General features: G+C 36.2%; 3 protein-coding genes across 3 annotated transcripts; all 3 read right to left on the reverse strand.

The window, feature by feature from the left end:
* Positions 1-19528: 19528 nt before the first annotated feature.
* Positions 19529-20872, reverse strand: LOC109047467 (Duffy receptor beta form-like). Its single transcript, XM_042756081.1, has 4 exons — positions 20790-20872; positions 20626-20654; positions 20001-20310; positions 19529-19879 (listed from the first exon to the last, which is right to left on the reverse strand). Exons 3-4 carry the CDS (start codon positions 20260-20262, stop codon positions 19725-19727), a joined length of 417 nt encoding a protein of 138 aa, XP_042612015.1. The 5' UTR covers positions 20263-20310; positions 20626-20654; positions 20790-20872; the 3' UTR covers positions 19529-19724.
* Positions 20873-21377: 505 nt separating this feature from the next.
* On the reverse strand, positions 21378-25461 carry LOC122144863. Its single transcript, XM_042756085.1, has 4 exons — positions 25281-25461; positions 23645-23974; positions 22679-23017; positions 21378-21616 (listed from the first exon to the last, which is right to left on the reverse strand). Exons 1-4 carry the CDS (start codon positions 25330-25332, stop codon positions 21378-21380), a joined length of 960 nt encoding a protein of 319 aa, XP_042612019.1. The 5' UTR covers positions 25333-25461.
* A 26045-nt stretch (positions 25462-51506) lies between these two features.
* Positions 51507-57787, reverse strand: LOC109047817. Its single transcript, XM_042756083.1, has 5 exons — positions 57466-57787; positions 56842-57192; positions 53838-54161; positions 52542-52901; positions 51507-52174 (listed from the first exon to the last, which is right to left on the reverse strand). Exons 1-5 carry the CDS (start codon positions 57554-57556, stop codon positions 52047-52049), a joined length of 1254 nt encoding a protein of 417 aa, XP_042612017.1. The 5' UTR covers positions 57557-57787; the 3' UTR covers positions 51507-52046.
* Between the last annotated feature and the right edge of the window lie 8260 nt (positions 57788-66047).

Consider the following 66047-nt stretch of genomic DNA (forward strand, 5'->3'; position numbering starts at 1 on the left):
GCTACTTAAGAAAAATTAGATTGTGTCGGTGAACGTACAAACCAATTGGCAAAAAAAAAAAAAAAAAAAAAAAAAAAAAAAAAAAAAAAAAACACATAGTTGACTATCTGTAATCCCAGCACTCACACTCATAAAAACTCTTCAAGATTTTTACAATGTAAAGTCTTTGTACAACAGTAAAGGGGAAGGGAAATTAAAGGTTTAACAATATGGATAATTCAGAAAGAAAAGATAAGACGCTTCTAGCTTCAGGAGGGGTTAAGGCCAAAATAACAAACAAAAAGAGGATGATACCTGGGAGTAAGGGAGTCTAACTTACCTAGCAAACATCAAAATAAACAACATGTCTCTTCCCTGAATTCCTCATTGTTCCAACAAAACCAGGAGAAAAGCATGTGTTGATAAAAAAAAAAAAGTGGCACCCACCTCCTTATTGCGTCTGCCTTACTCACTACAGCCGGTAAAACAGGCTTTCTTGAAGAAACACTTAGGCCCTGAGCACACAATAGTGAACAAATACAACCAGCTTTCTTAAAGCACTACTACTACCACTATTGCTGCTGCTGCTTCAGGAAAACAGACAGGCCAAACTCTCTCTCTAAAGAACAGTCTGTTCCCTCTGTTTAAATACAAGCTCCTCTTCACAGCTCTGACGAGGAACAGGTGACATCAATTAAGCTTCTGTAAGAGGACAGGGAGGAACAGAGAAAAACAGGCAAAAACTACACTTCCCAACAGGATGTTAGGCATCAGAGAAGCACAATATTACACTCAGAGTTTCACAGTATTAACAACAATGACATACATCTTGGGACATAACAGTTAACATGGTTTAAATCCTATGAACCTATCAGTGTTGGCATTGATACTATAAAAAGGGAAGGGTTTGATTACTCTGGATGCATCATTCTTGGTACTAGACCTTTGTGGATGTACATCATTATGAATGAAGGATAGGGCTTGGTGCATCTTCCTGTTGCGTTTTAGTAGTTAGGCATTTTTCAGTTTAGTTTCCCAATTCTGAAAATGGTTTTGTTTTTTATAAAGAGCCTTTATTTGTTATCTTCTTCTGGTTATTCTGTAACTGGTAGATTTGTGTATCTGGTTTGATTTGGATTGTATCCAAACACAGATGTGTTGAATTGTTTCATTTTTGTGTATAAATAAATTGCTTAATTTTTATACTTTGTCTGTGTCTCCATGCTCACCCTGCCTTTGGCCACGAATCTGTGTGCCCTTGTATATATCTTTTTATTTTCTCTCACAAATCCCACAACTTAGGGTGTACTCACACTAGGCGTTTTGAACCGCGCCCGAGCGTGTTTGACCCCCAAAGCCCGGTTCGTTGACTAATGTGACTGAGCGCTCCGTGCCACACTCGGGCCCGGTTCATTTTGCTGGCCCTGGCCCGGTTGGAAGAGGTGGGCCAGGGCACGGTTTGGTTGGGCTCGGCCACGGTACGCATGCAGTGTGAGCACTAACCGTGCCAGAGCGCAGACCAAATACTATTTTGTGTGTGCTACTGTCATCATCACGACCGCAAACATACTCTATTACTACTAGCCTACTACACTACACTTTTCAATAAATTTATTCCAATCAAGTATTTAGGTTTATATTGGCTCTGGTTACCTTATTGATGAACAGAAAATGTAGTTTGCGAGTAAAGCTATCGTACAGCTATCATAAAGCTGCAAATTATTTCATTAACCTCAGCTGTCTCCGTACTCCGTACACTTTTCTGATACATACAAGTGAAAATCAGGGCACGGCATAAATTATAGATTAATTATTATTGAATACTCGGCAGAATATTAGTGGAGAAAAGTAGGTTTCTCCATTATCTCATACATGACATAAGCGACTTACGTGCTTAGAGGATGACAGTCATGTTCATATCGTTAATTGTATTTGATAAATTACACTAACAGTATGTAATTTGGGGTGAATGAAATTGTTGAACATTTCTGCTAATGAATAGAGAGAATGTTCCCCTCTTGTGGTGCATGGTTGTTGTTGCAGGTTTGTTGTTGTTTGTTGTGGTGATTTTTTATTATTAATTAACTTGTTAAAAGAGTGTTCCCCTTTTTTGTTTGACTTGTTATTTGGTCTGACCTTCCCTGTTATTGTTACAGGAATAAATGGTTACTGAGTAAACCTGCCAAGTCTTTTATTTTTTTTTAAACAAGGGGAGTTTTCTCCGGAGCTGTATTCAAGAGAGTGTGGATTTAGTGTGTGTTAAGGGAACTGCGCTTTGGCGTTTTTAAGATCTGGACAGTCTTGCGCACCTGCTCTCAAGTGGCCAAGATCACAAGTGTGGGTATTTGGCAATAAAGTTTCCATTTCCTACTCTCAGATAAATGAGGCCTGTGATTAATCAGATGCACACAGAAACACAAAAGCAGTCCTAAATGAAAGAAAACAAGTTGACAAAAAGATTGAATCCAATATTTGGTGATAATGCTATATAATGAGAGATTTATGAGCAATTGTTTGGAGGCAGTCATTTTTGACCGGGAACACCACGAGTGTTACAGGAATCCGAACACAACCAGAGGGTTAGTTCAATTCAGCATTATCAGGTTATCAAGAAACAGCTCCTGTTTCATCACCACTAATGCATTGGATTTATAATTTTCTTTATTATAGACCACACATGGTAAAGGTGGACAATTCAGTTCTCAATACTGGCACTCCCAAAAGATGCGTATCAAGTCCATTTCTTTATATTCTCTACAAATTATCGCCAGAGTCCATTTGACACTACTCATTATTTTAAATATGCAAATAATACAGCCATCCTTGCATTGCTTAATAATAAAGACAATGATTGTTTTTTTGGATTATCAACGTTCCATAGCATAGTTTAGTACATGGTCTTCAAAGACTAAATATTCAGCCATACTGCTCGTTGCAGTTTACATTCCTCCCAGCTCCAACAACAACAACAGGAACAATGCACTATATGAACTGCACCAGCACATCAATGAGCAGCAGACAACCCACCCTGATGCTTTTCTCATCATAGCTGGGGATTTCAACCATGCAGACTTAAAGAGTGTGTTCGCAAAAATACACCAACACATTAAATTTCCAACACGAGGTAAAAACATTTTGGATTTTGTTTACACCACCCAGAAAGGAGCTTACAAAGCCCTCCCCCTCCCCCACCTCAGTGCCTCAGACCACATCACTGTCATGAGTGTTACATACAGACCCTAACATACAGACCAGCTTGTTAGAAGGGTCGTCAGTCGCTCCAGACTGTGTGGCCCAGAAGGGGCCACATACAGTAACACCACAGACCTCCAGCACTCAGAGCTCTTCAAGACTGTGTATTGATTGTAACAATACAAAGACTTCGGGCCAACCAGAAGCCGTGGGTGACAGGGGAGGTCTACAGACTCCTGACAATGCGGAACGCTGCCTTCAGAGCTGGAGATGAGGTGGGCCTGAGGACAGCTATGGCCAACCTATCCCGCGACATTAGAGAGGCTAAGAGACAGTACTCCAGGAGGATAGCCCACCAATTCAGTGACAGCAGAGACACTCTGAGCCTGTGGCAGGGGATACAGTCCATTACGGACTACAAGCCCCCACCGGGGACCTGTGACAGCACTATCTCCCTGCTGAACGAGCTGAACACATTCTTCGCTCGCTTTGAAGCACAAAACAGCACCACTGCACAGAAGACTCCACCTCCTCCCGGTGACCAGGTGATGAAGCTGTCCCCGGATAGCATGAGGAGATTCCTCAGCAGGATCAATGCACGCAAAGCTCCGGGTCCTGACAACATTCCTGGACGTGTACTGAGAGACTGTGCAGCAGAACTCACTGATGTCTTCACTGACATTTTCAACATCTCACTAAGTCAGGCTGTTGTCCCCACATGCTTCAAAGCTACCACCATCATTCCAGTCCCGAAGAAGCCATCTCCATCCTGCTTCAATGACTACCATCCAGTTGCACTTACTCCTATTCTCATGAAGTGCTTTGAATGGCTAGTCATGCACTACATCAAGTCTTCCCTCCCCCCTCCCTGGACCCCTTCCAGTTTGCATACCGGTCCAACCGCTCAACTGATGATGCCATCACCACTACCCTCCACTCAGCACTCACACATCTATAGAAAAAAAGACTTTTATGTCAGAATTCTGTTCATAGATTTCAGTTCAGCATTCAACACAATCATCCCTCAACAGCTTACCCAAAAACTGGTTCAGCTGGGGCTCAACACTTCGCTGTGCAACTGGCTGTTAGACTTTCTGACTGGAAGACCTCAGGCAGTACGGGTCGGCAGCAACACATCCAGCACCATCACACTGTGCTGAGTCCCCTCCTCTTCACTCTGCAGACCCACGACTGCACATTGTCACACAACTTCAACCTCTTTATTAAGTTTGCGGATGACATGACTGTGCTGGGTCTCATAAGCAACAGAGATGAGACAAACTATAGGAGTGAGATGAGCCGCCTGGTCGGATGGTGCAGTGACAACAATCTCTCTCTGAATGTGGAGAAGATGAAGGAGATTGTTGTTGACTTCAGTAGAGTGCACACTCAGCATGCTCTTCTGACCATCAATGGTGCAACTGTGGAGAGAGTGAGCAGCACCAAGTTCCTGGGTGTGCACATCACAGAGGACCTCTCCTGGACTGACAACATGGCAGCACTGGCCAAGAAAGCACAGCAGCATCTCTACTTCCTCTGCAAACTGAGAAGAGTCAGAGCCCCAGCCCCCAACATGTGCACCTTCTACAGAGGCACCATAGAGAGCATCCTGACTAGCAGCATCACTGTGTGGTATGGCCCCTGCAATCAGGCTGTCAGGAAGCCTAACTCCCTCCCGACCCCCTCCCCTCTTTTTCCCCATACACCACTGAACTCTGAACCTCACCCCATTCCCCCACAACCCCCCCACACTCCCCACCCACCACCAGCTCCCACAAACACTCTGGGACCTGCACCAGACACTTTGTACAGCATTGGTCTGCTCACTACCTCATTCAGCATTGACACTTTAACCGGACTAATTAAGCTCTTTTGCACTACAATCATTATATCTGCACTGTTTACTGCACTGGTTTGCACTCTATCTGCCATGTGCCTTGTGCTGCTTTAATTATTTTTTTTTATATTTGTATATTTGTATATTTGTATAGTTGTACTTTATATTTTATTATCTGTATTTTTATTCTCAACTGTTAGTGTTATCTGTATGCACCAAGGGTCTAAGAGTAACACAAATTCAATTCTCTGTATGTGTGTGCTGTACATGTGGAAGAATTGACAATTAAGCACTTGACTTGACTTGACTTGACCAAAGATCTAATTTTTTAATATCAATCCACCCTTTCAGCATTATCATTAAACATGATTGAAAGTGTGCAGCATTTCAGATACCTTGGCATTACATTGGATAATCATCTCAACTTTAGTCAGCATACTCATATTCATAACACCAGGACCGGAAGAAGCCCTTCAGCTACGAACTAAACACACATTAAACCAATGGCCACATGCTGTTTGTCCGCCTTACAGATCAAACCACGTTTCTAAAGAAATCAGACCACAGCAGGTTTCAGTTTGACTCAGAAGTTGCTCATTTCACACCTTAGTAAGACTATAATGAGAGATGACAGATAGTTTTAACTTTTTTTTATATATACACAATAATTACAATTATATATGGGTAATTCAATTAAATTACAAAACAAGAAAAAAATTAAGCTCTTTTTTCACCAACTATTTATTAGAGATTCACACAATCTTCTTCTACTTGTACATATTTAATACATAAGACATCTAGATTATCATTGTTAAATTACAATAAAAAAGATTGTATCCACTATTAAAGCTGTTAAAATCAGAATGATTTTATGTAACCAATTAACATCCGTTCAGATTGTGTGAATGAGGAGGGTCAAACTCTGTTGGGGGAGGACTCACACCAGCGCTTGTTATCAGCAGATTTTAGGTCAGAGTTTTCACTGAACAACTGTAGAAAATGTTTTCTATGTTTCTTTTGTTCTGTTTGTGCTGGTGGAGTCTTCCTGGTAAGTTATAAAAACATGACTTATTTTATTTATATATTTTTCCAGAAAAAATAAATCAAACTGTTTGTTTTCACATGCTCTTATCTCAGATAGATCAAATAAAACTGAGATAATATTGTGTGGTCTGCTTTACAGTTAGAGTTTTAAAATTGTGAATTACAGGGATGGAAATGTTAAAAGTCAATGAAAAAGTATATGTAACATTTCTAATGTGAATACATTTCACCAGTGGAGGCTCAGGAAGTGAGACGTTTTTCAAATGTCAGGCACTTATTTAATGTTTTAAATGCTAATTTTAACAATACAAATATTAATCTGTAAAAAAAATATTACAAATAAATTAACACAAAAGTGTAAAAAAAATTGTCAAAAAAAATTGTCTAAAAGCAAACAGCCACTGACTTCAGGGTTTAAACCAACAGAAGTCTTAATCTGTTTCTGTATTTTTTATTTTTTTTTCAGGTGTGTTCAGCAGTAAAACAAATAAAATACAGTCAGTGTCTGTGATGGAGGAAGAATCTGTCACTTTACAAACTTTTGTTACTAAAATACATGATGATGACGACATACTGTGGATATTTGGAGCTGAAATGTCTCTCATAGCTAAAATCAGCATTGAGAACCAAATCTTCTCCACATTTGATGATGTTCTTGATGGGAGATTCAAAGACAGACTGGAGCTGGATCCTCAGACTGGATCTCTGACCATCACAAACATCACAACTCAACATGCTGGAGTTTATAAACTAGAGATAAATGGAGTGAAACGGTCATCAAAAACATTCAATGTTTTCGTCTATGGTGAGCAGAGAACATTTGTGACCCTGGACCACAAAACCAGTCTTAAGTGTCAATTTAGATTTCTAAATTTAGATTTATGAGCGGAAAATATTTGGCCGAGATACAACTATTTGAAAATCTGGAATCTGAGGGTGCAAAAAATGAAAATACTGAGAAAATCGCCTTTGAAGTTGTCCAAATGAATTCTTAGCAATGCATATTACTAATCAAAAATTACGTTTTGATATATTTACGGCAGGAAAATTACCAAATATATGCATGGAACATGATCTTTACTTAATATCCTAATGATTTTTGGCATAAAAGAAAAATGTATAATTTTGACCCATTCAAGGTTTTTTTTTTTTTTTTGGCTATTGCTAAAAATATATCCCAGCGACTACAGACTGGTCTTGTGCTCCAGGGTCACATTTGTTTCATCCTTCTTGTATTTAGAAGTTAAACTCAATCTACATTTGCTGCATTATGATGATTACCACAAATAATTTCTGACTCATCCCTCATTTTGAGGTCATGCTGAGGCTTTATAATGGATGTCAATGTGACCAATTTGAGGATTTAAAAGAAAACTTTCTAAAAACACATTTTCAGCATTAATAATGTTTACAGTAATTTTATACTGTTGAAACTGTGAGTATTTTAACATTTACAGATTTACTGTAACCCATATTTTTATTTGAATGTGAAAGTGACAACCCATACTCGGAATTCGTGCTCTGCATTTAACCCATCCAAACTGCACACACAAACACACACGCAGCAGTGAACACACACACACTGTGAACACACTCACACACACCGTGAACACACTCCTGGAGCATTCGGCAGCCATTTATGCTGCGGCACCCATGGAGCAGTTGGGGGTTCGGTGCCTTGTTCAAGGGCACCTCAGTCATGTATTGAGGGTGGAGAGAGCAATGTACAATCACTCCCCAATGTATAAATCCTGCCGGCCCGAGACATGAACTTGCAACATTTGGATTACGAGTCCGAATCTCTAACCATTAGGCCACAACTTCCCCACTAGATTTGGATTTTTATTATTGCCAATCAACATTATGTCAAAGATGCATTAGAATGAGCTTAACTTATATCAAATTTTCAGTTAAATGTGCATACTAGATTGTTTAATTATTTTATATTTAAAGTTGAAGAAAACACTGATTGTCAACACAAACACCAAAAATAAGACTGATGTTGAGGTTTATTCAGATTTCTGTTCATTCATATTTTCCAGGTCCTCTACCCACTTCTGACATTACCAGAGATTGTTCATCTTCATCTTCATCATCATCATCATCATCACATTGTTCACTGGTGTGTTCAGTGGTGAATGTGAGTGATGCGATGCTCTCTTGGTACAAAGGAAACAGTTTATTGTCCAGCATCAGTGTGTCTGATCTCAGCATCAGTCTCTCTCTACCTCTGGAGGTGGAATATCAGGATAAAAACAGCTACAGCTGTGTGATCAACAATCCCATCAGCAACCAGACCACACATCTCAACATCACTCAACTCTGTCAGCCATGTCCAGGTATGTTGGTGTTGGTATTAACATAAATTAACTAAGTTATATAGTGCTGCTGTTTGATACTCTTTTTTGTAAATCAAGCAAACAGATTTACTGATACATGGTTCAATTTGTCGATTCCAGATCAGGGCCTACCTTTATTTTACATAGTGCTGATTCCTTCTGCTGCTGGATCTCTGTTGATTGTTTCAGTTGTGATCTGCTGCATCTGCAGGAAATGTAGAAAAACAGGTCAGGAGAACAAGCTGCGTGAATATTTATCTTTAAAACACATTTTGATACTAGTGTCATTTTAACATGTCTGTATTATTGTTATTGCAGCTCTGACCCAAGAGGAAGACAGAACTGATTCAGCATTGTGTAAACCAGCAACACGAAAAATGGTAAGATCATTTATGATTGTGTTGCAAAAAGACGTGTTGCAGTCAGTCTGATTGAAGTTTGCAGCATCAGACGGTCAGTGAACAGACGTGGGTGGACTATCGGCCGACCGTTACCTGCAGTAAACAGAGACCACATCAAAAGAATAGTTTAAAAAAATATTTTTTTTTGCTGTGTACACTAAGCCTGTGTACTTTGTTCCTTAGTGTAAGTTTTTCCATTATAATCAGTGAAGTTGTGTAGTTGCCTCATTATGCATCTTTAGTTTAGGAACAGCCAGTTTATATTTTTTGACCTGCTGCTGTCTAATGGAAAGGATATTTAATTACACATATCATGAATTAGGTAACCTTTAACCTACATGTAAAACTGTTACAAAGCCAGCTCCTGATGTTTTTGTGGCCAACTAATTTAAATCATGGCTTGTTTAAAAACAGATCTAACAGGCCCTATAAATAAATTAGTTTGTCATACTGAAATATCCTTTACAAAGTTAGTTTTCTACCATTAGTTTTGCACAGCAAGGAAAGAAGAGCACAAAGCTGTTAATCTGTGCTTTGACCACGAGCTGCAGCTGCTCTGCGGTTCATGATCATTTGAGGTCAAGAGCAGCTTTAGCAGGCATTGGTTGATTTGTAGACGAGCTGCAGCAAGTATCTTTGGTGTTGCGTTTGTGTGAAAAACAATAATTCAAAGCCATTTCGCTGTTGTGAGAAACCTTAAGAATTTGTGATGAAGATTTTTGACGTCATATCCTCTTGCTGGTCTATAGTATGTTAGCTTATGTTGTTGCAAGTTGTTGATAGTTATTAATGTTCTTGATGTACGAGATCAACTTAACCCTTGGCATTCTGTTTAATTTGTTTTGTTTTTGGTTATGTTATGGACTAAATTAAACTGCTGAAAAAATATATCAGTTATATATATATATTTTTTTTTTTTGCATAAATCTTTTAATCAACCTCAGTCCTGATCAAAACTACCAAATGTTTAAAAACTCTTTAATTGCCAAGTTCATAAATGATGTCACTGATTTGAGGGAAAAAACAATATAAAAATATATTTTCAATATAAAAAGTGATTGGCTGGATATGTTTTTTTTTTATTTAAATTTTACCTTTTATAATCAGACTAGACCTGGGGATGTGGAAAATCAAAAAAAGATTAGCAAAGTTAGTAACAACATTGGCTTTGAATCATTGTTAGTTTTTGTGCAATATTAGATTTTAATCTTTTCTTTCATTTTTTTTTCGTGGCTGTTTTTGCCCCCATTGACTTCCATTATAACGACACTTTTTTGGGGGGGAAAACCCATGACACCATAATATCAAAGCTGCATTCTTGATGGTTGGTGGTTTTCCCTGTTGCAAGAGGTAAAAATTGTAATTTTTAAGGTTGCTCATTAGGTGGGACCATGAAACCCTCCCCAACACCTGTGCATAAAAAAAAAAAAAAATGGTTAAATTGTGTTCTACTAGGGGTTTCTGGCCACCCTAGTGGACGAAAACGTCCCCAACACCGCATACGGTTTAAATTGATGGATAAACTGTGTTCTACTAGGGGTTTTATAAGTAGTCCTACTTAAGTCAATTATAAAGTAGTTGAGAGAAAAAGCGATGAGAGAGTTGTATGATGATGTTGTGTATGAGAGTTTATAGTGTATGAGATTATATCAAAGACTGAACATTCCAATCAACCAATCAGAACTGAGATTTAACTTTTCAGGAAATACCTGTTTTAGGCAGGTGCTTCTAAACATTTGTTAATCAGTTATCATCTCCACTGATTTTAGGAATAAAGGTCAGGTTTAGGGGTAGGGATTGGGTTAAGTCTGTATTTTTGGACAGTAAGATTGATCCAGGATCAACAATAAAAACTTGATCAAGGAACATGTCTGAGAAATGCAAAATGCACGGCGACCATCAAATACTGTAGCTGCCGTTTTTTTGAAGTTTTGTTTTTTTTGTTTCATAATTTATTTTTTTTTTCTGATGCAAAGAGATTTTTTTTTTACAATAACTTACAAAACTTTCATTCACATTTATTATCTTCCACAATGTCACTGTTTTGTCTGTATCATATCTTTTGCTTTTACTGTAATGTCTAAAATGTTATTTGAATTAAATGAGTGATTAACCAATAGCAGCATATCATCCATAATCTCAAGTAAAATGTTCTTTCTTTAGCTTATCACATGGTAATTTACCTAACGCTCATTATTAAATATTAATCACACCCTTCTGTCATGTACCTGTCATTTACTGTTCCTGTTTTATCTTTTTTACAAAATATAAAGGAATATTGAGTGCACTGTATAGTATCACACACAATTTATTCTGTTGTTAGCAAAAGTATCATTGAAAATAAATGATGTTTATAGTGAATTCCCATATTGTTAGCAAAAGTATCTTTAAAACTAACAGTGCATCAATCCAAATGTTGTGTACTAAGTCTTTGAACATCAAAGATCACACATAAGAAGTGTGCACGCTCTCTCTCTCTCTCAGTCCAGAAATCACTTTTTCTATTCTCTCTAAGTCATGCGGGGATGTTTCCCCCCCAAACAAGTGACAGCATGCCCACATGGGGTGGGGAAAAAGTGACGTGAGGCTGAGATGGAAGATGATGATACACTTTCTGAGATTTGACATGGGATCACGATGTGGTTTCTTAATAGATTATGCAAAAACTGTCACTTTACAAGAAAAAAATCTGATACATGCGGGAGATGTGTATACTTTACAAGAGATAAATTACTTCTTGGATATAACTTTTGGTAAGACAGTTGATGTTAGGAATTTTTTTCCTGATGATGGTATGTTTTGATTTTTTGTTTTTGTAGAAAGATTTCGATTGAAGAAGATGGTAACAAAAATACGAAAAGATAAACTTGTTCTTCAAAGACATCAAAATGATTAAATATCACATAGTGAAAATATTGTTGAAGGTAGATTGTTACTAACACAAATTGAGTATGAGGGGACTATATTTGTGTTTGTTAATGTCTATGCCTCCAATAGTGGTCCAGAGAGGCAGGATCTTTTTAGGAAATTAAGAAATGCCATCCAAAAGTATGATGATAGTGTGTGTCTTGTAATTGGAGGGGACTGGAACTGCAAAAAAGATTTTACAGTGGGCAGAAATGGGGAAGAGCCTCATAATCAATCAAGTGTCTTTTCTGGGGAATGATCAATTTCAAAAGAAAAATTGGGAGGGTCTGCTAGAGAAGGTGTCTGCTAAACCGTGAGAATGTGTATGGTTATTAGCTAAAATTGTAATTGGGTGTTAGTGATATTGTTGTAGATAATCTTACGGCTTCAATGTTGTGGCATAGGACTATTGTTATGGATCCACCCGAGGAACTTGTTTCTAACATACAAAGGACTTTTGTTAATTTTAATTGTATTTTTTTTTATTTTTTTGGAGTGGACAGCACTGGATCCGTGCAGCTGCACTTTATTTACCAGTTCTAGATTCTAGAGGGTGGTCAGTGGATGTGGTGGGTGTGAGGTTTGGGATTTTTGGCTTTTTGTGATTGAAGTTAAGTGAAGTATGTCTGTACTTCCACCTTTTTATAAGTCTATGCTACAGATATGAAGAACTGTTTTTAGAGTGGAGCGAGATATGGATGATTATGGACATTGGACTCTAGATGAACCATTGTTTTTCAACCCAATGATTGAGACAAGAGTGCTGTACTCTGTGGGTGTGAGGAGATGTTTACTAAGGAATGGTGTTACAAAACTTGGACATCTCTTGAATGAGAGGGGCTGGAAGTCCATTGAGGCACTTCAAGGCATGACGGGTTTAAAGTCCTTACGTCTCGTTTCAAAGTTGAAAGAATAAATTTTTAATGTATTACCAAATGGTTGCAGAACTTGGATAGGATTAAGAGAAACACAGAACATGAGCGATGGCCAAGTCCTTCCAGAAATAAAAAATTCACCTGTCATGGATGAGGAAGATGGCGGTGCAGTTGTGGACTCGATTTTATCTTTTAAGACCCCTCAGTTAGGCAATTTCAAGGACGTTTCTAAGAAAGCAATATATTGCACTTCAGTTAAAATCACACACAAGATACTTTGAAGAGACAAAAAGTTTCTTGATGGCCCGAACTGTTACAGCCAGACTTTCTCGTGCAGGACAGGTGGCGGACCCTGTATAAACCCCCTGTAGAGAAGCGTACTGCTGATCTACAGTGGAGGATCATTCACGGGGCCATAGCTACAGACCAACATGTAGCACACCTGAATCCAGCAGTAGTTGGGGAAGCAGGAAGATCTAGAACATTTGTTTTTAAGGTGTAGCAGCTTGCAATACCTTTTTTTAATTTGCTTAAGGCTTGGTTTAGAAGATTTAATGAGGAATTGTCTGATAAAGTATTTATTGGGGGATTGAAATATATTTTCTCAAAGAGGAGGAAAATCTGTTTATTGAATTATCTTATTGAACAAAGCTCTACAACTTGCTACAATAGATTCTGAAATGATGTTTAGACAATTGATAGAGGGAAGACTGAAAACTGAATTTGCTTATTATAGACTTACAAATAATGTGGTGTTTTTTGTGATGTGTGGAGTATTAATGAGGTACTATGTACAGTTCAATATGATCAGCTTGCAAATTTTTAAAGCAATTTTTTAATTAATATTAAATCCTGTTATTTTGAGGATTTTTTGTCAGTAATATAATGTGATTTTTTATAGAGTAATACAGTGCTTGTTTGTTAGGTTTGGGATTTTTTAAGGAATTTTTTTACTCTCTGAGGGGACTCTTTGCTCTCCCTCACATCCATTAAGTAACTTGTGCATTGTTTTACTTACTTGTTTTTGACATGTCCAATCGAGCTACAAACTTTCCAGTGATGAACTGTATATTCACTCGACAAGCTCGCGCATCTCTGCATTATATTCATTGCATAGATATCCTACCTTAATCTCTAATAACTCCATTCTGCTGTCTGCTGTTCTGTTGTCAGTGTTTATTTGTCTGAATATGGCACTTATCACATCCTGTGAGGTATCGGCGTTTGCTATTGGGGCATTTTAATGAGTACGAGTACGAGTACAGGAGCTCATTATCCTCAGGGGGAGAGATCGTAGTAGTAGATTTACTCATCGGCTTCAATGTTTGTGGCATAAGACTATTGTTATGGATCCACCCGGGAAGCCTTGCGCATCTAACATACAAAGGTTGTTGTTTTTGTAATTTTTATTGTAGATGCTGAGTATTTTTTGTCCTGGTTATGTTTTTTGCGGAGTGGATTGAAACTGGAGGAGTAAAAGCTTCGCACTTTATTTCCCAGTGACTGCTCCGAAGTGAATCAAGGCTTGGTGAAAACTGCCAGGAGTAGGACTCCCCTCGGATTGGGAGTACGAGGGTTTTTTGGTGCATGAAATTACAGGAAGTAAGCCTGTCAGAACTTCCACCTTTTTATAAGTCTATGCTACAGATATTTTAACTGTTTTTAGAGTGGAGCGAGATATGGTTGATTACCAGTAACATTGGGCTCTATTTGCAACCATTGTTTTTCATCCCAGTGACACCTCAAGAGTGCTGTACGCTTTGTGGTGTCCTGAATAATTGGTGCTGGTGTTAGTTTAACCCAAAATGTGGACAAAATAGTATGATGTGTTTCATGAGTCCATTGAGCACTTCAAGGTTTGAGGGAATAAAGTCAGACGTTTTGATTTCAAACAAAAAATCTAGAATAAATTTTTAATGTATTACCAATCATTGCAGACTACTTAATAGGGAAACATAGAGACAACACAGAACATGAGCGATGGCCATTTGTAACCGATTTTGTGAAATAAAAAAAAAAACCTGTCTTTGTGGTGTGTAGGAAGATGGCGGTGCAGTTGTGGACTCGATTTTATCGTGGTGTCTGACCCTGAGGGTCATTAGGCAATTTCAAGGAAATGTCTGAAGTCTGATATAGCAGAGCACTTCTGTTTAACATCACTCTTGAGATACTGTGGGGAGAAACAAAAAGCAACTTGATGGCCCGAACTGTTACAGCCAGGGTGCGTTTTGCAGGACAGGGGGGGGATTTCCCTGTATAAACCCTATGCATCCCTGCCTACTGCTGATCTACAGTGGAGGATCATTCCCGGGGGGATACAAACAACACCAAACATGTAGCGCCACGTCCCGATCTGAATCAAATAATTCGCGGGACGCTTTGAAGATCTAGATCTGAATCAAATGTTTTTAAGATGTAGCAGCTGACGTCAATACCTTTTTTTAATTCGCTTACACGCTCTGGTTTAGAAGATCTGAATCAAATGATTCGCGATACGCGTCCGATTGGGCGCTTCGAAAATATTGAATCATTTTGGACGAAAATCTGTTATTAAATGATTCTTAGTTTCAAAGCTCTACAACGTTGTGTACTTTGATTCTGAAATGATGTCTATGTAATTTGTTGAGGGAAGAATAAAATTGAATTTGCTTATTATAACTTACAAATAATGTGGTGTTTTTTGTACAATGTGGAGTATTAAACTGAGGTCACTACTGTACAGTTCAAGATGATCAGCTAAAAACATTTCAAAGCAATTTTTTCATTTATATTAATCCGGTTATTTTTTTTTTTTGTCCAGTAATATAATGTGATGTAGGTTGTATAAGATTGTAGGCCAGCTGTTAAAATTTCTATGCAAATCCCTCCCATCCATTAAGGAACTTGTGCATAAAGCCCAAACGACTTGTTTTTGAGCAGATGTCCAACCGAGCAGACAAACTTTCCTAATGATGAACTGTATATTCTTATGAAGGATGCACATCTATGCATTATATACTGAATGCATAGATATCCTACCAAGTCTCTAATGATCCATTCTGCTGTCCTGTGCCTGTTCTGTTAACAGTGATTCTTTGTGTGGCAGAGGCACTTATGCAAGGCCGGTAAGTGGTAATGCGCGCAATTGGTATCGGGGCATTTTAATGGTACGAGTACGGAGTATAAAATATTAGAAGTAGTAGAGTATGTGCCTGATACCATATCGGTAGCTTCAATCTTTCATCCAAAGTTGACTGCTCCGAATGAATCAACAAATTTTTAATGGAAACTCTTGTGACGAAGATCGGAGTCTATTGTATGGGGAGTATTAAGATTCCAAGGTGATATTCCAGGGAACTGTCATAAAGAGAAGCTTCATAAACTGATAAGTAGCTACTTATTTCCAGCATTAGCAGAGTTAGCTGAAGACCTACTCTTGTCGACATCACATCCTATTTTTATAAAGATTCATTGGGGTTTTTCTTTGACAATGCCTTAGAATCATTTAACAATAAATTCAATGTATGATTAACTGTTGAAAAATGAATGGTAATATGCAAATGTGTGGTTAATAATAATTGTAACACCCTCTACCACATGCTGTGACAATATGACATCATACTCTGTGTTCATTTCCTTGTCACTGTCTCTTTAAGAGGACATTCTCATTTAATTTTGTTCTGTAGAAAGATTTCTGACAGACTGCCATCTCTTGGTAGTTGCTGAAAGCAAACTAAAATGTCAGTAACAAACAAGGACCAGTCCGTGTCACTTATACAAAAAAAAAAAAAAAAAAATGGAAACATCATTGCTATGATGTTATGATGACATATTCACCTCTCAAAAAGTTCCTTTTTTTATAAAATTAGTTTTGGTAAATCACTCAAATGTAGGAGATGCCAAGCAAATTATATTAGTACAATTGTTTAGCTAGCTAGCAAGGTCAGCTGCCATCTGTTTAGCTGTAACAATAATTACATTATTACTAGTGAAATAATGTTGATTAGTCGTATGTTAATGGCCAGGGATACTGCTGGTCAAATGGGGAAATAAAAAATAAAATAAAAAAATACATGGTATTATTTAATCAAATAGGTGGCCAAAAATGAAAGATTAAGTGGATATTTGAATTAAATGTTGGGTCAATAGCCTATTAAACAAGGATTTGACAGTCCTGTAAGTGTAGCAGCAGCAATTACACGGCCTTTGGCTCCCTTTGCAGGCACTTGTAATAACATGTAACGTACATGAATTGTTTATTTTGTATTACATTATGCATTTTAACAGTGTTATTCAATTAAACCATGCAATTATTAATTAACAAATCATTATGGCCTATATAATGCATTTTAAGTCATTTGAAAATCTGTTTTTGAACCTCAAATCATGTTTATAGTCTTCCTCTCATAAGATTGCATAATGCAGAATTTTCATGAACTGAAACGTTTTTGGTTTTATGTCAATGTTTTATGATGCATGATATACAGTATTATATTTGTTTTAACTGTATACATTTGCAGTTTAAATAATATTCATGACAAATGTAATGAAATAAAAAAAATATATAAATCATTATTCCGCAAAAAAGAATGGAATAAATAAAAGCACAAGTTGTTGGAAAGTATCTAAAAGGTGTCAATTAGAAGTACTTTGTTCAAGCTTATAATAGCAACAATTGAATCAACACAAATACATTTCTGAGAAAAAATATTAACTGTAAGTAAGCTTACACTTATTCACTTACACTTATACACTTCATCTGGTGTTAAAAAAATAAAAAATAAATAAATTGTCTGCAACAATCATTGGATGCAAAATTCACTTTTACATGTTGTTTGAACATAAATGTTGGCAGTGTTTTTACACATCCACCCTATAATGATAAAAATCCACCCAGTGTTTTTTTTTTATTATTATTATTATTTTAAGAGTATCATTTCATTAATTTCTTATTCCATAGTAATAATATAGATTATTAAAGGCACAGTTCACACACATAAATGAAAATGATGTCATCGTTTTATGTTGAATCAAACAAATATTTCTTGCTGAACCTACTTTTTAATGTCTGTTTGATGGTTTACACAACAACGAATTTAAATGATCTTTTGGGAGTAATTTCTAGATTATTGAACATTAATGCATGCATGAATGCTTTAACTTTGATTTCTAGATTATTGAACATTAATGCATGCATGAATGCTTTAACTTTGAACGCCTTAATAATAGCATGATGCAAAGACATATATATATATATAAGATATATATATATATATATATATATATACACACACACACACACATATTACTGTTAAATGAATTTAAATGAATGGTTACAAAATACATTAGGCCTGCATTAATACATACAATGTGTGTGCACTATGATAGATACAAATGATTCAGTTAGTAAAGCTCAGTTATTTCGATAACAAACTCTAAAATCATGACAAAAATCACAGATTTCAGCAGTTATCGGTTAATCAGATGTTTTTATTGCCATCCACCATGAACTCTTTCAAGTTAATTTCCACTAAGTACAGGGTACCCTTTCCTTGCAGATGCAAGGTTAAGGACAAAGTGTTGAGATACTCTGCTCGAAAAGGCACAAAATAATCGCCTCCCGAGGTTGTTACAGGCTTTTGAGTTTGGCTTATTTTAGTAGGTTGGTTCTGGGTTAAATATTTATTGTTGAGTTTTTATTATAGAAATAGGCACCATGATTTTTTTTGCTCTTTTAATAACCTCACACACAATGTTCAGTAAACAGTTGAGGAGCTCTTTGAACTGGTAACAGCTCTGATTAACCTGAGAAAAAAAGAAAGAAAGATTAGCACAATTAACACTATCTTCAACTGTTCAGAAAAGCAGATTTAAACTGGAGTCAAACATACTTTTCTTGTTTAAGTGCAGGCGATTATTTCCATCACTCAGTGATGACATTCTGCAATACAAACACAACAGGAAAACACAATTAAATGATATGAAATGACACTAATATGCAGCACAGCTCAACATGTATTTAAAAATAAAAAAAAAAGGCAAGAAATGTAAGGAAACAGATAATGTGAAGTAGTGACCATTCACCTTACACGCCCCACAGGTCTCCATCTCCCTCCTCAGCTGAAATGCAAGAACTTGGCAGTAAAATGTTACATGTTAAACTTTACACTGTTTTTTATAACATAAATAAAAAGAACAACATTCACTTTTGCACATTTCAACAATTAAGACATCCAGCGGTAGCAACAAACATTCGAATGCAACAATAAATACCAAATATAGTTGTTCAATCACTGAACACACATTTGTGAACTGTGATTAAAATACAATTCAGATGCTGAACACCTGTACACAGCTTGAGGAGCTGTCAGTAACAGTCCCAAAATATAGTATAAAACCTACAGTACATTATAAAAAAACACATATTTGGCATTTTGTAGCTGCATCTGTCCACTGTGTCTTTCAGTGCACTTCTTACATGTTTAGTTCCTGAGAGTTTGATCAAGGATACAAGGATAACATTTACATCCACTTAAACATCCTGTTAGCAATTGGATTGATGTCCCAAATGGACGGCAAAACCTTCCTGTAAACACGTTAAACAATCCAAAAGAGCTTGTTCTGACTGAAAGTCCGATCAAATTGAAAGGGGTAGTGTAGAACTGAAATCTGATCTACAGGATCACCTTAAACATGTAAATGCTTTAAGATGGACTATCTTCTCAGTCGGATTCAAAAACATGAGTGTTGAATGCATGGTGTCTTTTGAACATCAGTGTGCTCATTTAGATCTTATGAAGGGATGGTCAGTAGATGAGACTGAATATTCAATAATATTCAATAATAAAAAATAAAAAAAGCGTTTTCAACATGTCAGCTTTCTTTTTAGGTATGTTATCAAGGCAAAAACGATACTTGTGGCAGCTCGAGTGACCTATCACAGAGAATTTTTAGAATTCATGTGAACCTTTTTTATCTCCTGTGTTCTCAGAAGTCATCACAGTTTGTTAAACTTCTACTGTAGTGAATGGGACAAAATTAAAAAATGTTCCCATTTGCTCCACAATGTAATTTCTATGACTTCACTTCAAAATAAGAAAAGGACATTTTGCTTAAAAATGGTTTGGACTAGAATCTTCATGTCGCTGGTGTTGATGCGGACTACTGATATCTATGATGTCCCATTAGCCACAGCCTGGTCAGTAGTTGTCCCATTAGCCACAGCCTGATCAGTAGTTGTCCCATTAGCCACAGCCTGATCAGGAGTTGTCCCATTAGCCACATCCTGGTCATTAGTTGTCCCATTAGCCACATCCTGATCAGTAGTTTGTCCCATTAGCCACATCCTGGTCATTAGTTGTCCCATTAGCCACATCCTGATCAGTAGTGTCCCATTAGCCATAGCCTGGTCAGTAGTTGTCCCATAGCCACAGTAGTTGGTCAGTAGTTGTCCCATTAGCCACATCCTGGTCAGTAGTTGTCCCATTAGCCACATCCTGATCAGTAGTTGTCCCATTAGCCACAGCCTGATCAGTAGTTGTCCCATTAGCCACAGCCTGGTCAGTAGTTGTCCCATTAGCCACAGCCTGGTCAGTAGTTGTCCCATTAGCCACAGCCTGGTCAGTAGTTGTCCCATTAGCCACAGCCTGATCAGTAGTTGTCCCATTAGCCACAGCCTGATCAGTAGTTGTCCCATTAACATCATTCATTTGAAAGCCATTTTGCTCAGGTAGAAAATGTTCTGCTTCACCACTCTCCTGAAAGAAAGAAAACAGAACCACAGAAGGTGAAACAAATGATCAGGATTGATGATCCAGTTCCACAAACACAAAAATGTCTTCATACATCTGATGCTTGCTCGATTTAAAGATCCATGTTCTTCATTCTGAAGTAAAACCCCACAAGTGTGGTGCTCTCTTAAATAAGTCAATTATTATAAATGTATATCAATTATTCTGAATGCAAGTACATATTTTCACATAGAACACTTAAATTATTCTGAATGCAAGTACATATTTTCTTGTAGAACACTTATCTCAATTTTTTTTTTTTTTTTGCTCTTAGCACCTTACCTCATCATGATTGTCCTGTCCTGGGGTGTCTGTTTAAACAATAAAACAAAATCTTACTTCAGTCATTTAAAATAAAAAGACACACTTTACATTTTTTATTGATTCTTTTTGTACAATAAATCTCATATTTACATTCTGTAAGATAAACTGTATGTAATACTTGCCTTTTTGTTTTGTTTTTGTACTTCTCTTTTGGCAACAGTAAACCCCAACTGCTACTGCAACTATGAGTAGAACACCACTAACAGCACCATGTTTTTGTGTTTCTCTTACTGCACCATTAATAACAGAATGATTTTTTAATTATGAGTTGGTTGAAGGTGGATCTGGATTTCAAACAGCCAAAGACAGACGGTCACTATTATTAGAGATCATCTGAAAATTGTGCTTTCAGTAATAAGTTGTTTGAAATAGAATCCATTGGATTTTAAAGCAGCATCAGCTAAAACTGTTAGAGATCATCTGAAAATTGTGCTTTCAGTAATAAGTTGTTTGTATTTGTTTTTATTTTTAATTATAGATTTAGAATTTGTTGTATTATTGATGTGGTGAATAATAATCATATGTATTTTTTTTTTTCTTTTAATTAAATTTAGAGTTGAAAGTTTTAAAATTGTTTAAAGATGACAGTCTAAAATTGCTAAAGGGAAAAGGCACTTGGTTAATAAATGATACTCACTAGCAACAGGAAAAGTGACATTGAAGGTCCTAACGATGCTGAATCTGCTGCTGTTGTTATGTATTTTTTATTCTCAATAGTATGTGTTTGTGATGTTCCTGATGGTCAGCGATCCAGTCTGATTGTCCAGCTTCAGTCTGTCTCTGAATCTCTCTTTACACTGTTCATCTGTACAGATCTCACTCTGATCTCCAGCGATGAGAATGTTATCAAAATGCCACGTCATCACATCTTTTGGGTTTTTTATTACATCAGTATATAAAGTGACATTTCCTCCCTCCTTCATTTCATCTAGTTTAGCAGCAGAAACATCTGAAACAAACCAAAAGCTGCTTTAAGGAATTTTATATATATATATATATATATATTATTAAATAGGTGCTTTAATTAAGGAATTTTATATATATATATATATATATATTTTTTTTTTTTACAGGGGTTAAGGAACATAACATGAGAACTGTGGATATGAAAGTGATAAAACATGCATGCTGGACTTTCTTTCTGAAAAGTAACATTTATCCACATTTTGTGCTATTAAACACATTTTACATCAAATCTTCTATGGTCTGGATTCATGGCCTGTATTCTTAAAGATTCTAAGAATCCTCTCAGAGAGCTCCTGATTTAAACATTTCTAACTAGGAGTCTTAGCTTAAAAGTGATTCAAAAAGTGATCTGAGAGCAACTCTGAGCGAGGAAAAGACAAAGACTTTGCTTATAGAAGGTTGGTGACAGACCCAAATCATCACTGCTGGATAGTTGTATTTTTCCAATGGCCAAATATTTTTATGTAGTTAATGTTGTGATTTACTTCCATTTCTGGCGCTATGGCATTTCTGCACAGTGTCGGAGATGTTGAGGTGTTTCTAATAAGTTCACAAACATGATCCCTGCACGATCTAATGTGTAACATGTTTTCTTTAATTCTAAGAGGATCCACCCACATTTCTGAGAATTTTCTTAGAATTTTGTTACTAGGAGCAACTCTTAGCACTAAGATTTTTCATGAATATGTGCCCTGATGAACTAAAAAAAAACATCTTTAGTAGATGAAAAGGTAGATTTAATGAATGATAATAAAAGGTTATCAGAGATAATATATAAAAAAAGAGACTAAAAAAATTAAACTGAATATAAGCAAAATGACATAACTGAGAGCTAACCAAAATAAAATCATTCTGAAGTAAATTCATATTTTAATCTACAAAATACAATTTAACAGTAAATGTGTTCTTTAAGAAATTATCTGTGAATTAATATAGAGGTAAAGAGAATAAACACTTCTGAACGTTACTACAAAAATATCACTAAGAATATGAAAATATGAATGACTAAACATATGAAGACTTGTTTTTAAACATAATGACTTACCATGGACGGCAAAATAGAAGGTTGTGTCACCCTCGTTTTTCTTTTTACTGCTGATGATTAGTTCATAAACTCCAGAGTCAGTGGTGTTGATGTTCATGATGGTCAGAGATGCAGTCTGATGATCCAGCTTCAGTCTGTCTCTGAATCTCTCATCACCATCTTTACACTGATCATCTGTACAGATCTTACTCTGATCTCCAGTGATTTGAGCGATGCGAGTGCCACTGAAATACCATTTAATTTTGCCTTGTTGGTTTGTTTCAACACCAGTGTGTAGAGTGACAGAATCTCTCTCCATCAAAAACACTGACACTCCATCTGTACCATTACTGAAAAAACCTGAAAAAGACACAAACAGTTCATTAGGTTTTATAATAAACAGTTTTGCCAATAATAAACAATATTGCCCATAACATTTTTAATTTGATCTTATTAAAATTGTTCTATTTTCCACCAGATTAAGGTACAATGTCATGTTTTTTCTACAAAATACAGTTTTTTTCACTCCTACCCTTTGAGTCTCCTCTATAAATAACATGTTTTCATTTACATTTTAGAATTGTTTTTTTTTGCACCAACTTTATTAACTTTGACATTTTTATTATTTTGTTATAATATTATAATGGTATTAATTTAAATGGAAATTGAAAAGTCATCCATGGTTTTCAAAAAAATTATTATTGGCATACACAATTACTAAAGGTGATTTAGAAATGACAGAATTAGAGAATTTCTATGGAAATGTTGGTGATGTCAGGTATGCGGTGTGCAGAGAGTTTTAATATTTCGTTTGCACTGTAACTTTAACACAATACACCACACTGTCGATCTAAAGCGGATGGGGGGGAGTGGGGGGGTGCAGAGGGGAGGTTTTTTGTTAATTTAATCAATAATTTTTTTTTAACATTCCCCCTCAAATTATGTGATTTTAATGTAGAAGACTTGATTTACTACATAATGACTCACCATGAACAGTAACACTGAAGGTCTTTCCACTTTTACTGTTTTTTCCATTGCTGACATGAAGATAAAGTCCAGAGTCCGTGGTTCTAGTGTCCATGATGGTCAGAGATCCAGTCTGATAACAGTAACTTTGATCGTCTCTGAATCTCTCATCACCATCTTTACACTGAACATCTGTACAGATCTTACTGAGATCTCCAGTGATTTGAGCGATGCGAGTGTTATAGAAATACCATTTAATGCTGACTTGTTGGTTTGTTTTTACATCAGTTTGTAGAGAGACTGATTCTCCCTCCTTCACTGACACTACATCTGCAGCAACACCACACACACCTGAAGAAGAAACAAACAGACAACCATAAGCCAATAAAAATAAAACAAGGAAGTGTTGAAAAAGGATTTTATAAAGATGATAATGATTACAGGTAAAGAAATATGTACAAGTTCATAATGTAACACATAACAAACAGCAGAAGTACATCGCTGACTTACACATTCACTCATCAGAAAAACATAAAAGTCTTTTAGATGATCTACAACAACTGATCAACAATGAACATATGCAGTTTTTTTTCATCATGAAAAAAGTGCATTTTTTGTACTCTCCTTAACATTTATCAGATAACAGATATTTGCAAATAGTTCTCAAGACAAAATAACATAACACAAAGGAATCAGTTCAAAAGATTATAGGCCTGATACTTAATTATGTTGTTGTCTGGATAATCAATGGAGATTGATTTGAGATAGTTGCTCATAAAGCCATAAAGCTCATAAATGCTCATAATTTTGCATTTTTTTTCAAAGGGTTAGGTAAACTTGTGATCTCTATCCCTATCGGTACATTCACGCAGTCAACTATTTTCGAATTCAACTTCATAATGAATATTAGCCATTCTGAATATTAAAGTTGAACAGTGTGTTTTGTACTTTGTGCTACAATGCCCCACATTAAAATGAGGTGCTTTTCTACCGAATGTTATTTTATATCCTGCTATTTTAATTTCCCACGAAAATAATGTTTAAATTTAAATTTTTATTAATTTGAAATAAGCTTTTATATAAAATCAAAGTAACTTACATTTGATCAGTTAGGCAACATTTACTCGTGCTATATGCCATAGTACTTTTAACCTTTCAAGTTTTTAAACCAAATCGCATGACCTAAGCAATTGCAGGGACCTTTTCAGTTCTATAGACTGTTTCAACCTATTATTTATTTTCGATCACGCCTCCGAAAACCGGGCCTATCTCAGGTTGAAATGCGTCACATTCGTCGTTCGACTTAATCATCTTCAAAGTTTATCAAATAAATGACACGCATAGTCAAGCAAAAGCACACACTCCAAAATACAAATGGTAAATGTATCCTATTTCTGTCAAATATAAAGCGAATAGAGCCGGTAGCCTACTAAAAAAAAACTGCGTCATCACCGGCATATTGACAAGAGGTCCAACGTTATACATTTTGACACATCACGCCGTCCTAATAGCCTATAACGTTACATCTGACAGCTTCTGTTTTGTCCCACAAAGCATGCTGCCTATGTGTGAGACTGTTTTGGCTGAAACTTGATTATTTTAAGCTTTAAAGCTTTGCCAGATACCGAAAGAGAAACTATCCACACAAATGTCTTACCGTGGTAGAGCAAACAGCACCACAACACGGGCAAAATGAAGCGACTATTCATTTTTACACAGATTCTTATATGAAAAAGCGATCTGTTATTCCGCTTCTTTAATGCCGAAGCCATAATTTCTTTAGCGAAGTTTTATTCTGGACCGAGGCTTCGGTGCGCTGCATATATCCCGCTGTTCCTGTGTAGAGCGCCGGTGTCTTCCCCTCGGAATGTCTGTTTCCCTTTACGCAAACATACTACAATTCTTGCGTAGTTGCCGAGTTACCATACGTACGATCAGAACTAGCGTGCGCAAGAAGCGCGACTGGGTGTACGGCAAGACAAACGGTTCATATTTGTTTGAGTAATGTGTGTGATTGTGTGTTTGGCAAGACAAATGGTTCAAAAATTTTGAAAAAAAGAAAAATTTTCAAGTTTAGGATTATAGACAGTATTTTTTCAATGTGATGCTTGAGGCTCTGGCTATTCTGTTTTATACTGTCGTACTTATTCATACTTGCTCATTTATTTATTTATTTTATTATATGCCTTGCTGTTGTTGTATTTAGTGTGCACTGAAAGCTTAAAAAAAATCTTTGTGTGGGGTATGTGTAGGAAAGTCTTTTCCTTTAGTTTCAATTTCATATTTTACCACTAGAGGGTGCGTATGTTTCATTTTACTGATACCTATCGAGAGCACTATCTCAGTTTATGTTCAAAATTCAAGTCACTGACAACTACCCAGATCGCAGAGTGGCTTAAAGGCAAAAGCTGCTACCGCTGTGGACGTAATCACAAACCTGAGGCTTGTACCCTCAAGATAACCCTGTAAAATATGTCAAAAGCAGCATCTTACAGTGCTACATGATGTAAACATACAGGAGCCCAACAAGATTCTTATGGTTAGTACCTCTCCAGACACCATTTATCTTGATTGTCCCCAACCGTCCTCAACAGGTCATGTTAAAGGGGGTCAAAGTACTTTTGCATAATGCCGAACACTCACTTGAGGCATATGCTTTGCTGGACGATGGTTCTGAGCGGACTATCCTCCTTTCTACCGCTGCACATTATCTCAAGCTACAGAAAGAACCAGAAACACTCTCTCTAAGAACTATACGACATGAGGTTGTTCACCTGAAAGGGGCATCTGTGTCTTTCGAAATTTCCCCAGCTGACAACCCAAAACATAGATACAAGATCAATCATGCATTCACTGCTGATGACCTGGGCCTTTCTGAGCATAGTTACCCAGTGAAAGTACTGATGAAGAAGTACAGGCACCTACAGGGACTGCCAATCCCAGCAATTGACAAAGTGCGGCCTGTACTACTAGTTGGTTCCGACTTTCCACATTTGCTTATCCCTACTCAGCCTGTTCGTGTTGGCCCTTCGGGGGGACCTGTGGCAATATGTACTTCCCTTGGTTGGACACTCCAAGGTCCTGCCAGTGTGATTCATCTTCCTTTTGATGAGCAGCAGTGTTTTTTTACTGCAGTTGGATCTTCAGGGGCATGTGGAGAAAACTGTGGCAAATTGACACTTTGCCCTATATCAGTGAGAGAAAGCAGCTACACGATCCAAGCTTGATCAGCAAGCCACTTGAGTTGCTTGAGCAGCGCACTGTGAGGTTGAATATAAATGGCATAAAGAGATATGCCACACCACTCCTCAGACGGAAGGACAGTCCTTGTCTAAAAGCACCCAAATCCGCTTGTCTTTCACTGCTTCGAAGTACAGAGCGAAAAAATCGTAAATGACACCGAACAAGCCATGACATATTGTCAAGAGATCCAGAAGCTGGAAACTGCAGGCTATGTAAAGAGATTGACACCTGAGATTGTAGATTCCTCATCTGAGACATGGTACCCTCCCTCATCACTTAGTCCACCACAATAACAAAGCAAGGCTTGTCTTCAATTGCTCATATCAGTACAATGGACAAGCGTTGAATGATCAACTTATTCCTGGTCCTATCCTGGGTTCTTCCCTTCTTGGTGTTCTACTCCGGTTTCGTGAGCACATGGTGGCTATCAGTGGAGACATTAAAGCAATGTTCCACCAGATCAGACCTATGCCAGAAGATCGCTCACTGTTACGCTTCCTCTGGAGGGACATGGAAGAGGGACGAAGAGCCAAGTGTCTTTGAATGGCAGGTTCTCCCGTTTGGGACTACCTGCAGTCCTTGTTGTGCCACATATGCACTACAAAGACATGTGAAAGACAACAGTGAAGGCTACGAAGAGATGTTCAAAGGTCTGTAGAACAGGCATTCTACGTTGATAACTGTTTGCAGAGTCTTGACTCCCCAGAGAAGGCCCGTAACCTTATCGACAGGATGCGCGAGCATTTGTCTTCTGGTGGGTTTGAAATCCGCCAGTGGGCCAGTAATGTACCTGCTGTAGTACAACACCTTCCAGTGGAAGCCAGAGCAGCCAGTACTGAATTGTGGCTTCCTGAGCATAGTTCGGACCCACAAGAGCCAGCTTTAGGTCTCCGTTGGAATTGTCTCACTGACCACCTTGGATATCAACATCGTCATGTTGACTACTCTGAACCCACACTACGAAACGTGCATAAAGTACTGGCCACACAGTATGACCCACTGGGTTATCTTATACCCTTTACAACCAAAGCGAAAATACTGATTCAAGATCTCTGGAAACTCAAGATCGGTTGGGATGACATCATCCACCCGGAAAATCTGTTATTACAGTGGCAAGCCTGGGAAGCCGAACTGGCCAACTTGCACACTGTTGAGATACCAAGAGCATACATACCACCATGCGCTGATACAGTGGGCACACAGAGAACCATCCATATTTTCTGCGATGCCTCTGAACGGGCATACGGATCGGGTCGCTTACCTTCACACTCAAGATAAGCAAAACCAGATCCATGTAGCCTTTGTGATGGCAAGGTCCAGAGTGGCTCCCCGCAAACAGATATCAATGCCCCGTTTGGAGCTTTGTGCAGCTCTCACAGGAGCGCAGCTGGCAAAGTTGCTAAGTAAAGAGTTGTTTATTCCTTCAAGTGATATTATCCTATGGACCGATTCAACGACAGTCCTGAGCTGGCTGAGATCAGAATCCTGTCGCTACAAAGTCTTCATAGGGACGCGCATCGCTGAAATCCAGGACATGACTTTGGGGTCAAATTGGGATCGATACGTCAACACCACCGATAACCCAGCGGATGACCTGACTAGGGGGGAAGACTTTGTTAGAGTTGAACAAATCTCAGCGCTGGAGTCAAGGTCCACAGTTCCTCCATCAACATCCTAAGACCTGGCCATCACTGCCTGAATTCGCAGCTCCTGACGACCGTGATGAGCTGAAAAAACTATTATTCTGTGGAAATGCATGTTTTGTGAAGTCTCAATCTGACATCTCCAATATTAAGAGTTGGAAAGGACTGTTGAAGGCTACTCACCAGTCCCTTCACAGGGCGGCTGCTATCATGACTGCAGCAGATGCCATAGCAGCTGAACTACATCTATTAAGACAAGCTCAGAGGGACAGCTTCCCAGAAGAGGTTGCTGCACTGACCAAGGGTAAATCCATATCTGCCCAGAGTCGTCTTGCTTCACTTTCCACTGAGTATGATCAGACACTTGACTTAATTTGAGTTGGGGGACGACTCCGCCGAGCTGAGGGCCTAGATCCAGACACAAACATCCCATAATATTGGACCCTAAACATCAGATTACAATGCTCTTAATCAAAGAATATGACAACCAGCTTCTTCATCCAGGTCCAGAACGGGTCTTAGGTGAGATCAGACGCAAGTACTAGATCCTGCGTGGCAGAGAATCCATCAAGAAACATCAGTACAATTGTGAGACTTGTCAAAAATGGAGAGCAAGTCCTGTAATTCCGAAGATGGCAGACTTGCCCCCCTCACGACTAAGACTGTACAAACCACCTTTCTGGTCCACTGGTATAGATTGTTTTGGCCCTTTCATTATTAAGATAGGCAGACGCACAGAGAAGCGCTGGGGCATCATATTCAAATGTATGACAACAAGTTGCATACATCTTGATCTTTTGGAGAACATGGACACGGATGCCTTCCTGATGGCATTAAGACGATTTATATCACGTCGTGGTAAGCCATATGAGATACTGGCTGATAGAGGCACAAACTTCAGAGGAGGAGCCACTGAACTCCAGGAAGCCTTCGCATTGTTACAAGGTCCACTTAAAGAACATCTAGCCAGCCAGGAAATTGCTTTCCAGTTTAACCCTCCACATGCTCCACACTTTGGAGGAACCTGGGAGCGAGAGATACGGTCGGTGAAAAGTGCTCTTCAGGTAGTCTTGGGCAATCAAACAGTGACTGAAGCAGTCTTGCGTACAGTGCTGATAGAGGTTGAGGGAATTCTCAACTCTAAGCCACTCGGCTATGTTTCATCAGATGATGCAGACCCGGACCCTGTCACACCGAATCTGTTACTGATGGGTCGTTTTATTCGGGATGCCTCACTCCCACAAGCCATCTACTCATCTAGTGATTTGTTAGGAAGAAGACGGTGGCGACACAGCCAAATTCTAGCCGATCACTTCTGGGTAAACTTTATCCGACATTACTTACCAAGCCTACAGCCCCGCCAAAAATGGCAAAAGGACACTGCCAATCTGAGTACTGGACAGATCGTCATGATAGTTGATCCACAGTTGCCCCGAGCTTTGTGGCCTATTGGCAGAGTGGCTAAAACATTTGCAGGAGTAGATAATCGCATACGTACTGCAGAAGTGCAAGTTAAAGGGCGCACTTATCTACGGCCTGTTGCCCAGTTAGTTAAGTTGCCATCGTGGGAGGATGAGGAAGGAAATAGTAACTGACACTGAGACTTTACTAACTAATTACAAATTAAAATACTAAATTTGGGGGCGGCAATTTAGGGGAGTCTTTTTCTTTATTTTCAATTTCATATTTTACCACTAGAGGGTGCGTATGTTTCATTTTACTGATACCTATACACCTTCCCTTTAAGACACTGAGCTATATACACCACGCGTGCTGGGTCACGGTGAGCAACCGAACTTTAAAGTTGTGTGCGTTCATGCGGAAAAGTAAGTTTATTTTGCGTTCTCTAGCGGAAACATGAATGTTAATAATGTTGATGTTATTGTGTTGATGATACACTAATCTTGTAAGCGTATATTCACACAATATTTGGTTATTTGTTAATCTATGTTGGGAAACTAACATGCTAGTATCACAGACACATGCTGTAATGTGTTGTTGTTATTTTAACATATAAATCTTGATCTGTTAGCTATTTTGAGATCGTTTTATATGCTGCGTTATCATGGTTGTATATTTGTCAGTAAATTTAAGACCATTGATGATTGTTTATCTATTTCTGTTCAGAATGGAAGTGTTTAGCATCTGAAGTAAGTTAATAGAAAGACTGTAATATTCTTTATAACTAATGTCCACAATTTTCCTTATTTTCAGAACACACACACACTCATACAACCCCAATACCTTTTGCCTGTATACCTTCAAACTCACCAATGTGGCCTGTATAAACCCAACTCATTAAAGCTTTCTTGGATGTGACTCTCTGAGCCCTTTACTCTCTTACCGGAGTCGTCAGTTTTCAAAGGTCTATCAGAACAATCCAGAGGTTCCACCTCTACATTCTTGGATGTGACTCTCTGAGCCCTTTACTCTCTTACCGGAGTCGTAAGTTTTACACTCGTGGCCAAAAGTTTTGAGAATTACATAAATATTGGAAATTGGAAAAGTTGCTGCTTAAGTTTTTATAATAGCAATTTGCATATACTCCAGAATGTTATGAAGAGTCATCAGATGAATTGCATAGTCCTTCTTTGCCAGGAAAATTAACTTAATCCCAAAAAAAACCTTTCCACTGCATTTCATTGCTGTCATTAAAGGACCTGCTGAGATCATTTCAGTAATCATCTTGTTAACTCAGGTGAGAATGTTGACGAGCACAAGGCTAGAGATCATTATGTCAGGCTGATTGGGTTAGAATGGCAGACTTGACATGTTAAAAGGAGGGTGATGCTTGAAATCATTGTTCTTCCATTGTTAACCCATGGTGACCTGCAAAGAAACGCGTGCAGCCATCATTGCGGTGCATAAAAATGGCTTCACAGGCAAGGATATTGTGGCTACTAAGATTGCACCTAAATCCACAATTTATAGGTTCATCAAGAACTTCAAGGAAAGAGGTTCAATTCTTGTAAAGAAGGCTTCAGGGCGTCCAAGAAAGTCCAGCAAGCGCCAGGATCGTCTCCTAAAGAGGATTCAGCTGCGGGATCGGAGTGCCACCAGTGCAGAGCTTGCTCAGGAATGGCAGCAGGCAGGTGTGAGCGCATCTGCACGCACAGTGAGGCGAAGACTTTTGGAAGATGGCCTGGTGTCAAGAAGGGCAGCAAAGAAGCCACTTCTCTCCAAAAAAAAAACATCAGCAAACAGATTGATCTTCTGCAGAAAGTATAGTGAATGGACTGCTGAGGACTGGGGCAAAGTCATATTCTCAGATGAAGCCCCTTTCCGATTGTTTGGGGCATCTGGAAAAAGGCTTGTCTGGAGAAGAAAAGGTGAGCGCTACCATCAGTCCTGTGTCATGCCAACAGTAAAGGATCCTGACACCATTCATGTGTGGGGTTGCTTCTCATCCAAGGGAGTGGGCTCACTCACAATTCTGCCCAAAAACACAGCCATGAATAAAGAATGGTACCAAAACACCCTCCAACAGCAACTTCTTCCAACAACAGTTTGGTGAAGAACGATGCATTTTCCAGCACGATGGAGATAAGGCAAAAGTGATAACTAAGTGGCTCGGGAACCAGAATGTTGAAATTTTGGGTCCATGGCCTGGAAACTCCCCAGATCTTAATCCCATTGAGAACTTGTGGTGAATCCTCAAGAGGCGGGTGGACAAACAAAAACCCACTAATTCTGACAAACTCCAAGAAGTTATTATGAAAGAATGGGTTGCTATCAGTCAGGATTTGGCCCAGAAGTTGATTGAGAGCATGCCCAGTCGAATTGCAGAGGTCCTGAAAAAGAAGGGCCAACACTGCAAATACTGACTCTTTGCATAAATGTCATGTAATTGTCGATAAAAGCCTTTGAAACGTATGAAGTGCTTGTAATTATATTTCAGTACATCACAGAAACAACTGAAACAAAGATCTAAAAAAAGTTTAGCAGCAAACTTTTTGAAAACTAGTATTTATGTAATTCTCAAAACTTTTGGCCACGACTGTACAAATCAGAACCCTATGCACCCATGAACATTTTCATTAATACTGATTTTTTTTTTTTCCCCTTCATTCATTTAAACTACAAACCTGGTTAACAGACTCTGTGCCTTGGTCAGTAATAATTATTTTTGGTGCCCCAAACCTGTGAAATAAATTAATTCAGTACACAACTGCTTCATATTTAGTCAGAATAGTATAGGCTATTTTGTGTAATAGTCAATAAATGTACTCATTTACATTGTCGGTCCTGGTGACTTTCCCCACTAAATTCATCCCCAACTGTTCCAGAGGCTTGTCCACCTTAAAATTAAAATAGCAACATTAATACATTTAAATTTTGTAAACTCATGACTTCCCTTAAAACCCATGCACATCTGTGGACAAGTTTACATACACATATTGGGATGTACTTTGGCTACTGCTTGATGAACAGTCTGCTAAACTGGCACTGGGCACACTGCAAAACCCCATGTTCAGAAATAAGCACATGAGAAATGCATTCCATAACATAATCAGTCTATATGTCTCACAGCAATGTTGAAAAGGAAAAGATTTAGTAGCCTATTTACCCATTTATCAATATCCACCCCCATTCCAGGCCAGTAGAATCTAGCTGAAATGGCAAGCTTGTTTTTTTCTAATTCTAAAATAAAAATTGACTGGCCTCTTTTTGTCCAGCAACCACTTTTCTTCCAAACTTTGCATTGTTTTTTGAGGAGATGTGATAAAGTTTGACATCTATTGAAATAGCTCTATTGTTAAAATCTAAACAAATATAATGAAATGAGGTTCTAAAGGCCCAGTGGAAGGAATACGCCCATTTTATGTGTATTTGTAAAATTGGTTTTTGTAAATGTGCTAGTTGCTTTAAGTCAGTTAAGTATAGTTTCTTGACAAGCATTGACTTTTTGTTATTATCAAGTCTTGGTGTATCACTATACCTCACTTTACTATGAGAAATAATACTGCTTACCATCAACTTGGAAGCTGGAGGAACATCTGCAAATGACATATTTCTGCTCTTTTTTTATGACAAATGGATAAACACCTTGAGTTTTGTCATTTAGAATTTCCTCATATAGGTTTGGATCCATTGCTTTCTTTGGCCAACAAGAACAGACATTCAAGTTACAGCATTTTTTGGTCATCTCCCTAATTTATAGCTGAGCTATTTTGAATGATTCATCGACTGATTTATCTGGTGCAATCTGAGATTTTATGCCAATTACAATTACAACATTATGTTTCCACACTTGCATCTTGTATGAAAGGCTTTCTTGTGAAAAAAATAAATAAATAACGTTTGAATAAGTGTTCAGATTAAATATACTCCACTGTATCAGTAAGAAGGTAAACAGATTAATCAAATAGAACATTAGTTAAAAAAATATATTGCTCTATATGGAAACAGTAATAGCCTATGGGATGAGAATAATATAATTCCCTGAGCTTGGCACTAATTTGCAATGGAAAAATTAAACTGCAAAAACTCGGACATAAGACAAAAACAAAGGAACAATTGGAAGATGAATAAAAAAAAATAATAGAACATTAATTGGAATGTGATAATCATTTTACTATGCTGCAGTGTAAGACATTTGTCCCTTTTTGCTTTCCTTACATCCAGTTGTGTTTGGTGTATTTGCATGCTGCAGTGTTGCCAAATCCACAGAATTTAGGCTACTTTCGGGCAATGTTTGATTAACTATTTGGTTGGGTTTATTACACGGACTTGGCAACCCGAGGGGAAACAGTATTTGGTTGGGTTTATTACACGGACCTGGCAACCCGAGGGGAAACAGACAGTCAGAGGGGAACAGAAATCATATATAGGTGGATTTTTAAAATTTGTTTGGTTGTTAAAAGGATTGTTGTTTTTAAAAATCTTTCTGTTTTTGTGTTTAAATCACTTTGGTTTTGAAAATTTTTTGTGTTGTTCAAAGCAGTTTTAAACTATAAAACAAAAATATACAATCTTAGAAACAAACAAACAAAAAAATAAAGTCGATACAAGTGTTAAAACTATTTACAAAAATTTCGTAATATAGGTCTACTGACTTAGTAAATGCACAAGGGGCAATTATATTCTTTATTCACTGGTGGGATGTCAGCTAATGACTGGTGGTACCACCTGTCACATCCATCACAGGCAATCTGAAAGATCATACATTATGTTCAATAAACATAATTGTCTTAAAATTAAAATAATCTGTAAAAACTTCTGCCATTTTAGCAAGGACCAAACATAAGATAATACTATAGGTTTAATTAAAATAAATAAATAAAAAGTCCCCAAACCAAGAAGGTGTTACGTCTGAATCTCTTGGGTCGTTGGGTAGTCCAGAAAAATTAGGTCATTAAATCTTCTATAAAAGATTATATAAACAACATTTATTAAGTCGCATTTATTAATTAAGTCACAGTTATATAAAAAACAAAATCCTCTTAAACAAGCATTTTATTTAATTAATTTTAAAATTATAATTGCAATTATTTTTTTTACATCCTCTAATTTATGTCCCCTAAGACAAAAAAACAAATAAATAAATAAAATACTGCAATGCATGCAGTAAAATCTGTTCCACTTGTGTTTTCAATGGAAAAAAAACACTATTCTGCAGAAGAAAGTGGTTAAACATAATTATGACATTGAAAAACATAACCAGTATCACTGTACTGTGTTATAAATCCATTGAAGGTAATATACTGTACTGGGAGGAAACCACTTTTCTCGGGCCTTTGGAAAAATCTGTTCTGTGGGTGTGTTCTGAAACTCCACCTTCTTTAACACGTAATCATTTTCCCCCGGTTCACTCCTCATTCATCATCTGCGCCACAAGGACGTGCTGTTTCTACGTGACCAACTCTCTCTGTACATTAGTCCTAGACTACCTTGAAAAATTATTGTAACACACAGCATCCTCAGCAGCTTAGATGTTGAGAGGAAATGAAGACTCTTATGTTTAGTCTTACATCCAAACACAGAGCACTGGGAATGCTTGCAAGACATTGTTGATGACGTTGTACAGCGTAACCGCTGAGGGCGGAAACTATAGCAATGCAAGGCTGTCAATCAACCTCCGTGGCCCAGCCCTCCAAAATGTCAGGTCAAATTGTGGTGAGAATCATAACAGCAGGCCTAGTGAGACTCAACTGGTTTACAGGTGATTAAAAAATGAGCAGTGGGTGGATTTTTATCATTGTCGGGTCGCTGTGTTCACACACTGCCAATACACATTTATGTCCAAACACCATGTATACCACATCATAGGTGCCCTTTAAACAGCACAGCCGTTTGAACACTCGTAATAAATCAGCATATTAGAATGATTTCCATCATGAGTCCGGGCCCTGCCTTTCTCCCTCTCTCCGCCAGAGATCGCTATCTCCCGGACTCCATCCCCCAAACTCCATACACCTGTACAATCATTACACTAATTTCAGCAGACTCTTTTACCTTTAACTCTACTGACACTGGTGGGAACATAAAACCCAAGCACCCCGCCCCCCCCCCAAAAAAAACCCCCACCCAATCATTTCCGCTGTTCTGATAGACCTTTGATCACATTTTCATGTCACCTAAAGTCTTCAACTATAGCTGTTTGCCAACATATTCATAACTCCTAAACAGTTTTTTTTTAAGTATGTTTAACATACAATAATTACACAATTGTTATTTTGTGAACCAACAACATCAGCATCAGAGTGCTGGTTTTCTTTATCACTCATCACTTTATTTTAATATTAATTAAATTGGTCCCAGGATAATTCTGAAAGAATACTCTGCTGTATTAATGAACACAACTTTCATGCGCATCTGATTGAAACCGCACGCACTTATTTCAGTGTTGTTTTTCAGTGGCTCAGGATGCTGTTCCAAATCCTGCTGTACCACAGACTGCCAATTTCTATATTAACTGTTTTGGAATGCTGTCTTGAATTGGGTAAAATACCCGTGTGTTGTTCTAATCGTGGCGCTGTGTTTCTCCTCCGGTGAGCTACTACATTCCCCATGTATTAAATGCATGTCCTTGAAAGCGCACAGTTTTCAATAGGTAATATCAATAGGATGATGTTTCAGATGCGTCCGAAATTACAAAAAAACAAACAAACATATATTTAATTTTTTGATCAAAATTATTGCTATAGGGAGAGTTTGGCTCTCTCTGGACATTGGTAGGGACACGTCCCTGGCACCCCCCCCCCCCCCCCCCCCCCTTTAATTCTACACCCCTGCATTCAGGGATCTACTTAGATGCAGGAAATGGTTGAGCGTTCTTTTTGGTGAACAATATGTATGTTCTATGTATATGTATTGCCTGTAAAGTCCATTTATATACTTTACACAGCAGGATGTTTCTTTGCATGTTTAAAAACCAGCGAATACATGTTCTCAATATGACAGTATGTGAATTTTTGGAATTGTAACCTTTGTTGCAAAAGTAAATTAATTATTTAATCGTTTGATTATATTATATATAACACCTTTCTATGAAGTTTGTAAAATAATATAAACAATAAAAACGTGCTGTATGTCAGCTCTTTGAAAGTAAAACACATACTCAAGCAAAGGATTTCAATATATATATATATAATATATATATATATATATATATATATATATATATATATATATATATATATATATATATATATATATATATATATATTTAACAGCTGTTTTAGGTGAACAATATCTATATGTATTGCTTGTAAAGTCCATTTATAGTCTGTCTCTTTACATGTTTAAAAACCAGCTAATTTCAATACACTGGCGTTGCGTCAGGTTGTCATGTGGGTCACCTGCAGTGTAAGACACTCAAAGCTCAAGACGTTCGGTTTGACATTCAATCGGTCGACCGGTCGGTTGTTTGATTTTGGCACGGAGTGTGTGCCAGAGTCTGTAAAGCTGTGCAAATGCTTCTTGATAGTGTTAGTACATAATAATTACTTTTGTCTAAAAATTTAAAGGCTTTTGAGCAAAACAGATCTTAATGTAGTAGTTTACCATTCTCTCTCTCTCGGTGGCTGCTGTGTTTCTTAAATTAATACATATATCATAGTAGCCTATAATTTGCCATTTTATTATATTTGGTTATACATTATTTTATCTGGATGAATTCAGACACAAACATGAGAGTAAGAGACCACTGCATAACGTGATTATTTAACCAGTAACATTGTCTGTTTATGTTATATATTCACTATAATTTATTGTGTAGATGAGGTTTTGATTTTGTTATTATTATTGTTATTATCAAGCAAAGCATGCTAGGAACTAGATTCATTATCAGGTACTTATGCCAACAAAAATGATAAATGTAGCCTAACTAAAGAATAAAAATTAACTGTACATTTCAGAAATATAGGTGGATGGAAGATTAAAAAAAAAACTTGATTGGTGTCAAAAAAAAAAAAAAAAAAATGTTAATGTGATCCTCATTTTAACATACAAATTCTTAGTTTCAGTGTATTTAGTGGTGTGTTCAGCTGTCTATCTGTGGGGTTTATCAGTGATGCATGATGGATAAAAAAACAGTTTGACCTCTGATCAATAACTCTTCACTGAATGTTTTAAGGCAACAAGGATTGATTAAGTAATTTATTTGAATTTAATGCTGTTTTATCTAGAAAGGAAGATGATTGGTTCTGTATTTTTTGAAGGATTGAACGCACATCAAAACAAATGCATGGCTTGTTTAAAATCCAATGTGAACAATTCTAATCATGAACAAATTCACACCATACTTCATATTTTTTTATTATGTTTAGATTTATTTATTTATGTATTATTATTTTTTTTATATTTATTATTTATAATTTTTTAGTATATATATATATATATATATATATATATATATATATATATATATATATATATATTATTTTTAATAGCAGCTTAAACAGCATCATTGCTCTCAGGCTTGTTTATAGGATTTGAAAGCATAAGTAATTGGACTAATATATATAGGTCTAAATGAGAAGATAAAGCTGAACTAATAAATGCTATTGAACAACATTTCAAAGACAGTGATGCTGGTCTAAGGCTGGAAAGCTCTGGGACACTTGAGGAGACTGGCTGCACAAGACAACAGCAATAACCTGAAGTTTTCACCTGTACACCCACTGAAGCTAAGCAGGGTTGAGTCGGGTCAGTACCTGGATGGGAGATGTCCTGGGAAGACCAGGTTGCTGCTGGAAGAGCTGTTAGTGAGGCCAGCAGAGGGCGCTCATCCTGTGCTCTGAGTGGCTCCTAATAAACCATACTGTAAAAAAGTCAGCTGTGTATTTATTATGAACCCCAGAGTCTTTGTCTGAAAGATTAGGGGTATAAAATAGTCTCTGCATCACCTGCACCCACCCACCCACCAAATCACTGCAGGTAGTTACTGTAGTTCAACATTACAAGTGACATAATAATTTATCTAGTTCTTACAACCTTCATGAAAATCCAACATTCTATTGTTTTTATTTTTATTTTTATTTTTAATTTTTTTTTTTTTTTTTTTTGAGTGCAACATAGCCTACTATTCTGAGACAAAAAGCTTTAAGGTCAAACACACACTCTGAATATATTGCCATGTATTACTGAATCAGTAGTGAGTTTGACCCTTTCAGTAAAGATCAATAAGTTGAAAATAGTTACAATAGCATTGAATTGATTAAAAAGAATGAACACTTAGCTTTAGGTATAGAAGCAAAGTGTTATGGACATGTATGTGTAACATAATAAACACCACACAACCCACATCCTTCACTGCCTCTTCCTCAAAGCATAGGCAGAAACTTTTTTTTTTTTTTTTTTTTTTTAAGTAAACTCTGGTTTACTGAACAAGTTGCTCTTTCTTTAAATACATTCAGTTAAAATGACAATTTTCTTAGTTCAAAAAATCTAGCTTATGCTGTAGGGAGCCCTTTTTCATTGTAAGGTTACAATTAACAACTTAACCCACACTTAAATTTAATTGCTGTTTATTTTTTAATATAATAATCAACACTCAACTTTAAAAAAAAAACATGCAAACATGTAAATTGCACATAATGCAGTTTTTAAATTAACGTATAAATTATAAAATTTCTATTTGTTAAAATATATTCAATTACACAGTAGCTGTGATAAAATTTTTTTTTACAACTGATTGTTTGAATTTCCTGGGGGGGGGGGGTATTGCTCTTGTATTCAACTGTTCAGTGCACATGCAGTTTTTCATCTTTTTGTGTTGTTTAGGTTTAATTAGGACAGGAAGAAGCCCCTCTCCTAAAATCTAAACACATACGCTCTCAATGCCCAGTCTCAAGCTCAAGATGTGTGGAGGGCCAAAAGATCAAAACACGTTTCTTAAGAAAACCAACCGCAGCAGGTTTCTGTTTGATTCAGAGGCTAAACTGTGAGTGTCTCTAAACACATGTGGTTAGTTTATTTAGACTGGTCTTGTGAGATGGGAGGATGTTATACAATGCAAAAATGGTAACTTGCAACATTGTTACCATAAAGGGCTATTTCCACTCGATTTAACTCAGAATAATTAATTTTGTCAGTGTAAATCAATGTAGGTTGGTTCAGTGATGTTAAATAATATTTTGAGCTTGAATAAAACCAGTATTCCATTAACATATATCACATTTATATGTTGCCATTTCTATGTTGTTATTCCATACAAAAAAACTGAGAACTGGAAAAATAAACACAACCATTTCTATTTGACCATAATTCATCCAAAACACACCATATTCTTCTAATTTTAGCCGTTTAACACAGACAACTATCTTAAAAAATATTAGCCTGTAAAGATAAAAATGAAGAATATATTTAACTAACCGATAGAACTGAAGTTTTAAGAACATTTATGTAAACATATAAAAAAACAAGCATTCAAAAAGAAAGCGTGTGTGTGTGTGTGTGTGTGTGTGTGTGTGTGTGTGTGTGTGTGTGTGTGTGTGTGTGTGTGTGTGTGTGTGTGTGTGTGTGTGTGTGTGTGTGTGTGTGTGAACTAGATGGGTAAAACTGTCCAGGAAGGATTCACTCACCACGCGGCTGTGTTAGAACTGACTGAACAACTGAAGAAAATGTCTCACATGTTTGTTCTGTTCTGTTTGTGCTGGTGCTATCTGATGGGTAAGTTATACATGCATGTTTACAGCTTTTTTTCTGTTACTGATTAATATATTTGCTGCTACTGTTTAAACATATATAGCATTTTCATTTGCTTTAAATACTTTTGTATTCAAACAAACAACTAAAGTCATGGAAATTAAATACTGATTCACACTTATCTGTCTATTCATATATCTCACATTTCATGGTTGTGTGTCTTTTCTGTTGTTCTTAAATTCGCATTAAAGCATTAAAACCTGATTTCAAGCTTTGTAAACAGTTAACAATCATCATCGCAGACCTGCAGGTAATAGATAGTCACGTAGGAAAAAAAGACCAAAAAAAGTGAATAAAAAACTAAGAAACAAAGGAACATCTCACACATCACCAATATTTGCAAAAGTATCAAAAAGAGACATTTATTGCCAACATTTCAGACTGTTTTTGATACTTTTGCAAGTATTTATATTGTGCAGGATTTTCTTTTATTTCTTAGGGCTTTGTAAACAACCAGAAGTATTAATCTGACAAAATTTCTTCATCAGGTGTGTCTGGTGACTCAGTTTCACTGTCACTGATGGAAGGAGATTCTGTAACACTAAACACTGATGTTACTCAAATACCTGAAGAAGATGACATACTGTGGACATTTGGAGATGACAACTCTCTGATAGCTGAAATCAACAGAGATGCTGGAATCTTTAACACATCTGATGATGTTCCTGATGGGAGATTTAGAGACAGACTGAAGCTGGACAATCAAACTGGATCTCTGACCATCACAAACATCACAACTCAACATGCTGGAGATTATCAACTAGAGATAAGTGGAGCTAAAAAGTCATCAAAAACATTCAGTGTTTCTGTCTATGGTGAGTAGATCAAATATAGATAATTGGAGTTAAAAAGTCATCAAAAACATTCTTTTTGAAGCATTAAAACAATAAACGTTATTTTTGGTATACTGATTTGGTATGCTGATTACCACAAAAATGTATTTTTTTTAAAAAAATGGCAAAAATCTAGGTTAGGATGAGGTGCTTACCCTTACTTTCAATGTGGCCAGTGTTTGGAGGATTTAAAAGAAGAAATGTTTTTCAGAGGACACTTTTATGCCATCTTACAAAGTCTTGACTTTGTTTTCGTCTAGAAGAACAGGATTTTATGCTTGAATGTTTAAAAAATGGGTGTTGTGATTGGTCAAATATTTCAAGCATGTTTGGGAAATGCCATGTCCCTTACCATAACCGTACGTTTCAACACAATAGTAACTCAATCAGGCCCCGTCCATTTGTTTTGTGTATGCTTTGGGTAGGAATTATTTAAATAAGGAATATGGTGGTCTTTGTTTCTAGACGAAACTCAAGACTACAACTGAGGAGTTTTAGGGAGTTCAGAAACAGATGCACAAACAGCAACATTACGCACTTAACCCTCTACCGCACGCATTATGATAGACCTATAGAAAAAATATTTGACTGGCTTAACTTGAAGTGCTGTAAAAAAAATTATGAGAGGAAGGCTATGAACATGAACCCTCTACGCCCCGCTCACAAAGCCATTTTATTTCATCTGCAGGAAGAGCCAGTTCTGCTTTTCTTCTTTACTTTGCCACATATAACCCTGCTCACTGATGTAATGTCACCTGTATTCATATCTAATCAAAAGTAAAATTGCCATTTAAATTTAATTTCCATAATACAAATGCCATTAACATATGCCTAATCAACATTATATCAATAGGATTAATATTATTATTGTTACAGCAAAAGAGATTGCAGTTGACCTTGCTAGCTAAACTATTGTAATAATGTCATTCCACTATTGCACATACATTTCAATGATTAACCAAAAAATGTTTTCATAAAAACATTTTTGAGAGGTGAATATGTCATCATAACATCATAACAGTGATGTTTCCATTTTTTTTTTTTTTTCTTGTAGAAGTGACACGGATTGGTCCTTGTTTGTTACTGACGTTTTAGTTTGCTTTCAGCAACTGCTGACAAGAGACGGCAGTCTGTCAGAAATCTCACCACAGAAAAAAACAACAACAACAACAAAAAAACCCTGCATGTTATGTGACTTAAAGAGACAGTGGCAAGGAAATGAACACAAAGAGTATGTTGTCATATGACCACACCATGCAGTAGAGGGTTAAGAATGAGGAGCCTATAAAAAGGTATAATCGGTCCTCTTTAAAACTTATGCCTAATTTGACCTATAAAGCACTTTGAATGTTAATATTTACAGTCATTTTAGGGTGTTCTTTTGTCAAAAAAAAAAAGTTTTAAAACGGGATATTACTTTACACAGAAAAGGTTAGTATGCTGTTTTTCAAACCGAAATCATGTATTGTTTCTCTTGTTATATGTTTGTTACACTCTTAAAAATAAAGGTGCTTCATGATGCCATAGAATATATGTATATATATATATTATATATTATATATATATATAATATTATATCTATATATATATATATATATATATATATATTATATATCTAATAGTTCAGTAAAGAATCTTTAACATCTGAAGAACCTTTCTGTTTCGCAAAAGGTTATTTGTGGTGAAAGAAGGTTCTTCAAATTACAAAAAAAAAGTAAGAAAGAGATGGTTCTTTAAATAACCTTTGACTGAATTTTTCTTTATGGAACCAAAAATGGTTCTTCTAGGTCATTGCTGTGAAGAACATTTTAAGCACCTTTATTTTGAAGAGGGTATATGCTGTTATATTGAAACAGAGTAATTTACCTTTACATTTGTGGGTTAATCTGTGTTGTAATCAACATTATACCACAAGGGCTGCTGATTGTCAACACTCTGCACCAAAAAAGGTTGTTATTTATATTTATCCATTTCTGTTTGTTCTTTCATGTTTCCAGCTCCTCTGCCACTCTGCACCAAAAAAGGTTGTTATTTATATTTATCCATTTTTGTTTTTTTTTTCATGTTTATATTTATCATCATCATCACAGCAGAATTGTTCATTGGTGTGTTCAGTGCTGAATGTGGGTCATGTGACTCTCTCCTGGTACAAAGGAAACAGTTTATTGTCCAAGCATCAGTGTGTCTGATCTCAGCATCAGTCTCTCTCTACCTCTGGAGGTGGAATATCAGGATAAAAACAGCTACAGCTGTGTGATCAACAATCCCATCAGCAACCAGACCACACATCTGGACATCACTCAACTCTGTCAGCCATGTGCAGGTATGCTGGTGTTGACATTAACATTGATTTACTAATCTGATCCATCAGGTCACATAGTGTTTATGTATGGTATTGTTTGTTGTAGATCAGACAGACAGATTAAATTACACTAACAGCTCATTCTGTCCATTACAGATCAGGGTCTACCTTTATCTTATTTAGTGGTGATCTCTGTTCCTGTTGCTGTATCTCTGTTGATTGTCGCTGCAGTCGTGATCTTCTGGATCTACAAGAAATATAGAAAAACTGATCAAGAAGGCAAGTGTAACAAAGAAGTGTTCACTAAATAACTGATTGATATTCTCCTAATTCCTGTAGTCAGCATCCTAATTACTTTTGTTTTGGATTTTAGTTAGTTTAGATATCAGGTTTGGCGGCTCCAGTGGATTGCACTCTTGTCAGAATACTACTGTATATGTTTACAGGGGGCAGAAACTTGTTTCATTTGCACAAAAAAAATAAAAATAAATAAATAAAAAATCTTAAACTGCAACAAAACACACTGGAAACACAGGAATGCAAATTGAAAACTAATCATTTGTATTCAGACTTTAGCAATGACAGCCCTAATAACATTCTTTGAAGAACCAGATCTAGTTAAGATTGAGTTTTGATGTTTTAATCCATCTATTATTGCCGTTTAAACAGTTCAGACACGTGATGATGAGATTACTTACACTGAGCCAGTGTTCTTCAAAAGAAATGCACATAAATCGGTAAGAGAATTTAACCATGTGCCATGTGTCTTTATATCATTTCAGCAGTGATTCCAATGTAGATCTAGATCTTTTTTTTCCATATTGACATTTAAGGAAGGAAATGCTTTCCAGGTGTTTGTTAGGCCTTGACAATCAATGTAAAGATAATTTGTTTGTTGACAATTAAACACCAGAGAGCTACCTTTTAATTTAGAAAATCTATTCTATTTTCCCCTAAATTTGGTTTTCCATTTTTTTTTATTTTCCCCTAAATTTGGTTTTCCATTTTTTTTTTTTTCAAAAAAATTTTGTATTATTAAATTGTTTTATTTTTTTAATGTTGATTTTATTTTTTGATTTTATTTTGATATATTGGAATGTTATGTTGAGATGTAATAAAAAGAATTACATTTTATTATACAATAGTAATATATTTTGGTCATAATCTCTTTAAGTTAAACCAGACCTTTATTTTGAAGGGTTGTTGTGAAAGACTTTGACCTTCAGTTTCAGTTTGTGTTTGACCGTAGTTTTTCTCAGAGTAAAGCTTGTGAAGTGACTCTCATAGAAGCTCTGGAGAGAAGTTAATGTGTGCATGTCTCTTATATTGAGATGCAGATGATAAAAACACATTGAGTCTGACATGTGTTTGAGTTTGTGTATCATTTGAATTATTTCAGTAGACATGATACAAAATATTTGTTATAGACTAATATGCCTTTATCTTGTGGACACAACTTCTCCAAACTTTGGAAAAGTGGAGATCTGAGCCTTCTGGGGAAAAATCCCAAGTTTCATGAACTTGCTGTAATGCTAACAGCAAATTTTAAAAAGTGATGTGACATACAGCCAAGTATGGTGACCCATACTCAGAATCCGTGCTCTGCATTTAACCCATCCAACCCATTAACCCATTAACTCACTCAACAGTGTTGGGGTAACACATTACAAGTAACGTAAGTTACGTAATCAGGTTACTTTTTTCAAGTAACTAGTAACTTGTGCTGTGTGAACATGATGAGGTTTTATACTGTGAATGTGCATTAATTCATCCCACTTACAAAAAAATTATTTAGTATTTATCAAAATTAATTAAAACAGTGAAATGCAAACTCAGAATATTATGCAAACCTGTGATAATTCTATATGTTAAATAACACAAATGTATCTAATCCCATTGTATTAACTAATGTCATTGCTGCTGACCTTTGATGATCTAGTTCAGCCATACTAATAAGCAAAAATGACTTTAGATAAACTATCAGTTGTGCTTAATTGTTTTTGTTTTGTTTTGTTTTTTATTGCTGAAGAGTGTTGAACCTTATTTTAAAAACGCAAAAGTAATATAATGCATTACATTCCATAAAAAGTAACTAAATTAGTTCCTTTTTAGGGAGTAACACAATATTTTAATGCATTGCTTTTAAAAGTAACTTTCCCCAACACTGTCACTCAACAATAATGTATACACAGTTTGCATGGGTTCCAGTGCATGTGGGTATTTAGGTAAATGAAAAGGTGCAGATAACAAAAGAAGCCCTGAAGGCAGAGCACATAGATATACAAATCCAACTTAGCAAATCAGAAATTAAATTTATCTTGATTGAGCTTTAAAAACCTATCAAGTCTGCCTGGCACACAGTCTATAATTAAGGCTTTTGTGATCTTTCTGAAATAAACTCAGAAAGAGGTTTTTTTTTTTTTTTTTTTTTTTTTTTTTTTACAGTAGCTTATATAAATTAACATCCTAATGAGTTCACAACTCAGTCCAGAAGATGGCTGTAATGTTTGCAAACCGCCAAGAAAAACCGAAGCGGTAGAACAAGACAAAAAAATTAAAAAATAAAAAAAAATAAAAAAAAATAAAAATTAGAGAATTTGGGGTTATAAGCAGTTTAAAATTTTGTTTTTGTTTTTTTTTTTTTTTTTAAAAAATCAGTGTTTCCAATAACTCAAACAGCATAAGATGTGTTAGGTAGAATCAGCAGTTAAAACCAATGTAAGATATTTTTGGATGTGTCTGATTTTTATTTTATTTTTTTATTAATTTGTTTTTTCTTTTTTTTATTTGTTCTTTGATTTATTCATACTATAAAGCAATGTTTCCAAGCCCTGTTCCTGCTAGGCACATCAAAAGTCTCAAAAGCTTTTTAATCAAATACATATTTAACTAATTAGCTCGCTTATGGAGACTCTAAGACCTAAAATAATGGCGACATCCAAAATGTGCACTGTTGGTGTACCTCTCGGAAAAGCTTCTCTCTGACTTCTGCTGAGCCCATTGAGTTTTAACAGACTGCATGCTGTGTATTTGGTGGGAATAAGGAAATCATGTATTCATGGGAAAACGTTATGTAAGGGGAGGCCTCCTCTGAGCTATAATTGACTGGTCATGCTGCTCAGGAAGCATTTCTTATTCATTTTAAAAACAGTTGTGCTGCTTCATGTTTTTGTGGAAACTGACAGATTTTTTTTCTCCTCAGGACTTTGATGGATAAAAAGTTCAGAAGAACATAATTTATTTGAAATAGAAATATTTTGTAACAATATGAATGTCTTTACTGTCATGTTTGATCAATTTTGCATCCACGCTAAATAAAAGTATTAACTTGAATAAATAAAACTCTTACTGACCACAACCTTGGTACAAGGTAGTGTATCACAGTTTCCACAAAAAAATATGAAGAAGCACAACTTTGATAGGCCTAATAATAATAAATGTTTCTTATTCATATTAGAAAAAAACATCAGCATATTAGAATGGTTTCTGAAGGATCGTGTGACACTTAAGACTGGAGTAATGATGCTGAAACTTCAGCTTTGCATCAGAATAATAAATTAAATTTTAACATGCATTCACATAGAAATAAGTTATTTAAACTGTTATAATATTTTACAATATTAATGTTTCTATTCATAAATGCAGCCTTGGTGAGTATAATAAAATAAATAAATAAAAAGTCTTAATTATTCTAAGGTTTGTTACCAAAGTATATTGTTTTGTTTATTTATTTATTTATTTTTACAGAATAGTGAAGAGGAAGAACGTGTTGAGTTTGCACCTACTGCCTTGAGAAGTGAGGAACTTTCATCAAAAATATCAAGTTTGGAATCTGTTGGCTTTAGGAATTCATGAATATCGCCACATGTATCACTAACATAAACAAAATACATAGCAAAAAAAAAAAAAAAAAAACTAACATCCATATTTGCATAGAACACATTCATTTTAAATTGTAATATTTGATCATAATATTGTATTGTAATACTGTATTTTTATCAAATTAATGCACCTTGGTGAACAGAAGATACTAATACAAAATAGTCATCAGAAATAGTTAAAGTGAACCCTGTCTGACTTTTTCATTTATTTGCAGTGCTCTCCATAAGAATTGGAACAGTAAAGACAAAATTGCTTTCTCTGCTGTGGAGTCAAGACATTTGCAAATATGATTAAAAGAAGAACATGCGACAAAACTACAGAATGTCACATTTAATTATTAGTTCTTTCGACACATACATGTTTTACCAAATTAAAAAGGACAGCACTTTTAGAGTTCATCCCACTATTTGATGTGAGCATAAGTATTGGAACAGCTGAATTTAAGGCAGATGTAAAGATTAAAAGCTAATATTTACAGTAGTTGCAGATCCCTTGCATACAATCAGAGCAGTGAGTCTGCAACCCATAGACATCTCCAGACTCTTGGTCTTATGCTTTGAAATGCTTTTCCCCAGCCTTTAAAATGAAGAGGTCCTGTTCTAGAGACAGCCATGCATGCCCATGCCATGACATCACCTCCACCAAGCTTTACAGATGAGGCTGTATGCTTAGGATCATTTGCAGTTACCTTTTTTCTCTCCACACTTTTGCTTTCCAATCACTTAGATATAGGTTAATTGTTGTCTCATCGGTCCATCAACTCACATTTGTGAAGAATCTTGCCTTTCTATTTTTGGTGCTGATCAGAGGATTGCATCTTGCTGTGTAGCTTCTGTAATTCTGTGTCAAATTCTCCTGCGGACTGTAGATTGACAGAGAGCATCACCCAGCTTTCTGGAGGTTATTGTTGATTTTACAGACATGTATTTTAGGGTTCATTTTCACAGCTTTTATGATTTGTCTGTCATCAACTACTGTTGTTTTTCTCACCGATCAGGTCATTGTTGATTGCTGATGTCGCCGGTAGTTTCCAAACTCTTGATTTCTTCATGCCCTTTGTTTTTCCAATAGTTCTAATTGACTTCCTCTTTTCTTTTAGCATCCAAAATGCTTGCTTTTTCTTTCAGAGTCAGCTTCCTCATCTTCATCCTGGTTTGTGTGTGTCATTGTCGAATGCAAGACTTAGAATGCAGAAGGTTTGTGTGTGTCTTATTAGAATCATTCCCTGCTTTTAATATCTGAAGGATTAATGCAACAGGACACAGCTGAACACTTAGAAAGACTTGTGAGGCAACTGTTACAATACTTATTCTCACATCAGACAGGGAGATGAAACTATAAAAGTGCTGTTCTTAGCTGGTAAAACATCTTTGTGATGAATTACCCAATAATAAAATGTGACACTCTGTAGTTTTTTTTCTCATATTCATCTTTTAGTCTTATTTACAGATTTATTGACTCCACAGCAAACAGAACACTTTTGTCTTTACTGTTCCAATACTTATGAAGGGCACTGTACATGTGTATGGACATACTGTAAACCCTGGAGAATGGTTAACTTGTCAATTTCTTTGAAAGCAACATATAATTAATTATCATTCTTTAACTTACTATTATAATTATAAAATCATAATACAATATGCCTAAATCTTAATTTTTTTTGTTATTTTCTATGAGAATGTTCTCTGATAGCAAATGAAACTCACAGATTCTAGCTGTTGTAAATGAATTAGATCTGTTTTTAATTGCATTTATCACAAACATACAAAAACGTTTTTTTTTTTTTTTTTTTTCCTTTTTTTTTTGTTTTATTTTGATGGTTTGTTTGAGATGAAAAGTTATATGTTAGAAAAACTATGTTAGAAATGTTCTGTGCTAAAAATTTTAAACATTAATGAAATTATAATCCATGAACGGTTCTTATTTGCATCATGAAATCCTAACACAGGTTTCTGTGAGGAGTTTGGCTTTTGACAGTATTTTAGCTCTTCAAAAACATTTACATCACAAAAACAGCAAATCATCTTCATCACACAGTATTTTAGCTCTTTTACATCACAAAATATCTCATACCCTGAGACTAAAGTGGAGTCATCACAAAATGAAATCAGCCACTTCCAATGAAACCATTGAATGAATGATTCTGTGACTCACATGTTCAGTGATTTGGCATCAAATCTAAAGGTATGTTTCAACCCATGCAACAATTCTAATGTTTTATTATTCAGATTCTTGAATCTTGAAACTTGTTTTAATAACATATCCTAGATTACACTTAAACTGATTTTAATAGATTTCTTTAACAAATTGATATAAAACAAGTTATAAAAATATTGTGGTGACACATGTCACATCAGTCTGTTAACCTTAAAATAATAACGTTAGGTGGAATTTTGATGTGATGTATTTATCACATTAAGAAAAATGTTAATGAGCTGCTCAGTTAATATAGCTGATTCAATTATTTTAGTGTTATATATTTACTGCTGCTCATTTCAAAGCATATTTTAACAAAGTAAACTTAAAAATAATCTCAAATGAATTACACTGATAAAAGAAATGTATTTTGAAACTATTTTGCATACCTGTAGCTAAAACAAAATGTATATATCACGTTTATTCCTATTTTAACCTCTTAACTGTCACCCCCCCCCCCCCCCCCCCCCCCCCTTTTTTTGAACATAGATGTGAAAGTACATGATTCAATCTTAAACACCACTTGAAAAAGCATAATTTTATGTTACAAATGTCTAATACAATTTTAGTAATGTCACCAAAAAAAAAAAAAAAAAAATTACAATACCTTATTTTTATCAACTGAGAAATAAACGGCCAATGTCACATATAAAAAAAAAATATATATATATATATATACAATGTCACATTCTTCGATCTTACGATCTTTCACAAGGAGATGTTGTATTTCAAAAACAACTGCAGAAACATGTTATAAGTGGTCCATTTAGTCTGTTTTATATGTTCCATAATTTTCCTATAAGGAGAAATTGGTTCAGGCTTGAAATGACAGGTGAGCCACCCTGGTTCCTGCTGCTTTCTGTTGCTAAATCCCTCTCATTTTTGTGTTGTTGGATTGATGTTTTTCAGTGCAAAAGCTCACAAAAACCCCTATAAGGAGAAATAAAAACAGCCCAAAACTTTAACTGTAAAAATAATCCAACAAAAAACAGCCCAAATAATGTGATTGAATAGTCAGTCAATGTTGTTATGAGCCATTATAACTCCTTAAAACAAAATAATGTATAATAACATTAGATAAATTTCAAGTGGAATTACCAAATATGATTAAAATATGCAAGCAGTCACTGACAAAACGTCAATCAAGTAATTTACCAATACCCTCGAAAAAACATGCACCGTTTTCAATGTCAACATTCCGAATCTAAATGCAAAAAAGTGCCCAATATAAGTGATAGGAAAAAACAACATTATTTGACTCTTGTTTATGCACACATATGACAATCAAAACTGAGTCGTCATTCATTAATCCGACAATAAAAAAAAATAAAAAAAATAACAACAACAATAATAATCGCCATCCATATCCATAAGTTTTATCACCGAGGTCATATGTAAATCTTTTTCACAGAGGTCCTCAGGAGAAACAAATACCGTCCAAATCGGGCTTAAGTCTTTCGTGAAGTTTATATTGTAGAACATTATACCTTTGCACGGTCAAACAATTTCGGCTGCTTTCAAGGATATACCAATCTGGACTGTTTAAAATATAAAAGACGATTAATAAAGTACCTATCCTATCCTGGTTAAAATAAAATAAAATTATATATATATAAAGATTTGATATAGGCCTAAATAGATTTTTATATATTTTTAAATAGATTAAATAATTCCGCTGTGCTCTAATTCCGGGGTTGCAGTCATATTAGAGCCTTCGTGTTATCTCTCCCTCAACAGGTGAAATTCACATTTTGAGAGTTAAAACACTCTCCCACTCTTTACCATGTAACTTATATTTAGGCATTATGGTTTGGTGTGGGCTGGCCCTATGTGGGCTGAACCGTTACCGCACTAAAAACCCGTCACTCATGAATCATCACGTCTGTCTGCAAATCCCTAGTGATTGGCTAAAAGTACGGCCGCGACATCAACATCAGCACCTCTACACTGCAGTGAGCTTATGTTTATAACGTCCTGATGACTGTTTGGATGCAGTATGTGCACACTTGTGATTGTTTGTCAGCCAGTTAGCCTATACAATTTATATGTTGGAAAACCGCCAGACTGACCCCAAACCAGCCCAAATTTTGTGCACCCACCCAAGCTATTTTTTTGACTACAACATCAGTTTACACTAATTTTCATCTAGAAAGTATTTTTTTTTTTTTGTTAAATTAGCCATGTTTATAGCACCAGCTGCAATAAAGCTTTAAACATGCAGCAGTTATATACGCCAGCAGGACAAGAGCAACAACACCAGCAGCACATATTTCTGCTATAAGACCAGAAGGCAGACTTGATTCTGTAAGAAAAAGAAACAGTGAATAGTATTAGTGACCAGAATCTTTTTTTCTGATATTTGTACATCTTTCTAATTCTGGTCGACAGTATTATGGTATTGATTAAACTGATAAATGGCGCCATCTGGTGGGTTTTGGAAGAACAGCTGCTAAAGCAGCATCACCACTGAGAGCTTAACATGAAGCAGCAGTGTTCAGAGGATAACTGACCGCGACACATTTGTTAACTTTAGTCAAAATGTCATAGTGACAAATATAACTTTTTCAAACAGTCCACAATGAAAACAAATATTTGGTTGAATTAAGTAAACTGTATTTTAAAATTTCTCGATGGGAGTGAAAAAAACAACAACAAAAAAAGACACTTACCAATGACAGTAACACTGAATGTCTCTACGCTGATGATGCTGATGCGGTGGCGGTGGCTGATGCTGTGGACGATCTTCACTTTGTATTGTCCAGAGTGTGTTGTTTTGATGTTCATGATGGTCAGAGATCCAGTTTGATTATTCATCTCCAGTCTGTCTCTGAATCTCTCATCAGAATCTTCACATTGATCATCTGTACAGATCTTACTCTGATCTTCAGTGATTTCAGTGAAGTGAATGTCACTGAAATGCCACGTCATCACATGATTTGGGTTTTTTATTACACCAGGATGTAAAATGAGAGATTCTCCCTCCTTCACTGACTTACTCTTCACTTTATCTTGCTCATTAGCAGGAACACCTGAAACACAAACCAACAGCTGATTGTAGCTCAATCTTAGTGAAAAAAAAATACCATAAAGTTAATGAGAGACCTGTGTATGTGTTTTCTTGACTTTCATTTTTTCACTTTACATCTGTTTAAATTTTGTAGTTATACTTACAAACTCCAGTTTCACAGCAAAAGTGTTTGGAAAAAAATTATATGTACTTTTGAAAATAAAATAATGAGAATAAACAGAAAAAAAAATAAAAAATAAAATAGTTGTGAATGTCACTGCTATATAGTCATTTAGCAGACACTTTTATCCAAAGCGACTTGCAAATGAGGACAAACAGTAGCAATCAAAATCAACAAAAGAGCAACGCTATACAAGTGCTATAACAAGTCTCAGTTAGCTTAATGCAGTACACATAGCAAAGTTTTTTTTTTTATAATATAATTAATAAAAAAGAAAACCGATAAAATAGAAAAAGAATAGAGCAAGCTAGTGTTAGAGGCCTTTTTGCTTTTGTTAATATTATGATGAATAAAAAGAAAATGAATAGATAGAATAGAAAAAAAGAACAGAGGAGCTAGCTTATTATTATTATTATTATTATTATTTTTAAGAAAACAAGCAGTAAATGAATAGAGTGCAAGTCTAAAAGGGGCAAGTGTTTTTTATTTTATTATTATTTTTTTTTTAAGAATAGAATTAGATTAGAGAGGGCTAGAGTTAGAGGGTCAAATAAAGATGGAACAGGTGTGTTTTTAGTCGTTTCTTGAAGATGGCTAAGGACTCGGCAGCTCGGATTGAGGTGGGCAGGTCGATCCACCAGGAGGGAACAGTTAATGAAAAAAATCTGTAAAAGTGATTTTGTGCTTCTTTGAGATGCAAGATAAAGCGATCTTCACACATCAAAGATATGCTTAATAAAGCATATTTAACCTGCTTTTTAATGTTATATGACTTACTATGAACAGCAACATTGAAGATCTTATGAATGACTCTTCTTCTGATGATCTGTAGTTTATAAACTCCAGAGTCTGTAGTTCCGGTGTCTGTGATGGTGAGATCACCCGTGTGACTGTCCAGCTTCAGTCTGTCTCTGAATCTCTCTTTACACTGATCAACTGTACAGATTTTACTCTGATCTCCAATGATTTGAGCGATGAGAGTCTTATTAAAATACCATCTAATCCTGTCTTGATGGTTCATCTTAACATCAGTGTGTAGAGTGACTGAATCTCCCTCCATCACATATGCTGACATGCCATCTGTTTCAACACCAGAAGCATCTGAAGAAGAAATGAACAGTCCATAAAAAAATGTAACAGGAAAGTTCAATCAGACCAGTTATTCATGATGATCTGCTGATGCTCACACTGAGCATCACAATGGGGAAGAACGGTGATTTACTTAAAAGCAGAATGGGGAATATGGTATTAAAAAAAAACAAGGTGCTTTCCAACACCAAAAAATTATCCTCAGGTGACTTCTCTGATCACAATAGCTCTGACCACAATGTAGGACAATTTTCATAAAAAGTACAGCTATCCATGGATATAGCTCTGACTGCACTGATGAAGCAGGCCAAAGATAATTCAGTTAAGAATTACAGCTACCTGACAACTAAGTGAGTCTCATTCTGAGTTGGATGAAATCTTGTCCCTTTTCAATACTATTGTAACGGAGTGACAGAGGCGTGAGGCATGCGGATCCATATGCAAAGCTTTATTCATAGACATGGTCATACACAGGCAGGGTCATTGAAGTATATTGAGAGCAAAACATGAGCAGTCCAGTGAACAGGCGTGGGTAGATCAACAACAGTGAACAATATCCAACAGGGCAAGGCAAAGAGAGATAATTCAGGTACACAGGCAGGGGCCAACAGAGTTCGAAACAGCAAGACAAAAGTGTAATCCAGGCAAAAATCTGAACACAGGAAAACAGGCAAGGCGAGACTATGACTAAACTATGAAAACCTGGAACTGGCTCTGTAAAGTGCTATCACTAGGAGAGTAATAAATGCAGACAAAACTCAGCCCTACTCGGCAAGCTCGGCAAGGTGTGAGAAGAAGTCCAATGCTTATTGATCTTTTTGTGTGTGTGTGTGTGTGTGTGTGTGTGTGTGTGTGATTGTTCTCAGGTGTATGGTGTGATTGTTATCAGGTGAATTTGTGACTGGTGCAATGGATCATGGGAAATGTATTCCAGGGTGTACGGTGTAGTGTGAAAGTCTGTGTGGTGAATTAACGGCAGTTCAAAGACCGGATAATGACAACTATCTGTAACTGCCACACACTAACTGATTTTAGCTCAATTATTTGGGGATAATGTACAATGTTACAAATGTTAAGCCTGCAAGTAAAAGAATCCTTAGCTGTGATTAATTTAAAATGATTCATTTAAAATTCCTTCACAGGTAGAAAGGTGATTACTGAGCATCAGAATGGTAAAGAAAGGTGTGAAAATGGCAACTTTCAAAAATGATATCGTTAGTGTCTCGTCTTTGCTACAAAAACACAAATTTGTGAAAACAGTGCGTTTAAATGATCAGTCTATAAGAATGCATATTTAGAAAATGATATCACCAACCACTGGCCTGGCATGCATAATACAGCATTTTTAGAGGTTTTCAGGGATCCATATGAACGGAGATGGTCAGTGATCATCAAAGAAGAGGGCAGAGCCTTTACACATTCTTCGGATACTCTGTCAGCAAAACAGGTGAATCTCACACAACCGAAATGTCAGAAATTACCTGCATACGTGCCATACGTGTTTGAAACCAGAGACGGACAATGATGGAGAGACTGTTGTGGAGTTAAGCTGATTCAAATCTAAAAATGGTTGTTCAGGTGCTCAGAAACAACTTTGAACTGACCCCTATTTGGTGAAGCAACTAGGCGTAAATTGATTTGCGCAAATATTTAACAATTTGGCCCATTTCCTTCAAAAATGAAGTTCAGCCACGATGTCCTCAGTGCCTCGGATGTTGAGAGTCTATGGAGAATCTTATGTCCATTGGAACATCCAGCAACAGAACAGTTGTAAGGGGTTTTTTTTTTTTTTTTTTGGCACAGACATTGTAATCTCAAGATGCTACAGCGAGTAAACAAAAATGCACAGACATTTGAAACTCATTCAGGGATGGATCTATGCTAATGAGCAGATTTCTACTAGTCATGTGTGGGGCTTCCCATACTCTTAAGTAAGTGTAGTGGAAAATCTGGAACTGTGCATTTGGAGAGACTTTTTTTTTATAATTGGAGGATTATAAAAAAAAGTAGTGGGTGGATTTTTACCATTATAGGCTGGTTGTTTACACACACTGTGGATACACAGTGTTCAAACACCTTATAAGAATACATTTTGCAAAATAGGTCCCCTTTAATGTTTATTAATGTGTCTGAGTAAAAGACCATTTTCTTTAGGTCACAGACTAAACACTATTTATGAATTAGTTTATTTTTTTTTTGCGTTTACACATTAGAAAATCTAGAACCATTGGCATCATGAAAAACAAAACCGCAAATTAATTATATTTTTGGGCAGGCATAGTTATCTTCCTCACAGTGTGAAAGCTTACCCACATTATGGGAAAAGTATTTTTAAAGCTAAACAGCACATTATAAGGTAGTTTAAACTAGTGATGGGCATTTTTGCATTCCACTTCGTAATACTTTGCAATCTTTGTGAATCATTTGTTTTGAACCAGTGATTCAGAGCTTGTGACAAATAGTCAAATGGCAAAAAAGTCATGTGATTTTGGTAAACAACATTTTGTTATGTCATAACTGTTTTGTATTTTTTTTTTTTTTACATTTTCTATGGGTTTTCTGCTGCAGGGTGTGTTGATCTCTGTGTTATTGTGTCTAAACTCACTTTTTCAAACAGTCCACAATATAACCATATTAAACTGTATTCTAACACTGCAAAAGAAAAGGCACCAATTGGCTGAGTTACACTCACAAGTGACAGTAAGGCTGAATCTCTTAATGCTGTTGATGCTGTAGTGAGGTCGGATGCTGCTGTTGATCTGTAGTTTATAAACTCCAGCGTCTGTGGTTGTGATGTTTGTGATGGTCAGAGATCCAGTCTGATTGTCCAGCTTCAGTCTGTCTCTGAATCTCCCAGTACTATTACACTTGGCATCTTCACAGATCTTATGGTGATCTCCAGTGATTTGAGTGATGAAAATGTCATTAAAATGCCACGTCATCACATCATCTGTGTTTTTTAGTACACCAGGATCTAAAGTGACAGATTCTCCCTCCTTCACTGACTTTGTCTTCATTTTATCTGTCTCTGCACCTGGAACATCTGGAACACAATCCAACAGTTGATTATAGGACACCTTTTTTAGGAAAAGAAAAATAATACAGCATGCCTGGGTAGCATCACATGCTTCGGACCTTGGGATCTTGTCTCAAGTATGTGATGGGATTTCTGTAAATTAGTGTCTGAGGGCCCATACACTTTTGGGGCAAAAAAAAAATGAAGAAAAAGAAAATGCTTCTCAAAAAAAAAAAAAAACAAAAAAAAAAAAAACACAGAAACAGCATTTAACTTGCTTTTAAATGTTAAATGACTCACCACAAACTGCAATATTGAAGATCTTTTGAATGACTCTTCTCCTGAAGATCTGCAGTTTATAAACTCCAGAGTGTGTGGTGTTGATGTTCATGATGGTCAAATCACCACTGTGACTGTCCAGTTTCAGTCTGTCTCTGAATCTCTCTTTACACTGAACATCTGTACAGATCTTACTCTGATCTCCAATCAGTTGAGCGATGCGAGTGTCATTAAAATACCATTTTCATTCTGTCTTGTTGGTTTGTTTCAACACCAGTGTGTAAAATGACTGAATCTCCCTCCATCACCGACACTGAGACTACATCTGTCTCAAGACCAGAAGCACCTGAATGAACAAATAATTATAAATCACTTCTGGTATAGTGTGTTAAAAAATATACAAAAGAAAAGTGCCTTATGGTGAGAAAAGTATATTTTCTAAAGATGTTAATGATTGTAGGTAGAGAAATATGTCTAGATTTATAATCTAACAAGAACATTGATTTACATAGGGGTGGGTGATATACACAGACACAATATAAATTTGTCAACTGGTTGAGATTTTGGACTATATTGTTCCTATTTCAATCTGCATCATCATGAAAGCTTGTCATTTGAATACATTTTTAAGTGCTTCGGTTTAAAAACAAGTAATATTAAAAAATAATATAGCTGCATAATCTCAATTAAGGGGCCAAGAAGGCATTTAAAGATTATTTTTTGAAATTGCTGAAAAATTATAAATACAACAACTACAAAATACGATTTAATGGGTTATTGACCAACTGATATCAAATCAACGTGGTGTGATCTATGTGGGGTGACAATATAACATGTAAAGTTTGGTGTCAATATCTCAAAGCTTTGCAGTGATACAGCCTCAGATGTAGTCTGGCATAATGCCTCAATATTGCTTTGTTGCAATCAAAAGGTCTTGTCTATCAACACGGAATCCATACATTTTTGTCAGCATGGTCTGAAGATGATCTGAGCCAAATTTGGGTTTTCAAAATAAATAAAAATGACATGCTGCACTGAATCTAAAGAGACCAGTTTTATGAATTTTTATGACATGACTGTGATCAAAGTGAACGTGTGTTCCTGCAAAACATTACTCATACCTATTGGTTACCACTGCGTTCGTGATTTCACTTATTTAATTTATGTAGATATTTAAACAACATTCACTATGTACCGTGCTTGACAAATTTATTAAAACAAAATTAATGTAAGGTTTTTAACAAATTAAGTAAGGTTTGTGCCACTGCTGCTCTAAACTAAAAGTACTGGTGATGATCATTTTTTTTTTAGCATTCTGTTTTGGTTAGTCCTCCCATTTCTGTAAACTCTTTAGTAACAGTAGTAGGCTATTTCTAATGCTATAATATAATTATTGTTGTCTATGAAAGAAAGGCTGAAAAAAATAATCAAGCACTTATAGTGTGTGTGTGTGTGTGTGTGTGTGTGTGTGTGTTTTTTTTTTTTTTTTTTGTTTTTTGTAAAGATAGCGAATAACAGAAACTGTAAGCTTTGGTAATTTCCATTTTAGGAATAACTATAAATCTGGGTGATTTCCATCAGTCGGCAGGTGATTACAACAAAGCAAAAGTTTTTTAAACCACCATCAAAAAATTAAGTTTTTTTTTTTGTTTTTTTTTGTATAAAAATATAGATCTGACCAGAGACAGATTTGGATAAAGTGGCTGTCATCTCAACTTTGTTGTTTGTTCAATAAAGTCTTATTTTGCTATCTGGAACTCTGCTTCTTGAGCTTTATTCACAAGACAGAGAAGACTTTTCTCCATAGCGTCAGATAGAAATTAAAAGTCATTTGACCCATTTAACAGATGTATGGCAGTCATATTTGGATGACAATCTGATGTACAGCAAAACCTTTAAAGGGGTCATCTGATGCGACAAGTATTTTTACAAGCTGTTTGAACTAAAATGTGTGTTGGCAGTGCCATTCTCAGATTCCTGTCTGTGGGAAGTCACACTGAACCAGGCCCCTCCAACGCGATAGTTGACTGACACTAGCGCTTTACCTTAGACCCGTCTTCCATCGTTTTGATGCTGGAGCAGAAGTACACATGAATGGCCCCTAAGCGAATGAGGCATTCTGTTTTTGGATGTAATAATCAACATAGCAGTCATCATTTACTCCCGACATCTGAGCCGCTGAAGACACAGTAGATACCTTTTTTTTTTTTTTTTTGAATGGAATGCACCCCATGTTTTACCTAAATGCGTCTATGTTCGCGAGAATCATTCGTGATCCAGCCTCACCTACAGAAGAAGTGAGTATAAGGCTCTTTTATGAATCTATGCAAATCGCCTTTCCTAATAACATGCTAGTTAACAAGTTCTGCAGCTAAAGTAAACAGTCTCATGAGAACAGCTCGTCACTCCATGGGAAGAGAGGGGCGGGGTGAGCAGAGCTCATTAGCATTTAAAGGAACATGCACTAAAACGGGTTGCTGAAAACTGAGCTGATTTTGACAAGGTAAAAAGGGTGTTGTTTTACACTACCATTAAGCAATTTTAACCAACGTATGTTATACACTTTTCATTAACACCATATAGAGTCATATCAACTTGTGCAAAATGGGCATCAGATGACCCCTTTAATGATCACGTCAGAGAAAATGTTGCAGTGCAACCAACCACGTGGGGTTAAGCTGATGGTAAGAAAATGTGAAGTTTTTGAGAAATGTGTGAGGTTCCTAGGAAAGCTTGTGTCCAAGGATGGTCATACAAATTTAGATTAAAGACCCATCTCTTTAACCTGGCTTATACATAACACACTAATGCACTTCTAATATCTACATCCATTAAAGGATTTTTAGGCTGCATTAATTAGGTAAACCGGAACCGGGAACACTTCCCATAACACCTGATGTACTTGCTACATCGTTAGAAGAATGGCATCTACGCTAATATTAGTCTGTTTTTCTATTATTCTGAGGTTGAGGTGTTCTACAATCTTTGTTCACAATCAGAATAGGTGCATTTCTTTTTGAATTTACATTTGTAATATTGATTTCAAGTTTGTTAAATAAAACTTTTATTTTATTGCATTGCTTCTGTATTACTATTTTGGTTGAAATGGCCATGAAGTATTTGGCGTCAGTTTGATTTGCATTTTTGACTTGAATTTTGATGCCAGTATTTGATGTCAGTTTGATTTCTTTTCAACATCAAGGTGCTCAGAGACAACACATTTGATGACTTCAAACATAACTACACAACACGGAGTAAATGAGTCATCTCTGTCAGACTGTTGTGACTGATTCTGAGTAAACGTCTTACACAAGTGCATTCTAAACTCCTACATTCTCATACCAGTAATCTTCATTCTGTGTTCACACACAGCAGCATTCTTTTACAGGTAAATTGCCAGAATGAATTTAGTGGTAGGCCTATTTTTGAAAAGGTCCTATTCACACATGATCTCTTAATGGTAATTAACCAGTAATTAACCAGTAAAGACTGTATGTGTGAAAGCAGCTATTGACACTATTGCCTCTACACATCACTGAAAATAAAATTGACATTAAGCTGGACCAATGAGCAATGTAATGTTCGTAGTGTCTGTAATCCTTTTGTGCAAAATCCATACACATTTCTTTAACAACAAACATCATGAAATCACTGCTTACTTACAATACAATGTGTATAACTGCATGCACAACAAGGTAACAAGGCTCCTTTCTACCTGCTTTTCAGAACACCTACTGATATCTTGTTTAACCTCAGTCCCATAGACCAATCTTCATCTCACCTGGAGTATGCAAAAAGTTGGAGGAAGCAAATGAACCAAGCATATATGCTGGCTTTAGAGTCTGTGAGAGTGGAAAGTGGAAGAGCCAGATGCCAAGGACAGGTACCAGTACCATAGTAAGATCCAGAACCAATAAAAACTGTAGAGCTGTTAAATGTTGCATAACCCTTTAAGGTTTGTGCTGTGCGTATAGTGAGATAATGAACCAATAAAAACTGTAGAGCTGTAGATATAGGTAGAGTGAAGTGCATGAGTGACAAAAAAAAAAACACACGTTCTGTTGTGCAACCACATCCTGCGCTGTATCAGTTTTTGACACAATCTACATGTTGTCAGAAGTATTTAAACATGGCTCGGGGTCTCTGCCGCATTGATCCACTGATTTTTGACAAGCACATAGCGACAATTGGAGCAAATTAGAAAAAGAATGGTGCATAATTGCAATGCTGGTTTATCAGACAAATCGAAGAAGGTGCAGGCATATGCTCTACTAAATTTAGCAGGTCCCGAAAATACGAGACTTTGCAATGCTGGTTTATGAGATATGTTTGAGTACAAAGAATATAATAATGGACAGACACGTGTTCAACACCACTAATCAAAAGCCTGGTGAGTCCACTCAGTCTTATGTTTCTACACTCAAAATACTTGCAGAAAAAAAATGTGACTTTGGAATTCTAAATGACGAGCTAATTCAAAACAGCATCGTCTGTGGAATTTAAAGTGATAGTGTGCAGAAACAACTGCTCCGTGACATTACAGCATGTCATCCCTGGACTCAGCAGTCAATATATGTTTATTAAATGAGCAGTCCGAAAAGAGCAAAAAAATAAAACAGAAACACAAGGCTGAAGTATTTGCTATACAAGACCACTGCATCAATTGGAACAGATACCAAGACCCTGCTAAACTTAAGTGCTATGCTTTCAACAAACAATGCAACAGCTGTGGAAAATGGAACCACTTTGCAAAGTGCTGCAGATCTGCTCCATCATCCATAACAGCACCACAGTCCCAAAGTCGTGATTACCATCCAAGCGAACTACAGCACAATTCAGAGGCTCTAAGTCAAACTGAGTCAATGAATTGGACACAACCCTGAATGCCCCTGAGGACACCTACTATTGTGAGACAGTGGATCTCCACCGGTGGTGAAGTATTCCAACGAACCATGGAACATCTCTTTGATGGACAGCCATGCCAAATCATGGTAGATGACATCATTGTATGGTGGCACACACTACAAGAACATGATGAGTGACTGAAACAGCTACTTCACAAAATCTGTGCATGTAACATGAAATTAAACCCTGACAAGTGCAAATTTCGTGTCACCTCAGTTTCATACATAGGCCATCTCCTGACTGCTCTACAGGAACATGATGAGCAATACTTAGATGTTACTAAAACCCATTGTGGTCGTGGCATGAGCTTCAGGATGTGGATTTGGAGATGTTTGTGTTCGGTGTGTTGAGTCTGTTGGTTTTGCAATACTTTGATGTCACCAAACCTGTCATTGGTATGCCCAAACCAATGCATCCACACAATGTTCCTGACCTTCCGTGGATGTTCACTGCTGCTGACATATTTGAATGGCACGGCAAAATGCACCTGGTTCTGGTTTACTCATTTTCTGGTTGGTTTGAACTCAACCATCTACCTGACATGAGGAGTGTCACCCAAATCGTGGTAGTTGGGATAATTTTTTGGTTTCATGGAATACAGGAGATTGTTGTGTGAGTCAATGCATGGCAGTTTGTTTGTAGCAATTTTTCAGATTTTGCACGTGCATAGAATTTAGAACATATTCGGAGCAGCCCTCGCTACCTGCAGTCTAATGGCCTTGCAGAGCGCGCAGTGCAATCTGCCAAACATCTGCTTGAGAAGTGTTACAGAGAGCGCAGTGACATATAGGCTGCCTTACTCCATCTGAGTAATCTTTCACCAGCTTCACCTCCTTCCACCCCCCGTCATCTGTAGTGTTACAATCTCAGAGTGAAGCACCTACCCCTGGCGCTGCGGCCCAAACTGCCCAGCCTATAGTGATTTATTCAAAAATACATAATCATAACGCATTACTTATGCATGGCGCATGGGAACCATCACACACCAATTACCAAAAGAGATCGCGAATTGACAAGTCCCCTACTTTGCAAATTCAGTTTGGGACGGCCCTGGTGATATCATCGTGAATTTTAGTCATATCACCCAGAACGAGGAGTCACATCGTGATTAATATATCACCCTTTACAGACACACACACACACACACACACGTATTCATACATTTAAGTACATATTCATGTTTGAATAAGACTTTTGTACTTAAGACGCCATTATAACTGCTCTAGTTTTTGTCTTATCACAAAACATATCAACATGTCTAAAACTATAACAATTCATCCTAAACCTGCAGCTAATTAAAAACCGTTAGAAATAATAAAATTAATATTTCTGTGCAAGTGTAAATTTAGTAATCTGATACGAAAATGAAACACCATTATAGCGCCAATTTGTCTTTTATAAGAAAGACGGAGCGTAACAAAAGTCTTTACCTGACACGAAGAATGTAGACACCGTGTGAACAAAATGAAGAGGTTCATTTTTGAATGAACGCATGTTTCTGTGGATATAAAAGCAGTTTTGTCTCTAAAAGACCAATTCACACCGCTCACAACGACAGACAGCAGGAGTGTACTAGACTCAATGTGAAAGTGAGACAAACAGGTCTCGGCGATATGACATGAATTACAGGATTATTTTACTAGAATTAATGTGAAAGTGAGACAAACAGGTCTCGGCGATATGACATACAGACAGCAGGAGTGTACTAGACTCAATGTGAAAGTGAGACCCACACACACACACACACACACACACACACACACACACACTTAAAATCAATATTCAGATGACAAAGAAATTTTTCAAAACAAGTTTGAACTTTATTGTGTTTTTAATTTCATTTTTGTTTTTAACTTTATTTTCCCTTCTGGGATTTCATCTGGATTTCCCCATTGGGGTTAAAGTGCAATCAGAAACATTCTGATTGTAAACAGTGAACCATTGTAAACAGTGAAAATGTAACATAACATAAAATGTAACACAACATTCTTATAACACCGGATACAGTTTGTAAATGTTTGTAAGACATTTGTACAAACAAATATTTGTTTGTAATGTTTGTATCGGAGAGCTACTTTTACCGCAAAGTATTAAAAATTACATCAAGCGTAAATAGCATGTCTTTTAACAATATGTCATCCCTGATATGCAATGCAATACAGTACAAAAGGGGCTATCATTCTTTATCATTTACCAAAATTTGTCAAATTTGTAACTGAGACAAGATGATCAAAAAAAGCAGGATTACGTTAATGCTGGGAAGACCTTAAGTTGTTATTATATATATTTATATATATTTAGCCCATCATGCATCTAACCATCCAAGTGCACACTCAGCGTTAAGAGCTATTAAGATTAAAACTGTATTGTGAAACTGCAGCTTCATGCTAAAGCAAAATAAATATGATCTGCATGCTTCTGACTTTCCGCGCTTACACTTTTGGCATGTTTTTTTTCGCCAAAAGCTTGGTCAAAAGCACTGCAAGCCTGTGAACGGTGATTTGCAAGCGAAAACAACAGTTTAAAGAACTGCAAAACAGATTGACTGCATAGAACCAATCTGTAAGTGTAAAAAAAAACAACTGTTGCAAATGTCTTAATGAGCGTGTGTGCATGCGGGGCAAAAATTTCCCGAAATAATCCGGTATGTACAGCTTCGTCTTTCTTTTCTCTGCGCTTACAATTTTGGCACGATTCTCTCACTAACTGAGATTTGCAAGCGTGAGGGGGAGGGCGGGGCCACCTCTTCTTGTAGCCAATCAAATGAGCCCTCGCTGACTCTTCATTTACTCTTATCTGATTGGTTCAATAAACACATCATGCGCCAAGACCAAGACATTACCAAGACATTCATCTTCATTTAGTTCAAAATAGTTCTTGCTGCAAGGAATGGCACTTTTAACGTACACATACAGTAAAATAAAAAACAAAATAACACTACAACTTAATTAAAACATGCTCCTTTCATAAGCTGTGTTTCATACTTAATTGTTGAGCCTAGTGTTAACATTATTTGTTTTGGCTTTACATTAAACTTTTTTATAATCTTCTTACACCACTGAGCTGATGTTAAAACTTTATAATCAAAATAATGTTATGTGACAATGCTTGACACTATGATATCAGAATGCTAATATACTTTGTAAAACATTTTTACCATGCCAATAAAGCTACTTACATATGAATTTGTCAGTTTTTCAGACCATGTTTCTGTTTATGGTTTTACACTGATTACTTTCATGTGACTGATCAAGCTATTATATGAAGCACAAATGAGTAACAAAATGCCTCTTTCTTTGTGTACAGATTTGACTCTAATGCAAAAACTGATAAAATATGTCTTTTAATAATGTCTAAATATATATCGGTCAAATTCAAGTAAACTAATTATGGGGGAATCCAAAGTTCCAGCCATTATAGGGAACACACAGCCATGTTTATATATTTATATATAGAGAGCTAACCCCGCCATCTAGTGGTTACACGATAGTATTGCACATGATAAATGGTGACTAGGTGATAGATAAATATTTTAATAAATATTTTAGTAATATTTTTGTAAAATCCCCTTTTATTACAACATGTTAAATACACATTATTTCTGTTGTACAATTTATTCTTGAAACATTTTTGTGTTTAAAAAATGGATCAGTAGATACGTACAATTTACATGTATTAGCTTAGTGCAGATACTTAGA

Source organism: Cyprinus carpio, unplaced genomic scaffold (genome assembly GCF_018340385.1).
Source record: "Cyprinus carpio isolate SPL01 unplaced genomic scaffold, ASM1834038v1 S000006791, whole genome shotgun sequence".
NCBI classification, from domain to species: Eukaryota; Metazoa; Chordata; class Actinopteri; order Cypriniformes; family Cyprinidae; genus Cyprinus; species Cyprinus carpio.

Bases quoted from the DNA above. Each gene is read 5' to 3' on its own strand.
- LOC109047467 (XM_042756081.1), bottom strand. From the start codon at position 20,262: ATGAATGATGTTAATGGGACAACTACTGATCAGGCTGTGGCTAATGGG. The intron at 19,880-20,000 runs CTACTGACCAAC...TAATGGGACAAA, and splicing joins GGATGTGGCTAATGGGACAA to CTACTGATCAGGATGTGGCT.
- LOC122144863 (XM_042756085.1), bottom strand. From the start codon at position 25,332: ATGAATAGTCGCTTCATTTTGCCCGTGTTGTGGTGCTGTTTGCTCTAC. The intron at 23,018-23,644 runs GTGAGTCATTAT...TGTCTTTTTCAG, and splicing joins CTTCAGTGTTACTGTTCATG to GTTTTTTCAGTAATGGTACA. The intron at 21,617-22,678 runs GTAAGTCATTAT...GGTTTGTTTCAG, and splicing joins CTTCTATTTTGCCGTCCATG to ATGTTTCTGCTGCTAAACTA.
- LOC109047817 (XM_042756083.1), bottom strand. From the start codon at position 57,556: ATGAACATCAACACCACACACTCTGGAGTTTATAAACTGCAGATCTTC. The intron at 57,193-57,465 runs GTGAGTCATTTA...ATTGTGTTCCAG, and splicing joins CTTCAATATTGCAGTTTGTG to ATGTTCCAGGTGCAGAGACA. The intron at 54,162-56,841 runs GTGAGTGTAACT...TTTCTTCTTCAG, and splicing joins ATTCAGCCTTACTGTCACTT to ATGCTTCTGGTGTTGAAACA.